The sequence below is a fragment of the Sipha flava genome, unplaced genomic scaffold, assembly GCF_003268045.1.
Source record: "Sipha flava isolate LNK unplaced genomic scaffold, YSA_version1 133_pilon_pilon, whole genome shotgun sequence".
Classification (NCBI taxonomy): domain Eukaryota; kingdom Metazoa; phylum Arthropoda; class Insecta; order Hemiptera; family Aphididae; genus Sipha; species Sipha flava.
The window spans coordinates 143716-215804 of record NW_020271759.1 but is presented as its reverse complement, the minus strand read 5'-3'; the positions used below and the strand labels follow the sequence as shown (position 1 = coordinate 215804).

Below are 72089 nucleotides of genomic sequence, written 5' to 3'. Positions count from 1 at the left end.
ATTTAAACATATATACCGACTATCGTATAAATTGTATAAATAAATATGAATGTACCTGTTGTCTTGAAAAATGTTGTAGATCAGTGTTTAAGAATAAATACAATAGTAATGTATAGAGGGAAAGAAAATCAAAATAACTTTACAAATAAAACAGTTTCATGCTTTTTTTTTCTTTGTAAATAGGAGAGATGGGTTGATAGTGTTTGTAGCTGAGTTACGAAAATCCTTTGGAGATACTTTACTTTTATACCACAGTTTAGATAGTTCGAGAAAAAAAAGTTTTCATAGTCAGCACTTACAAACGAGACGTTTATTTAAGATTATGAAATATATATGTATACGGTATATACCCCATGAAGTAAAAAAAAAAGCGAAAACAAACAAATAAATCGAAAAAATTCGATTTTCTCCCTCCACGCGTTGTATATACGGAATTCGATAACAAACAATCGTAGCAGTACTACGTTTAATAATTAAACTTCGCGTTTGTTCATGCGATAAGAAATACTTGATTCGTTTTCATTTTTATTATTATTATTATTTTTTTTATTCCTCTAAGTGAAAAATGTGTCTCGTATGATACTGGTCATTTATTCAATAGTATAGTTTTCAGTCTGCGCATTTGGATCATTTTACGACTCGTCTAAGGTTAAACATGGTATTTATTGAACGATAGAATATTTCACATAATATTATGACCAATCGTCCGATTAACAGAAATGTGGAACATTATTATTATTATATTTTTTATTTTCTCGCACTCAAAACACACGATCGTTTACGTATTCTAATCTATTTCGTTCGCACATTTCGAGTAGCCCAAGAGATTCACTCGTTATTTTCAAACGTACGGACGTGCGAATTCCAGCGCCGGTAATAATACCTCGCGTACGTGTACTAATAATAAATACGTCGTTCGAAACACGGGAAACAGTAAACCTTGTCGGTTCCCACTTACACGGGTTTTCGTACGATTTGCGCATACGGTACCCTTCGGCTTCGCCGGCAACGGCAGCGGCGGCGGTAAAAAAAATTGTCGATATTTAGCCCACGGTCGACCCCGCAAGTGCCGCGTGCATCGCAAAAACTACCTTCTTTTTAACTTTTGCCCTTTTCGCGGTATGGTTGTGTACAAATGACTGGACTGATTTTGTGTTTAGCGCGCATATGGGTTTATACCGCACGCGTGCTGGAACGCGCGCGGGTAAACAGGAGGAGAACTCTCCCATTAATCAGCTCACTCGAGCACGTTTTATTCATGCCTCTCCCCGCTACTAAATCTCTCGTTTTCCCTCTTTCTTCTCTTTGCACCTCTCGACGAGCCGTCTGTTTTCATTACATTTTTATAATCACATTAAATGTATTCGCGTGTGCATATTGTGTGTGTGTTTGTGTGAGTGTATGAGTGTACATATACTGTATAATTTGCGCATGCATTAACTACGCTATTTAATCCAAATTCAATTCTGCACATTGAAACGAATGTAATACGTCAAAAACACTTGCTGTACATGGTCTCCATCAAATTATATGTGACAATTATTAGATAATGTACACTTCAATAACGGTGTACAATTTTGTGTACACTTTCTTCATTTAATTATCAAAAAAACAATCATTTTCCATACTAATTCATCTTATTTTAATGATTTAGAATGCTTTCACGCAGTTTATTGTTCATGATTTGAATTCTACTAACAAGAAAAAATTGGTATTATTACGATTTCTAAAAACCCTTTCAAAAAATATTGGTTAACTATATTATAAACTTAACTACAAATATCATGTGGAAACCGAAAACCTGCTTAGAAAAAAATAGTTTGAAGTTTCGTCTTGTACAGTTTTCGTCGTATAATAATTATATCATATATTTTTATTTTTTTTATTTTTTTTTTATAAGAACATCATGAAATATAAAAGGATACACAAATACGTAATTAAATACTGTTAATTAAAATAAAAATATGAATATTTATAAATAAATATTAATTAATTTAACTCTCTACCAAATAAATACATTTAATAGATCTTGAGAAATTATGTAATTTTCGACTGATGTAATATATTATTAATAGTAATCATTAATTTTTAGTATACACATCTGTACATGTGCGTAAATTAATAACTGTAATTATCGCTTCAAGCACTAGGCCAGGGGTGCATTATATATGTTTCAATTCTTCCAAAATCTAAAAGATGTAAGTATTTTTCTCGTAAACCACTTTTGAGAGATCCCTGTTATCTAGAGATATATTATAAATGAAAAAAGAAATATTGTTATATGTACAACGTAAAAAAAAATGATTAATGACCATAACAGTATATTATATACCCGGTTAAAAAGACCCAAGGTACGAAACAAATGGACACTGCCAACGTCGCCACTTGGTCGTTGAAAAGTCTATAAATACAACAAAAAAAAATATTAATTTTTTTTTTTTTATAGTTATGCTGTATATTGATCTTTTATTTCATGGCGTGAAATTCCACACGCCGTTCAAGATTAAATAAAAAACAAAATGTTCCACAACGCAGTTACGGCGCAATATATTCGAAAACAATTTTTGAAATATTACGATGAATAATAAATCATTTAGTGTTTTCGATGTAACTAAATGAAATCAATTTGTCCGGTCGTTAAAAAGATTATTCGGTATTCGATTTGCGGAAAAATGACTAAACGCAACACGATATTAGGTAATACTATATTGTTAATTATTAACACATTTAAATGACACATTGTGTAATATTGCGGGTGTTTAATATGGGTAATTTATCCGATCGGTTGTTCTAATCGATAATCAGCGCAATGTTACAGTTTATCATGCGGACTTACTGTTAGATTTTTGGTTAGCATTTAGTCGATGCATCTCGTGTCAACTCGTGTCATTATAATACAATCAACGTCTACCGCTGATATCGCATTTAATCGTAGCCTTGACAGATGAATATTATTATAATACCATATTGCAGACGATTCAAAACCGAAAGATCCGAATACTGTAAATCCTTTTCAAAAACTATAATACACGCACACGTCTTTGTTACAACCTTCTCGCTGGTGAGGTGTGACAGGGTAAATCTCTGAAGAGAGTTGATGTAACAAACTAGGTAATTGGATTTGAAAAAACCGCGTAATACGTGGACTTTTGGAAAACCCTTAAAATCCGGCTTAACAAGGCTAGTCTGACCGTTTCACCCGGACTGGGAGCAGGCATGCAGATTATGGAGGCCGTTTCAAAAATAATGGACCTGCCTGGATTGAGAATAAGCACTTTGGCCAATTTCCAACAATAGATTTGTGTATAACTAAAGTGAGTTTTTCGAAAAAATAGAAAAAGCTACTCGATTGCGTGACGAAGATCTTCGCTAGGGGTACATGTACAGTTGTAAAATGCAATATATTTTCGACGAAGAATATTCTCGTTCATTGATTTGTTCATCAATACGAATACGCAAGGCCGGTAGTACGCGAACAATATTTCTTTGGCGTCAGCTATTGGCAATAGTTTTACGTCCATTTATCACATGGATTTATTTTGTTATATTAGTCGCCCAGTTTATCTTTTCGGATTTAATTGTCTAACAATAAAAAAGAATTGAACACTAATTAAACTATAAATCATAATATGTCTACGTTGTTCATTATCCAATTTATTGTGATTAGCTTTATTGGAATTAATTTTGATTAGATTTATTGTATTTATATTTTTGTTATTATCAATCGTAATTCAAATAGAACACAATAAAAATCAATGCTCATTATTATTACATAAACTCTATTTAAAACAACTTTTATCCTCCATTGGATATCGCTTTAACAGTACCTAAGTTATGGTTTGTTGGTGTGAATATTTATAGGGTAAATTTATCTTAATGTTAACGTTTCAAACCGAGCACTCAATAATCAAATTAAATTTGAATTGTTTACAATTTTATTTATTTTAATTGAAAATACAAAACCATAATATCTTTTTTTAATAAAACTTATTTAAGAGTCTCATAATCACAATGAATTATATTAAATAAATTATTAAATAATAATAATAATAATAATAATAATAATAATATAGGTCACTATAACAATTACATCGTTGATTAACTTTTCAATATTTTATCTTAGCATACTTAAATATATATACATATATACTAATGATTTATTGTTCCACAATACAACAGTGGAAATATTAATTAATTTCACAAATATATCGAATGTTTACATGTTCACAAAATATGTGTTTAAATTCAAAATTTGCAATATTATAGTTAAAACGATTTATCTATTGAAAAACAATTAATTTTCTTATGCTAACAATATTTATGTATTATATATGTATATTTAATATAAATTCCTATTTATTCATTTCGGTACCCTAATATTTACATAAAATCACATGGATAAATATTTAAATCAGTCACATCGATTCTAAAGTTTTTTTTTTTGCTTTTTACTATTATAAAACATACATAAACTAATGCGATACCTTCTATGTCCATATTATGTGACCAAAATATGTAAATTTACATGATGGAGTGAATTGATCCTACGGTTCCTTTTTCTACTGCGTAATAACTTTTATACGCGACATTTTAGATTCGAGTGAAGTGAGGAAAATAGTGATTTTATAATGACGCAATTTTTTTTTATTTGTGTCCCAAACCTAATATATAAAATGCGGTTTACAATTGCAATGTTGTTATCTGACAAATAATTAATTAATGTATCGTACATACTACAAAAATATTGGCAATACTAGAATAAATTGAAAATATAAACATAGAAAAATATAAATAAATCGACCAAATTTATAAACGTACTACACTCTCATAGTTTTAATATAGTAATTATCCCACTGAAAAAAGCTAGAAGATTAAGTTTTTAAATGATATTGCGATAATATAATTATAGTAACAAAACATTTATGAAAATATATAGTTTGAAATATTATATTTTTGAATATACAAAATTAAATGTACAGGATGAGCTTTCCCGTTTTTTTCATTTTCCCGTTGTATAATACGGCGACAAAAGGCAAACCACTGTGAACCATGTAGTGTACTCGAATGCGTTTAATCTTATTAAGTGTATCGTAGAAATAAAATCCCTCCTAAGGGAATAAAATATAATAGTTACATAAAATGGTAACAACAATTGCGCAAAATTTATTTTTTTCCATTAATGCATTGCCATTTATAATAATAATTACACGTGCGATGAAATATGAAAATGATTTTTCGTACGAATAAATAGAAATTTACTTTAATGATTCGATTGTGTGCATTTCATATTATTTGTGTCATGTGAAATTGAGAATTGCGAAAATATGAACGAGTTAAGATTTTTATTTTATATTAAACTTTACTGTATCATATACAGAATCGACCAAGAATAATAATTAAAAAAACGAATTCAACTCCTAGGTTGGGTAAAATACAATAATGGATGAATGGTACTGCAGTAAGTATCTTTTAAATCTGAAAGTAATGTACTATTGCTCTCTAAAAAACGATTCTGAATAAAAGAAGACGGATCGATCAGTTTCTAAGATAGTAAATATAATGGAAGAACCAAATTTCTTAAACTGAACCTTTAACTTTTAATGTATTATCTTTTAAGAAAAAAGACATCTACAAATTTTGGGGCATTTAAAAAATGTTGTCAAGTGCCTACAAATAGAACAAACTGAACAACTAATATCGTTTAATAGAAACATCCAATTTCATAAATTGTTCATTTTATAATGCTTATAAAATATGTTTGCGACTTTTTGGCTAGAAAAAATAATTTGATCATTTGATCAATCTTGAATCTAACTTTTAAGTCTTAAGTAAATAAATTTAAAATTTTAATAATTTTTTACCAAAACAATGTTGTAGATTTTTGTGATTTCTGTAATCTTATCATAATTTTATATTTAAACGTTCAAAAATTTTTTTTTTCTTTATTGATATAATGCTTAATTATTTTTCTTTAATCAGTTATAAATATGTATGAGGAATATTTTATTGAATTTTCAAGATTTTTTATCAATCCAAAATGATTTCATCAACATTTTTGAAAAAAGCTAACAAATAAGAAAATTTTACACTGCACAACAATTTTTTTTGAAAATTAAAATGAAATTAGCATTCATTAATAATGTTAGGTTTCTTCATACATTATTTTTCAAAAACAAATATACATTTCTGGCGAAATTCGATATGCCGTAAATGTTGCTGTATTTTTATAACTTTTCATCAGTTTTTTGCAATTATTAAGAAAATTGTTGGAAAATTCGTAAAATGATTTTTTCCAAGGAACCAAATAAACAATATCTCCTGAAAGAGATCTATTACAATTGTAATGATCGGAACAATCCTTTTGTCAGAAATAGTATACTCAAAAGTAAAGTAAAAAGAAATAACGCATAGCAAAGTTATTTGCGATTATTAGTGGCATGAGTTCGAGTCTCGTCTAAGAATTTAAAATTTTATTACAATTGATTTTTTCTTCGTATTTTTCACAATATTTTTCATTTATTCGGAAAACAACTGAAAAATTCAGAAAAAGACCCTCTGAAAAAACGCCAACTAGAATCCATATTCTATATTTTATTTTTTACTTAATGATGACTTCTATTCGAAATTGTACACACACACATTGGTAAATCATGGTAAAACCAATACACTTCTCGCTTCAGTCGGTCACTCCAAAACGGTGCTGATCGTTGTTCACGTAATCGACTAGCATTTTACCGGATCACTGCGGGCACGTCGGAATCGGCTGACTGAAAAGAGACTGCAGTCGGTCGAAAAAAACAGTGTAATAATATTGTAAAAATCGCACGTCATTATAATATTCTATCGAACTACATCGCTAATGAACACACAAACACTGCACTGCACTACAACTGTGAACGTGTAACGTTACGATATAATTTCAATATTTATAATTTACAATTTGGAAAACCGAACGGTTATTTACAATGCAGACCGATATCGAGTTAGACGATTATAAACGAAACATACAACAACAAACTTGACTTTAAAGCAAAACGCACTGGCCGTGTTTGTAATCGCGTCGCGTGGCCTTCACCGCGGCTCTGAACACCTCTTGAACGCCGTCCCGGGTCTTGGCCGAACACTCGACGAACGCGAAAGCTCCGACCTCGTTGGCGACCGTTTGGCCCTCGTCCGTGCTCAGCATCGGTTCCCGGGGCTTGACGGCGGTACCGGTTTCCGACGGTCGGTTTGACGACGACCACAACGGTGACGTGTGCACCGTACCGGATACGACGCTCGTGATCCTCGACGATCCCGCGTCCCTTCCCGCTTCGCACGTATCCTTCTCGTCGTCGTCGACGTTTATCAAGGGCACGCGTTCGCGCCGACATCTCGTGTCATCGCTTTCGACCGTGACCGTGGTCGTGTCCGTCGTGATCGTGGTCGTCGAACCAACGACGGCTTCCGTCGTCGCGGTCAGATTTCCGCCCGAAAAGTAATCGTCCCGCAGGTCCTTCTTGTTGCCCACCAATATGAGCGGCACATCCGGGCAGAAGTACCGCACCTCCGGCACCCATTTGTCGGTCACGTTGATCAACGATCCCGGCGTATCGATCGAATAGCACACGATCACCACGTCCGAGTTGGGGTACGAGAGCGGCCGCAGCCGGTCGTAGTCGTCTTGGCCGGCCGTGTCCCACAGCGCCAGCTTCACCGTCTTCCCGTCCACTTCGATCACGGTAGAGAAGCTGTCGAACACCGTCGGCACGTATATGTTTGGGTAAACGTCCTCGAAGAACACGTGCAACAGGCACGTTTTACCGCTTGCCCCGTCGCCGACGATCACGATTTTCTTCTCGATCCCCATGATTTCCTACGACAAACATGTTCACACAATAAATCATCGTTGCACTACCCGCGCCAATATCGATTATGCAATGAATTATAATATAATTCATACGAGATATGCAACGTACTCTAACAATACTATAATTTTGGTCGGCACACGCGTGCTAAAGCTTTTAGCCGTTAACTTCATTTTTATTTAAAAGTTATATTAGTAAATATATATTTTAATTCGATGTTAATTTTTTAAGTTTTCTTTATCAAATTACTATGTAATTTGTTTGACTTTTTTTAACTTCAAATACTATTTTATTTTTAATAAAGTTTTAATATTTTTAATTCTTCTACATAGTGACCAAAACTCATTTTCTACTCAGCATGTTATCAAGATTGTTTTATTTAGTGCAAATTCGATACTCGTTTGACATGTGTGTTATTTTTTTTTTAACTAATGCTTTTTCAACGAATCGATCAATTGAAGTAAAAACTTTATTAATCCAACGGTCTGCGGTGCTCAAACGTAAACACTTGAATTCCTTTGAAAAAATAATAGTGGTGATTAGTCAATCCGACTGTCCAACCGATGTGTTAAGAAGTTTTTTACGAGCCATTAATGTGTACAAAAAATACAATAAGTGTTTGTTATTAATCAATTATTATTTAGTGAACATCGATACAAATTCATTAAAAAAACTAACCTTATATATTCCTCGAAATAATATTTATCAGTATTATTAAGACAATGTTTTGTTTGTCCTTCGGTATAGATAACAAACATCCTTTTTTTCGTATATTAAAACGTACGACACGTAACCATCATTTTTTATACAAAACGTGTTGAATGAGTAACATTAATTAGTTATTATTTTAACATTTCTATTTTTAAGTGTAATTTAATTGCTTTTTTTATAGTACACTTTTTTTAAAGGACCGTAGTTCAAACGAACGCCAATGCAGTTTTAATTGTCTTAGTTTTATTTTAACTCTAGCAATGCCAGACTGTTATTTTTGAAACAATTTTCGACATACATTTTTGAACACAATAGAATACTACAATTCGTTAGCGATGATTGTTGTGCACTTATTTCAATACGAGTATAAATTTACAAAGTATTATATTAAAAACGTTTCTGTGACTCCAAAGAAATGGTACATAGTAGTTATTGAATTATACAAAACAAATCTCTTCAAATTTTAATTAAGAGTAAATTATATTGAATTGATGTAATATAAAAGATACACACAGACACATGAACACGAAATTGTTGTTTTAACATTTTAATTATGACAAAATACAAAAAACTTTTAAGTGTATTATAACATACTAGCAGACCCGACAAACGTTGTTTTGTCATATAAATTATTTCTAGAGAATATTTCGCTAGAAAAAAAAATAACCAATTTAGTATAAGTGTGTAAGGATGTGGTATATAAGTGGAAGAGGAGGTAGTGCTATGAACGGTGACGAAATATAAAATTGAAAAAACATCAAACATTTATTTTTTTAATAATTTATAAAAATTGATCCATTAAAATTATATACATCGCTAATTATGACAATATTAGTAAAAAACAATATCAATCCCTTAATACAAAAGGGTGTACAATATTTTTTGTTATCACATCTTTCGCCAACACAAACAAACTGGATGGATTGTGAGCACGCCACGTATAATTGTCCGTGTGAAAAACATGATGTGCTCAAATCTAAGCCACTGACAGACATCGTTTGGCCTTGAGACTTATTTATAGTCATTGCAAATGCCAATCTAATTGGAAATGAAGGCGTTTAAATCGTATTGGCACATCTGTGGGTATAATAGGGATTCGCGGTAATAATATATTTTCACCTCAGAATTTACCAATTAAAATGATGGCTTCGATAAAATTTTTCATTCATTTTTTAATCACTAATCACGTGCCGTTACACAAACGTGGTGAATTCAAATTACGAAGCAAAATAATCGGGGATCCAACCTTCAGTTGTAAATTATGCGATGGCATGCCTGGTAAATCCAATGAGTTTAAGAATTCTGTTGGATAATTTACAGCTTCAGTAGCATCGCAAACTGTATCAATAGATTTGTGTGACACCAAGTCTCCTGGTAACAAATCTTATATTTTGAGATTCAATTCGTTGACGTTTTTTCTGTTAAAATTGCTTTTTCTGCCGGCCACTTATGATTTATGTATTTTCTGTATACATTAAGAAATATCTGGTCAATGAGAGGATTTTTCGAATCAATGATAGTGCAGAAATCGTCGGTAATTGTATGCATGCCGTTTCATCAGTAGTAACTTTCCCATCACCGATATCTAACAATTGTTTTGAGAACCTTCCGCACGCAGATTTTTTTAATTGGATTGCCAGTATCGTAATTACTCACTCTCTATAAAGATAGAGACATACATGTCGATCATAAACTGTTGACAAAGCTCACGATATCGTAGAATAACGTTGTCCTGATTGCATCTAATCATCAACCGATATGCATAATAATCCTTCGAACTAACATTCTTATTTGTTTTGCTACCTGTTGCAGGATCTTGTTGTTTAATATTTATGCAATATCCGTCATTAAATACTAAAAATATAATTATTAGTTTTTAAATAGTTTTTAATAGTTTTTTAATAATATCATTTAATAATTCATTTTCAATTGAGCAGTTATCGACCGGGTCAAAAATTATTAAATTAAACTACGATTTATTAAACAATAGCACTTAGAAGTATAAAAAATAGATAAAAACCTATTCACTGATCTACCAAATGTATATACAAAATTTCATTAAAATCGGTTAAGCCGTTTTAGAAGAGTATGGTAACAAACACTGTGACTCACTTTCCATGTTGATCCATTTTTTTGGTGTTGGCCGGGGGCCCCATTTTAACGATTAATTATGTTATATGGAAAAATGTATAAGCTAAAGCTTGCTGAAGCTTTTTTAATTCGAAAAATCATTCCAGAACTCAAAAAATTAATCATCAAAAAAATTAAGAAAAAATTTAAAAAAAAAGGGTTTTCCAAAACTTTTTTTTCGTAAAAACCTTCTCCTAACAAATATGAACAATTAAAAAAAAAAAAAAAATTGAGCCATATCAGCCCAGCCGTTCTCAATCGATGAATTGTTATACATTTTTGGCTCCATTTTTGTGTATATATATATATATATATATATATATAAGTTTTCGAAATATGAATATTGGTGTTCGCAATTTTGCATCATTGATACGCTACAGATAGTTTTAGATTTCAGATATCAGTTACATAAAATGTTAAAAATAATCAATATATTATATAAATAAATTATGATTAGCACTATAAGCAGCAAGTAGTCTGATTTTAACGCGGTAAATCATTATTGAATATTGAGACCTTGGATATAGTGTGAGAATATTACGCCCAGACATTTATGATGGATACCTTATATCACTCTCGTTTCATATTTTGTACACATCCAAATAATCTTTTTCTCAAGTTTCTAGACATTGAATATAAATATAGTATAATATTTTGTACATTAGAATATTGAAAATATCAACTCGAACGATTTGATATTTTTATATTTACTAAGAGTATTTTTTTTAAATAATTTTTAAATCTCATGATTAATAACAATCATGTATAGCTTAATAAGAATATTATTTAAAAATCAAGTAATTTTATAACTATATTTTATTTATCGGGTAACTTAAACATATATAATATAAACATATGGTACGAAAAAAATAAAATACATTTAATAAATTGTTATAGTTTGTTTGTTTTTTTATGAAATATAAATTTACCAATACAAAAATGTATTTACTTAACATTTTTGTGCAATTATTATTAAATTTAGCGTATAGATCATATTTTATTTATTTTTACGAATATGTATACAACAAAAAAAAAAAAAAAACCAATAAATCATACAATTATTTAAGATGAAATAAATATAAATGTTTTTATTGCCAACTTATAGATTTGTTTTCCAAACAATTAGATTACCATTATATAATCATAGACTATTTTCTGTGTACTTCTATTTCACCTATGATTTAGAATATATCTTATATACGTCACGAGTGCCATACTTATTATTTATTAAAGTTCATTACTTTGGTGTTAGTATGAAACAGAACAAGAACAATAATTTATTATTAAAACATGTATATAAGTATGAAAATTTACTAATCAAAAACGCAAGACAATCGTTGAAAAAAACAAAAATTTCTAAAATAAATTTGTTTTTTATGTTTATTTACGTTAAATGATTTTTTATTTTTGTTATGAATTTTAATAACAACAATTTCAATCTTGTCAAATACACGATGTGATTGATAGGATTGAATGTTTCAAAAATGTACCAATAAAAAAAAATGTATTAAAGAAAAATATTAATATTAACATTAATTTGTTTTCCAACATATGTAAATAAATATATATTCAATTAGAATCGTTAAAGTATATACAATTTCCGAAATAATTAATTGCTTTTAGTTTGATCTTAAGAAATCTAATGTGACTAAATTATTGAGTAGTACATAAATATCAAATATGTCCGATATTATACAAGTGTTATTACTTTTCTTGTTATTTTGTTTTCACTGAAATAATTGGTAATATCAAACCAAAAAAAAAAAAAAAAAATGTACATTAAGTAAATTAATATTAATGCTTCTTTAAAGAGACTCCTTAAAGTAATTAAGCTTGACATCTTCTGACATGGCCACTTGAGTCACACGATAATTTCACGTAAATTAATGTTCGAGTACTATCTACTCGATATCTGTATAAGAACCCTCATTCGGAAAAAAAAACTGAAATATGCAAATAATTATCTTTAAAGAGGCTACTCTACCTTAATACAAAATTATTGTTTAATAAATGTTTAAGTATTCATTCATTGACACGGTCTTTAAACAATATAAATAATTGTTGTTTTATTTAATGTTTAACGGCTTAAAGAACACATAAAAATTAACATTGATGAGCGTATATAACATATTTAATAAACAAACACACCATAAAAGTGAATAGAGTAGTACAGAGTGTATTGCATTCCGGAGCATTCGAGTTGGGTCAAGAGTACTAGGGGCTAATCGCAGGTAGTGTACTAGTTGGGTCCCAAATTTTTATAGGTACTACACTAGATGGGTCCTGAATTATTTTAGGTAAGTACTACAGTGTACTAACATTTTCCTTCCCATTTTAACAGCCTTAGGACTATCTATGATCTATTTAGACCAAAGGTATGGTTAGAAATATCTTTTATAGTTTCTTTTCCATTAAAATATAAATTATTAGAATTGTGTTGGTAAAAATATTAAAATTGTATTAATATCATTGTAAAATATTTTTATTACTTAATAATACTTTGTATTATTATATAAATTATTGAATTTTAAAAGAATATGGTCCTGTGGTCTAAATAGATCATAAACAGTCCTAAGTCTGTTAAAATGGGAAGGAAAATATTACTATAATGTAATACTCACCAGAAAATAATTCAGGACCTAACTAGTGTAGTACCTATGAAAATCCGGGACCCAACTAGTATAGTACCTTAAATAATTTGGGACCCAACTAGTGTAGTACCTAAAATAATTCGGGACCCAACTAATGTAGTAATTTTAAATTCGGGACCCAATACGATTGCAGCCTTACATTCATGTACGTGATTGTAATAATATAAAAACAATGTACGGGAAATCAATATTATAAATTGGTTTTTTTTTGTTTTCAGTAAGATCCAACAATAAATACTTATACCGTACTCTACGTATACAAAGTCATCCGAACAATATTTTGTAAAATCCGTTCACAATGTAAAAAAATCAAATAAGATTCACTACACTGCCATGTTTTATTATCTACAATTTCAATAGGCCAGCCATACAGTATTGCTTGTCTCACGATGTTCTTACAATATATTCCTCTCGAACAAGCCTGAATCCTTTTTTCATATAAATAAACGCTTCCTTTTACTTCGGCTGTACACAATTGGTCCGACGTGAACCGTTCTATTCCAAAACCATCGTTACACAGACTCCTATACAAATACGTTTAAACTTGCACGGCATGCTCTACCTACTTCGTGGTTCGTTTTCTCCTCCGCGTCCATTTTCATCTTATCTAATGGGTTAGCATTGCTTTAAAGTTATACCATTTGTTTTATGTTCAGTATGTTGTATTATTGTCACTAATTATTATTTCATTATTTTTATTAAACGATTTTTTTTTAACGATCGAATAGCAATACCATATTTTATTTCTCTTTTACTAAAGTAATTTATTATTATTTCAATCGATATATATCAACTTATTATTCATACTCATATACATAGACATATGTATATATATATTGTAATAAGCTGTTAAAAATAATAACCGAATTGTTCTGAACTCGACAATACATAACATCATAAACTATTCTAATACCAATATTGTTACTATCGATTATTATGCTACTTAATGTTTAACCATATTATATGTATAAATGGTTTTCCTGTTTAAGAATTTTAAAAAACATTAACAATGAATTTAAACACCTAGTGTCTTTTCTTCGGTTGGCATAAAAATTGTAATAATAAAATATCTTATGTATTTATTGGTAGTTTTACTGCGCAGTAAACAGTCGTACAAAAATCGTTATACTATAAAAAAAAAAAATACTATTTAGAACAATCAGCGTCACAAGTGTGCCGTGGTTTTTATTTACTTTCAATGCAACAAGTTATTCTGTAGCAATAAGTAGCAATAAGTACTCACCCTATATTCGTGTATATTTTTCAATAAAAACCTAGATTCGATGTTAATGATATGTTATGCATAAATATATGTATAAAGAAAAACACAATACTTGTTTGAATTGTCTTTTGCGTATTGGTATAAAATAGTAAAAAGAGAAAAATGCGAAACCGCGAAACCAAAGGAAGCGAAATCAATTAATGGATGATATGACGCTATTAATTGTTTGAGAATTAATGACTCGAAGTCAACAGACAAAATGCTCTGTGCACATCGATTTATTACGTCACTGTTAAAAATATAGAATATTTATTGTTATTGTACGGCAGACAACGAATCTTAAACGTACTCAGCATTCGCGTGTTAAGGAACAAATGGAAAACTCATTGAACATGATTTCGTTGCATAACGGCCAAAATTAATTAAAACAAATTCTACACCTATCAATCTGTTTTTAGAGTTATATTGTGTTATTTGAATGTAGTTTTTTCTACCGATAGTTAAAACTGATACTACTGTTATGTTATTCTTTATTTTTTTGTTATTTACACGAATCGGGTATTGATCATATGGTAGTTTAATGTGTACAACGGTTTGTGATAGTAATAAGAATATGATTATTACGTGTTACATACTTTTCCCAGCACAATAAACTAGGATACTATATATTTATACTATTATTATTTATTATTTATACTATTTATATAACTAGGATTTATTTACGAAAAATTATTTTAAAATCTCATCGACTCAAGCGCAATGACAACAAATAATAATTTAGTAGGTATAGTAGGTTTAACATTGTATTTATAGTGTTCGTAAAGTTTCTTAGAAATATTTAAAAACACACATACGGACAAAAACTATTTACATTTGAATGAAATACGCGAATATCCATGAGAACAGTGCTATAATAAAAAAAACATTATGAAATCATAACGATTCGTTTATTTTTAACATAACTTAAATTATACGAATTTAGTTTGTTGTACATCATAATAATATATAGTATAAGCTGTTATGTTATCATTACTACAATATAATATAATCACTAATATTAAATAAATATTAATAACACTCTCTGTGATTTTTAGTTTCTTCTAACATATACATCAGTACATTAATATGCAAAAAACAAAATAAAAATGAAAAAAAAAAAAAAAAAAAACTTTAACAAATTAACGAAAATCCCAAACATTATTGTTATTCTATTTCATCTATTTATAGATACATCACTGTTATCTATGAAATGTTCGCCTCCTCAAAGAAACATCTTAGCACGGTCAATTTAATTTATTTAAGCTTTATGAAGTTACGTACTTAATTGAGACGATTTTGATAACTACCGCCACTAAATAGCTGTTAAATGTGTTTTCGTGAATGTTTATACTATGATACTGTTACGGGAAAAAGTCGAAATCGAGCAAACTTCAGAAATGCCCGGGCAAAATATCATATTTCGACTTTTGACCGGGCAAACCTAGTTATGACCAACATAATTTGGGCAAAACTGCCAAAACCGTATACTGACTTTTATCGTAAGGGTAAAACCGTAGTCTTAAATACGTTCGCTAATATTAAATATAAATAATTATAAAATAAATATTATTGCACAAATATAATTGAATAAACTTAATTAATACATTTAAATCTCACTTGGGCCAAACTGTAGCGTTTTAAATAACTTCACTAATATTAAATACAAAAAAAAAGTAATAATTATGAAATATTGTTTAGATATAATTCAATACACTTAAATAATAATAAAATATAATGATATTAAGTATTTGTATAAAAATAAACATATAATAATATTAGGTACTCTTATAATGTTAAAATAAATAATTAAAAATAATAATACATTTAAACCCCATTTTGATAAGGTGTATTTTGTGTACCTTTAATATAACGAGTTGAAAAAATATAATAACAGCGATAAATTAACAAGATATGCATGGTCATCTATAACCGTAATAAAATCGTATTTAATATTAGCGAACATATTTAAGACTCTTCGGTTTTACCCTTACGATAAAAGTCAGTATATGGTTTTGGCAGTTTCGCTCAAATGAGGTTGGTCATAACTAGGTTTGCCTAGTCAAAAGTCAAAATATGACATTTTGCTCAAGGATTGTGGGCAGTTCGCGTTTTGCCCGATTTCGGCTTTTGCCCGTAACAATACCACCATGAATTTAATTGGCTATGGATTTCTTCGCGAACTGTCACATCGATAAGCACATTTTGAAAGTATTTCGACACTTAGACCGTTATACATAATATAATATGATATGCTCATATAATTTGAATTCGTAAATTACACGATAGCGACGAAACTGAGGAACTTACCTTGCAACTTGTGAGTGTTCTGTTTGTATTCGGTTAAACACAGCACCAATTCTTCGACAAACACGTTCAGAAACAAAACGAGCTATTTGACGGACGTTTACATACGTAAATTTTGATTTTAAACAGTACCTACACTATAATTTATCACATCGGGTAAAATATATTTTCAATTATTGGTAGAAAAAACAATAGAAAAAAGAATGTTTCACAAAACGCTTAAAATAATGATAACGATGCATGAAAGTAAAATAAAAAAAGAAAACGATCGTCGGAAATATGATTCGTACAAATTTCACCACAGATCGTCATGAGAAAACAGCTGCTGCATTATATTGTAACTCACCGGCCACCGGTGAATCACTATTTCGCACAACATAATATTATTATTTATTGTCTTTGATTTGATTCAATTGACAGTGTAAGAAAATATCACCTCATACTAATAATATAATATTATAAACACACCGCATTTGTACGTAAGGGTGAATTGCGATTGATCAAACGCAGTATAATGTCCATCTTGGCATGTCGTTCTGCAATTTTTTTCACCGCGTATTATATTCGTTTCGTCTCAAGTCGACATCGGCGACGGATAATAATAATAGTGATAAATAAAAAAACTAAAACGGCGACAGCGCTAAAGAATAAAAAAAAATAAAAACTTAAATCATAATATTATAAAACAATAACTACAGTTTCGTTACGATCTCAAATCAAATCAAAAAAATTTATGCGAACTGCTGACGTGATAACAATAAAATGTGCATAGAGAAACTGAAGGTACGCACTCATTGGACGTGCGCGTAGCCGAACACATTTCATCCGACAGTTGTACATATAAGGTGTAGTGTATAGTATTAATCGTCAACCGTTTATTATATATTAACATTTAATTTTAAATTTTATCAAATCGTGTTTCGTTTAAAATACAACTGAATCAGCCGGCTTATCACAGATTCCTGCGTGCATAATAATACTTATGTTAAATACCGGGCATACTTCATTATTTCAACTTGACTTACACGTTTAAGATAATAATAAAACGTTCGCATAATATTAACATACCTAAAACGAATGTATATACTACACACGTATGTGATGTATGTGCACCGTGTTGAAAACTAAAAATCAGTGTTCAAACGAAACAATTTATGCATTAGAATTGGTGAAACGAAACTATAACGCGCAACAATTATATTCATGTTTTGACGATTGTTAAATCATAATAATTTTACAGGTATGAAATTTTATGTATAATATGGTCGATGTAGTATTAAACAAAAACAGTTGAAAACGATTGTAGTTCTAAAAATGTTGGGAATAAAACTGTTAAATAAACTCAATCGGACCGATGGGTAGAAAGGAGTTTCATATAGCAGGTTTGAATCACCAATTCCTGTGGAATTATTATCAAATTCCTCCAAACTGCGTTATTTGCAAAGCCTAGAAAATATATTATAATATAGCAACAGCACGAGATGAATTTGAACGAATTCAACGCTCGGATAAATGGATGCGTATTGGCAATATGACTATATACTTACTCGTTGTGTACGTAAATAAATATATATACACCACTCCGTGTGCCGTACTTTTCGGTGGTTTCACCGTTACGCACAACAACATGGAAGAAAAGGGAAGATTCAATTTACTCGACACGAAAAAAAAAAAAGAAAAATTAACATCCTAAATAAATTATCCTCCAAGTGTAAATATATACCAAACACGAGAAATTTGTTAAGTCAACATCGATAAAAATCTTAAATTTTATAATTAATTAACTTGCAAAAAAATGCAACTCATATAAATACAAAAGTACGGATAAATACATAAAATGTTTAAATATACAATGCTTTTATTCTGTAATCAATGTTAAGAACGGAGACTAAAATATTAATGTCCAATGTATAGTGATGTATTCAAAGAAATTATACATACATTTATTACCTCAACAGCGTATCAATCAATATTTCGTATGATTTTACAACTATGAGTTCATTAAATAATCATATGTACGTGTTCTTTGCAATCGCATTAAATCCGTGTACCATTAGGATTCAAATATTTTTAAAGTTCGAAAATTTATTAGAAAACAATATTAATATTATTCGATTGAAATATCTGTTAATTAAAAATATTGACGATAAAATCATAAAGTATCATAATGATGATCACATAAGAATAAAATACACGTGAAATTATAATATTAGTAAGTTTCATAAGCAATTTCGTAACAATTATATTTTCAGTGATAACATTTCACCAAGGACTTATTAATTTTTAAAAGAAGACCCAATATCCCAATATCATATTAATTGACGCTAAAAATGTGTTTTGACAATACTGATAATATTCGCAATAGCGACACAAGATGGCAATTATTGTTTTGCAACTTAAATAAATTTGTGAGTGACCATCAGGGAAGAATATATTGAAATATACTAGAAACATTTAACATTTGTAAATACAACAAATTATAAATAAGGTTATCTACGCAAGTATATATACAGAGCGTTCTATTAAAATTGCGATACCTTCTTTATTAAAATATATATACTCGTATATATAACTCCGTTTTTTTTTTTAATTTACGTATTATGTATTTATTATATTTTTGTGAGTACACATTTTTCAATAAATTCTTATTTTTTTCTCCGTAGGATTTAAAAATAATAATTTTATAATTTATATTATTTGGCTTAATCATTAATGGAGGAATGGAGGAGTTATCGCGATTGGTGGAACCTCTACCATCGCGAGACACCATGTATGGACATTAATAAAGACAGATTCTTAATGTTCAGACTAATCTTAAGACCAGTAAACCGATTTTAATAAAACATTCATCGTTAGTTTCCACGTGATCCCATGGCTGACATGGGCCATGACAGTTTTCCGATAGACATCGATTTACATATTTTTTATTCAAGATTTTGGTGTCCTTGGGTAATAAATAATAAATAAACAGATAGTATTTATAAAACGTTTAATTGACGTTTTATTATCGTATTTTTACTGTTGTACGAATATTATAATCACGATTCTTCCATTTACTTGTTGAGCACTATGGTTTCTATTATTCAGGTTCTGGTGGTTGCCAAAATGACTTAGTTATGAGAATTAAAATAAGAGTAATCTACAAGAGGTACGTTGTAAAAGCGAGATCTTAGGAAGACTAAAAAGTAGTTTGGAAAAAGAACATCGTTGTTCCTAATAAGTTGAGCGCTGTGTTATGCAGGTGTAATTAAAATAAAATAAGAAAGAAAGCTCTGCTAAAAATTACAATCTACTTATTAAACAGTATAGGTACGTTAATGTAATATTTTTAGATTCTATATTTGTTTGACATTCAACTAATCTCTAAAATAAAAATTTAAAAATACAATTTATTTTTATTTTTATTAAAAAAATATAAATATAGTCTGATTGCATGCAAGATACTGAAAAAAAAAAACTTGTCTATCTTTATAAAGTAGAATTCATCAAAATTTAAAAATCTTCGCAGGACATTTCTGTAAATGTTTCTGAATATTATATTTGTAAGCACACAACATTCTCTCTCACATATAAGTACACACTCTCTCTTACACACACACACACACATCATTTGGATGAATTTTCGAATTGTCGATAATGTTTTGTTAGAATCGATAATGGTGTTTTATAGTGTTATAACGCACGCGTGCATATTGTATATCATTAGCCATAATGTGCATATACGAGTATATGTTGCTTTACGCTTTAAAAGCAAAAAATTCGTATGCAATAATACGTGAGATGCCCTGCAAATAGCTGCAACGGATGTTCGTATACACCATTTTACCAATTTCCGACATGTGTATTCCGATATGTGTGTTATTGTATATGCAAAGTTTTCTATTTATATTGAACAATAAATGGAGTTTCAATAAAGTGAAAAAACACCTATGTTTCTCTTCTTATTTTTTAAACATTGACACATATACTTACAAACGAAATACGTATACACTTCTGTTTTTCAAATATATTTTTAGGGATTATGGAGTAATTTTTTTTTTTTTTTTTTGATAATTTCGACGATTAACTGAAAAGTGGAGGTTTAAAATAATAGGTATAAAATATACTTTGCCAACAATTATTTTTTTAACGGTATTTTTAAACATTGTTGAACTTGTAATCCCGATATTTTAAGAACTAATTTTAAGACAGTAGTGTATATAACTACAAAAAGAAATATGCATAGATATTCAGAGATAAATACTAGCAAATAATACCGGATTTAAGTTTCATGAGATCGGGGTGCAAATACCTATTAATGTGCCTTAAAAATAATTACACATTAGGATTATTGTTCTTAATTGATCTCCAAATAGTTATTGGTGTTTTCATAACGCTTTTATTTAAACCGAGTCATATGCATGATGTCTAAAAGCTATAAATAGTAGATGCAATTTCATATTAAATTCATAATATTTCTCTATCAGATGCTTCAGCGTGAATATATGATCAATTATCGATCATCCCACTAAAAAAGCAACTTTGGTAATCTATTGTAATATCTACTGCATATGGTCATAGACATTTAAGAATATTGTTAGAGAAAATTTTATAAGTTATACATAGCAACGATATCCCTCTATAATTACCACAGTTCATTACATCTTCCTTTTTATAAATCGAACAAATGATTGATGTATTCCAATTCTCTGGCATCCTTTATGTCATCAATATTTCTTTTGTCAAATTACATATCTCTTTTTTTAGGTTATCTCCTCTATATTTTAATAGTTCTGACGCTATTTCATCGTTTCCTGCAGCTTTTATTATTTTTGAGCATTTTTATAGCGATTTCGATTTCCTCTAAATTAGGTTTCCTTAACTTCTGGTTCCACCGATATATATCCGATGCTTATTTGGGTTACATCAATAGTTTTGTTTAGTATGTTTTGGAACACTTACTAAACAAAATTATTGATTTAACCCAAATAAGCATCGGATATATATCGTTGGAATCAGAAGTTAAGGAAACCTAATTTAGAGGAAATGGAAATCGCTGTTTGGAACACTTTTAAATTCCTTTGCTATTTCTGTTTCCTTAGTTATTAGTGTTCCGTTCTTGTATTTCATGATGATCACTTTTGATTTATAGATTCTTGTTAGCTCGTTGGTTTTTCGGAACAAATTTCTTAAATTTATATATTCCTCTTCTATTCTCCTAATTTTTTCTTCTTCCTATATTCTTTTTTCTTTTATGATCGTTATTTTACCTTTCTTTGCTTTTGGGCTAGCTCTTTATTTTTTTCGTTACTATTGTCTTTGAGTATTTCCATTTTCGCTTTATCTCTATTTTCTATTGCCGTTTTATCCTTCTCATTAAACCATGTTGTTACTTTTTTATTTGTTCTGTAACCGATTGATCTCGTTGCTGCAAATTTGATAATTTTTTGGAGGTTCTTCCATGCTTAGTTTGCGGTTTCTCATTTAGTTGTTTTATCATTTCATCCTGATATTTTTTCCGCATTTGTTCTTCTTTACAGCTTTCTAATTTTAGTATTTTTAGAGTCGAAAATTTTGCTGTTCGTTCTCTGATTAGTTTCATCCTTACTATAGCTCTAATTAAGAAGTGATTCGACTATGAATCTACAATTCTACAACCTCTCACGTCCATAATCCAATGTTTTATTTGGTTATCTACTACTTCATGGTCCATCTGATTATGTGTTGTTCTTCCTAAAGACGTTCAAGTCTGTTTATGGATATTTTTAATAGAAAATCATGTTCTACTAATTACCATTTCTTTTGAAATCTTGAGATTTACCAATATTACGCCATCATAGTTTGATTCCTCATGAAGGCTTTCTTTTCCAATCGTTGATCTAAAACATCCCTTCTTTCGACCTTCGCATTGAAGTCTCCCATTATGATTTTTTTGTATTCTTCTAGATTTACTATTATCGTACATCATATCTATGTATATGGCTACAAAAACCTTCTGTAATTCTATTTTTTTTCTCTTTCGTCGGTGCGTAGCGGATTAATGAAAAATACGTTCATCCATTTGCAATATATCTGTAACCAGCATAACCGCTCATGATTCATGTATTGCTATTATATCTATTTTTTCGATAATCGAAATAACCGCGCCTCTCAGCGTCGCGTTTCCGGAGGAATCGGTTGACTAAATGACATCGTAAAAATTATACGCAATGTACGCATGTACGTAGGTAGGCAGAGGAAACACACTAGTCATTGTTTTCATCAGTTCCATTGATCGTTTCGCCATTGAAGACAAACCGTTCTGAACGACCCGAACTGCGGGCAGTAACCGGCGCGAGAGGCAGTAGGGGGTGGGCGAACAAGGCGCCTGGATATTTCTCTCGGGTGCGTCGCCGCCGCCGTCGTCGTCGTCGCCGCCACCGTTGCCGCCACTGTCGCTAAAAACTCGTTCCGTATGAATGGGCATCGGTCCGGGGGAGACGAACACGGTTTTCGGTTTTGTCCTCTTCGCGATAACGTCACGAGACGTCAAATACATAAATACATACACATACATATATATTATTATTAAAGGAACGAACGACCTCAACACGATACACTAGGGCAGTGGTCGTCCTCTACAACCTCGACGACAAATCGCTCTAGAAATCCAAGAGAAACGTACGTGTGCGATAACCGCGGGCGGGGAGGATTTAGGCTGCCGCGGTAACCTCGCGCGCGCAGCTGCCGCGATATCGTATTACGTACGGAGAAGGTAGATTTCGGTAGTAAAATATTTATATTTTTCCGTCCTTCTCGGATACTATTATTATTATTATTGTCGTGCACTATACATATTGTATTGTTTAAGGATATCACGGGGAACAGTGGGTTGGCGGTGGGGGAGGAGGAGGAGAACAGAAAGTCGTGTGCAGGTGTGCGCGTGTGTGTGTGTGTGTGTGTGTGCGTGTGTAGTTTTTAATGTTATCACGGCCGAGGGGTTTAACGACGACGCACAGGCGGCACGGCGGCGTCGGTGGCGGAAGAGGTCGGCCGGCTCGTTGAATCAATACGGCGGCGGCGTGCCCGGCGCGCCGGAGGGTAGTCGCCGCGCGTGTGCCGTGTATTCCGCGGCGGTGCGCGCCGGGCGGCACCCCTGCGGCGGGGCGGGCGTCGTCGTGGTGGCCGTCGTCGCGCGCCGCCACCGCCACCGCCGCCACTGAGCAGCTGCTCGCGGGTAAGCACTGCACGAATGCCCGGAGATCTCCAGGAACGTTCGCACCAGAGACAACGGCACGGCAGCGGACCGCGCGCGTACTCCGCACTCGTTGTTTTCGTCCGTGGTCGTCGTTGTTTCTGTTGATTGCCGCGGTCCACGACACCGGGGTGCGCGATAAGTCCTGTGTTCGTCCGTACGTTTTTATTTATTTATTTTTTTTTCCGCTTACTCCCACACGCGTACGCGCACGCACGCACTCGCAAACTTGCGAACCGGTGTGCGGGTGTCCGTCGGTCTTCCGCCTCGTTCCGGTCACGCGTCGCGATTTCCGGAAAACTTTAAGAACCCTCCACCGCCATCGGAGTTTTTAATTTTTTTAATTTTTTTTTTTTTTTAATTTTTCTCACCCCTCCCCCGCCCCCTCGTTACCGTGCGACACCGTCGGTTTGCGACACGCCTGATCTCGGCGCAGACCCATCGCGCGCTGTTATCGATGGCGCACACGCGTGCAGGCGCACCTCAGCGGTCGCGCTCGTTTGACGGCGACGGCAACCCGTCGCAGCCGCAGCGGCACTAGCGATAGCAGCATCGGCGACAGGGACATCAGCGGCGACGGCGGCGGCAGTGGCGGCGTCGACCCGGCACCGCGGCGACGACGGACCGGTAACAGGAGCAGCGAAAGCGGCCGCCGCCCGACGTGTTGTTGCAGCTGCCGCACGCGCGTACGGCGGGAATACGGCGACCGCCGCGAGGACCACGGACACCGGGGCCGCGGTTACGGCGATGAAGTGCTACTACGACCGTCGAGCCGCCACGCCCGAGCCGCGATGACCGGCCGCGTCGCGCACACAGTCACGGCGGCATGGCTGGCGGCCTGCGTCGCATTTCTGGTGCCCGTCGCACCACCGGGCGTGCACGCTGCGTGAGTATTCCGTCGGCTCTTTGCTCCGTTACTTTACTCAGGGACGTGGGCTCGATCGTAATCCGTGCCCTGGCAACGGGGAAAACCCGTAACGCTCTTCGTGCGCGTCTCCGCGAACGGGTCTTCCCCGTGCACGGGTAGTCGGATTTCGATCCACGTCATCGGCACACGCCATAGATCAGCGGTTCCCAAACTTTCACGACCACGGAACCCTTGAGAAATATTTTTTTGTTTCCTGTAACCCCGACGTCTCTAACTCCAACTTATCACCGATTCTGTAACTATTTGTAATTGCGTTTATTTTTATCGCTGAAAAACCAATAATCCAAAAAATGTTTTGAACATAGTTCATGGCTATTGTTTACTACGATTACTGTTCTCGATATTCAGGTATGTCACGCGGAACCATCAAGATTGTCCCACGGGACCCTTAGGTTCCCCGGAACACACTTTTTGGGAATCGCTGCCATAGATACTTCCGAAGGTTTTAATAACATACGTGTTACTGTTTCGGCCGCACAACGCCGGGAGATTGTTGAACATAATGATAGATATATATACGTTCGTCTCGATCGAAAACCGATCGTTATCTCTTTCCATTTCCTCCTCGATCTGATCCGTATTTTATTCCACCCGAACCAATGCGCGCACGATCATAGATAAGTTAGATCAACGCCTGAACGGTTTCCCCGGCGTTGCACCGTCGAGCGAAATCAACAACTATTTCTTAGGTCTTACGCGCGTACATTGCTTTTGCCGATACACCGAGGCTGTTATTGTTAGTCACTCGCCCGTGTAAACCCACGCCATTATGGTTCACGCGTTCGACATTTTACGAGTTTGTGGATTTTTCCCACACGATCCCGGTTTGAATGATTTTTATAAAAATAAAAACCCCGATTCATACATACGTAGATGCGTAATTTACGTGATTCAGCCCCCGAGGCGCCCATTCAATAGTATGATGTCGGCATGGTCGTTTAGTACGTGACGTAGAACGCGCCGCGTCCGTCGGAATGTTGTGCTGGTACTGTGTGAAGTTTTCGATAGCGAAAAAGGGAGAAAAATAACGGCAAACGGCTTCCGACACACCAAAGGCCCCCGTTCGGGACGGATCGACTGTTGGTCTTATTTTCCATTACGGTGCGCACGCATTAATAATGTAGACCTATTGAATGGCGATGATACGTAATGCCGAGTACTCGAGCGTGCTAAACGTATTAATGACACGCGCACGTGCGCGGAAATAACAAATAAGTGTTATTGTTTTAAAACGTCGTCTTTTTCGGCTTTCAAATTGCATTCATTTCAATCCCGCTCGATTTTACTCCCACGTGATCGCCCTCGTCCGTCCATTTCTGCCGTCGCAATCTCGCGTACCCGGCAAAGGAATTTTTGAATACTTAAAAAGATTTACCTTGTACGTCCATTGTTACGCCGATGTTTACCAGGCGACGCCGTCCTCGTCATCGAGGCACGGTTAAGTTATTGTACATGTATATTATACGCACAATAAGTGTTGCGCGATAGAGTATATTAAAAAGGACTTTTAACGACGAAATTATACAGAACCTCTGATTTTTAGCTCTATAATAACACGTAAACCGTATACATGTAATAATTTATTGCATCGCATAAACGGGTCTTCTTCCGTGTTAACCCGTAGTTTCGTATACATTATAATATACTTTTTTCTACTAAAAAACCTTTTATTTTTTTTTTCTGGCCTCTACATAAAAATAACGTTACGCGCAAAACCATATTCGGAGAGGTTTTCGCGTTCGACCCCGCAGTCAGCGACTGTTATTCACTTTTCGGTAACAATGCACGACGAACACGGTTGTGCGCAAAGTCGAAGGTAATCGTGTACACGTACAGGCGAACACGTACGGCTTATCAACGCGGTTTCGAAAGACAACGTCTAAATTCCCCGTAAAAATAACAACGTGACTAATTACTGGAGGCGTTTCGCTAAAACGAGAATTGCCGTTTCCCCGTTCCCGCAGCCCTTCCGCGACTTCCTCGATTTAACTTTACCCCTCCCGACACCTCGAATGATTCGCTCGTTAACACGCGAAACGCAAATCGTCGTCAATTCTCCGCCGCCGCGCAGTGCCGTATGGAGTTTTCGATACCCTTTAACCATTAGCAGCCCCAAGGCACCACCTAACCATCACGGTCCCCGGTCCGGTGCACAGACACGTTTATTATGATGTTCGACGACTTCCCGCGACATAATATTCCCGTCCCGTCTCCGCGCGCCTGTTACGTTACCGATTCGGTCACCGGACGAATCGAAATACGAGGGCGAAAAAATGTTAAGCACCTGAACCGTAAAACAGTACTTCACGGTCTTGAACGCATTGCTTGCGCACGTTTCGAACGACCGGTATGATAGATATTAAACGACATCGCGGTGTTACCGTGTAACGTGTGACATTGGAAACCCTTGGCAAAACGTTACGTCATCACCACCGGTTGCGGCGGTGGTACGCTGGCGTGAATAAGCACGAGCTCCGAGAGGGTGAGCGGAAAAGAAATGACTACACTACGCGTTGTGTAACAATGTTATTAAAAAAAAAAAAGTAACCACCCTAAAAATAAAACACATTTCGTCTCATTAAACACCCAAGGTCGTTGGTACACTGCGTGTCCTTGGCTTATCCCCATAAACTCAAATTGTCCTTTGCATTCCGATTTATATTATTTTACTTATTTTACGCGAAACGTCTGATCGTATTTTTCACATTCAATTTTTTTAGCTACGACACAGTATACATTTCATTGTTGGAAACCGTTTTTCCACGATCAATATTTTAATTTCACGCTATACGGTTAAAAATATTTAACCAAATCTGCTTGTACTCGAATATGAATATAATGACCCCGAGTGTCATATCTGAAATCTTAACTGTTAAAATTAATTTCGGTAGTAATCACATATAAAGGCGTGTACATCATATGATAAACTAAAATGTATCCGAAATCAGACATAATTATTTACTTTGAATATGTTTAAAATAAAATTGTACTATCACAACAGAATCTTACAACTGAATGTTTGGTTTTTATATACTATCTATTGCGATATTTAGTATAAAATAAAAAATATATAAAAATACAAAAATAAGAAAAAAAATATCTATTGTGATACTTAACATTTACCATGTATTTTATATAATATATTACGATTTATACCAGTGGTTTCCAATTTGTGGTCCGCGAACCCACAGGGGTCCACGTGTTGATTTTAGAGAGTCCGCGATTGTGTAGTACTGTAATTAATATTTTAATTTATTTTAGTAAAATTATTAACTTAGTAGTCGTTTGAAATTCTGAGTAGTTTTGGACTATTGAAACTCGATTATCGCCATCGTAAAATTAATATAAATCGTACATATATGTATCAAAATTGAAAAGTAAGTATTTACAAAAAATAAAGGTCCCCGGAATAATATAGTTATAGCTAAGAGTTCGTGGCTTCATACCAATTGGGAACCACTGTTCTCTACTATTTACAACAACAAAAGAAGTGCAAATAATGTTGACTGTATAATACAGTTGATATAGTATTTGAAAATTCGGAACATTTTGGGTTGGTGGTATACATAAATATATACACACACATACATATATATATATTATATGTATATGGCCAGTAAAATATAAAAATACTATAAAATGCAACGTAAATCTCGTTGTCCTAAGTCCGTCATACGAAATTGGAGATTATCGAAGATTGGTTTCGTAAAAAATTGTATTTTTATTTTTAAACCCCATAGTTATATTGTATCGTATATTGTAGTAATATTGTATAAAATTATATTGTTGGCAGCCCTGAGCCGTATTGAGTTATGAGAAGAAGAGCAAAATAGCCGATTAGAATAAATTATTGAGCTACAAACTAGGATTGTATATCAATCTTGTTTATTTTATTGGTAACAATTTTGCTAAGGGATACATTGTACGACAATTTGCATAATCGCACGTTGTTCAAAAATCGAAATCATACGATACGAAATTAAATCACGTATTTTCTCGAGTATAAATTTTTTTTTCTACCCGAATAGTTTTGTTCACAGTGTAACGCCAACAATATTCTCTAACGTTCAATACTCGAGTAACATTCATGTACTCATAAAATTTACTTGCCACGCGACAATGCGTTCGAATCGAAATATAATTTAATTTTCCATTTCTTTTTCTCGTTGTTTTACCAACGTCACGCGAAAAAAGAATAAAATTAATTTTTTTTTTACCAACAAAGCGTATATGATACCATAACATTTTCAACCTCATGTGTTTACATTTAAGCATCTAAGCCACTTGTATATTTTTATTCAAATATATTAAACAGTTGTGTTCATGACAGGGTTAACGGTATAAGTAGCACGTATTTCTACGGTCTGATAATATTGGGCAATATTTAAAAAGAATTGAATACTTTTTACGTTAACCTTTGAGGATTTTATTCGTCATTGTTCATGAATTATTCGTTAATTTTATTGCATACGTGTAGGTATGTATATAAATAATGTAAGCAATGTGGTTTTTAATGATTGACTTAGTAATAAGTCGCGATTTTATCAGTACCTCCCTCGGTTTGATATAATTCTGGATTCATACTTAATAGCTGACTCGTGCGTTTTAAATTAAGAATGGACTCGCAATAAAAATTATTGTGAGAGGGTTTAAAAATAAACGTGACTATGTTACTACTTTTCAAAATTGGCCATGTCTACAGACACCGATACATACGTATATGAAATGCATGTCCGTGTATGCGAGTGTAGCGTTGACATGCAATATGTATTTTACTGAATATCTCACACTAAATGGTTTATTTTTTCAGTGCCCCTGGCAGCGGTATGTTCGGTGACGTAAATATATCGGCAATACTCGATTCGTTCAGTTCGAGCTATGACAAAAGAGTAAGACCCAACTACGGAGGTGAGTGTAACGTTTCACAAACTATATTCGTATATTCGTTCGTCAAATAACTATAAATAAGAATATTATGTATAGAGTATACAGTTTGCATTGAGTATGTTATAATAATTTATGGTGCAATACCTTATATTGTAGCTTAATGTAACGATTGCAACTACACCACCACCACGTGGTGGTCGACAAACGTCCGAATATCGGGGACGCATACATTATTTTCTATCGGTTCATATCGGTCGCTAGAAAAACTATAATACTCGATCGATAACATCAAACCACCGGTTATAACCATTCCGTTGATCACGAAAACCTTCTTTGCTAGAAATTTATTCGACACAGAACAGTGATAAGGTTATACCAACGGATACGGATGCGTTTACTCGATTCCGAGAAAAGAGCAGAGAACACGAGTATCGTCCCTGAGCACCTATGGCGATCTTACTTTTAACATCAAGAAGAGGATGCCGCAGGGTTCCGATAAACGTCTGCGGTGCCCTTTTAAGACCGGATTGTTGCCAAATTTTAAAGTTCCTATACTAGAAAATTACTATATAGGTATCGCAACCCATTCTCCATGACGACAGCGGACGAGGATGTACCAAAACGAACTATAAATAAACGTTCAACTATCTCAATCAACGATGAAACTTTATCATCAGTTTTATCATTCTTCGTATTTTTGGACAAAACCGTACTCCCCAGGAATTTTTACCACCACTGGAACACCTCGTCGCTCATCCCCCCCCGCCGTGTACGTTTCACTCTCAATTTACAGCTCCCGAAACGTTATATACTTCATCGATCCATCTCGTGCACAGCCTTGCCACGTGGCTCTCTCCCTCGTGACTTCCATTCTGAGGCTAAATGTGTAACAGATCCGTTCTTTCCCTTCCGCTTCGAAATTATAGATCCGCCGGTCCTTGGTCTATCGCAGGCACCTATCTTTCTCATCTACTGCTCATGGTTACACCAAAAACTGGTTCACAAACGAGTTTTCCGCGTTCCTTTCTAGAACATTCTCTGTTTTATAAAATAATAATAATAATAATACAGTTTTCCCCGTCATCATTTCGGGTGATATAATGCAATGTCATCGTCGGCGTATAAACACCGTCGTGAAGAGAACGTGTCAGCAACGGTAGCAGCGGTGGCGGCGGCGGTCGAACTGTGTGCACTGTGTGGGCGTATAAACTCGGTCTCACATCATCTTTGTGCTGCTGAAATCGATTTGACCTGTAGCGCCCGCCGCTACCCCCTTCATCACGGCCGCCACGCCACGCACGCTCATCCACCATCCCCTACACCGCCGCCGCCGCCATCAACGCGCGTATACGATACTTTTGTTTCGAACATTCATCGTTCTCTTCGTTTCGCATTTCTTTAGTTTCACTGACTACCGCGACCGAGAGCTGTTAGTTTTTCATCAAAACATTTAATACGCATTCCGGGTAATTAACTCAAATCTTTACGCGTGTCGTTCGGCAACAACGTCACACATTACTATTATTGCCAGTGGCTAGTGATTTGTATGCAATAAAAAATTGTAAAATATGCAAAAATATGCATCTAAATGTTTAGAAGATAAACACAAAAATATAGTTGTAAAAAAAATATTTATTTATTGAAATACATCAGTGGTTAGCTGTTTGTCTTAATACAATATAACTGAGAAATAAAATAAAATTTACGTTCAACAAGAAAACCAATTTTTATATTTTAATCAGTTGCGCTAGAATTAAGTATTAATATTAAATTATAAATATCAATTACGAAATATACTATAAAACATTCGTTTTTCGCATTCTTATAATCGAAATAAGCAATAATATGCATTTCATCTAAAATATGCAAAAACATGCAAAATAAAAACACTACCATTTATCTCATCGTGAGATGATTCATGGACATTACTGACAAAATCAATAATCATAAATCGCAAAAAAAACATGCTGTTGCATACAAATCCTAGCCTTGATTATTACTATTATTATTGTTGTATACTAAGTCGACGTTTACGTATATTGTACATAATATATTGCGTATTTACGGGAGTGGACTTTTACGTGCATCTCTTTCGAACATATAAGTCTCTCATCACTTGTCCTGAAGCGACCGCGTTGGCGCTCCCGAGCCGTTGTACGTATAATACACATCGTTTTGCGATTCTTACCGTCGAGAGTTCATCAATTTCTAAAATCCCATCGAAGACTCAGGAAAATTGGAAAAAATAACCGACTATCGGTCGGCGGTTATAAGCAATTATCGATACAAAATATCGTCGACAAACGCAAATGTATTCTCTGATTCGCTCTGATCCCATGCATTCGCCGGACACGGTTCCGTGATCATGGTGATCATAATGTACACCATACATACTGAGTATTATATACTTTTCGATTTACACTGTTTGCCAAATTACCAATAACTGCATAATAACGACGATGTGCAATGTGTTAATATATTCGAGTAATACATTTGAAACGTTTATACTCTTCGTTGACGTGAACGGTTCATCGCCAATCAAAAATCGGCCACTGCAAATCGTTTGATTTATTTAAGTCGACTATAATATAAAATCTTTTACATACTTGTAGTTCGATTATAATAGTATTTAATAATTTATTGGATATTTATAAGAATTACGAATTATGTGTTCCAAAAAAAAAAACTAATTATTAAATAACAGTTTTAGAATTCAAGATAGTGCCTAAATATTATTGATAATTTTATTAGATTGCGTTTTTCTTGAAACAATATGGAATAGTTGTTGTCTTTTTACTAAAATCACTATATGCCTGGATTATATTAACGATTTATTACGCTGCAGGAGAGGGCGATTTCGTTTAAAATCGTCCTAGCAAATTTTATTGTTATAGAGTAGGGACATTATATCAGTTTTATCATGTCTATAGTTCGATGAATAAAATAATAACTATATACAACATGTATCAGATGACGTTGTAGCTTTTAGTAAAAAAAAAAAAATTTTATATCACATAACACTTCAAGTGTACGAAATTCTCTGGGTTTTGCGTAAACTTGACGAAAAAAGCATTTAGCATTGTAATTATTTTTCTACTAACTGTTTTCTACTATATTATATACGAACGGACAAAAGTAGAACATTTATATTTTTTTTTAATATAAGTTTTGTCCTTCATTATTTTGTAACTCAATAATTTCAAAAAATAAAAACATCGTCCGCACTTTTTTTTAATCTATCTTATATTTTATGTTTTAAAATACATATATTGACTTATTGAGTTCACAAAAATTAAACACGCAACCTACTTCATATTATTATCTATATTATAAAATGTTCATAATGTATGTGCTGCACGATTATAATAGTTCAATTGATGTAGAGAGATAAAAAGTTCTATATCGATTCATAATAAACGTGTAGTGCTTAACTGGGTATATGATGTATAAATAAAAAGGAAATTAAATAAAAATAAATAAAGTTCATAAATCTGAACAAAACATTTGAGAATAATTAATTTGGACATTACGCGCAAATCGAATTAGATGATGTATAATTGAAAAGACTCTTGACCAACACAATACGTTCACAACTGAATCTTAATATTTTTATATTATCATAAAGGTTAAAATTAATAATTCAAGGCTTCGTAAATCTTTTGAACAATTTCGTCGCTTACAAGTACTTGTATAATTTCAGTTCTTAGATTTATTGAAATTTTTTATTTAACTATCGACCGGAAAATATAAATCGGTGTTCATAATGCATAATATGGATACGACTCCCAATACTACTATTGTATAACGCACTGAGATATAACTTTACACACTCCACAATAATACTATTGTTATCAATACACATCTCTTTAAAAAGTGAATTTCAACATAAAGTATATATCTATATATTTGTTTTAATGTACCGAATTTCAGGTACGCCAATTGATGTCGGTGTCACCATGTACGTGCTGAGCATCAGCTCTTTGTCAGAAGTCAAAATGGTACACACAAAATATTAACACAACGCAAAACAATAATATTTGTTTTTTTTTTACATTTTGAATTTATTTTTATTTATTTTTTTTTTTTTTACCTTTCTGCCTAATTTCATTACACTTATATTACGCGTCATTCTATAGAAAACAGTAGTATCTATAAATTTCTTAAATGAGAGTTGCGTGTTTGGTAATAAAACATAATACAATATTATACATGTATACATATATGTATATTAATATATAGGTATATATGTATACATATTTGTTTATTTGTTTATTGAAAAAAAAAAATCTTTTTTTGCAATGCGAACTTCTTTCCGCTTTGTATTACGTATTCTCCGCTAGAAGCACGCTGTAGAACCGTCGAGCATTTGACCTAGGCATATAAGTAAAACAATCTATCGAAATAATTCTAAATCACATCCATCCGTTATCGATTTCTAGTGAAATCTTTGCGAAACACCGATCGAGACCCGAAACGTTGTGATGAGGAATCCAAACGCTGCAACGACATAATATTGCTTTTTAACACGTTTAGTTTACTCATTATAATATTATTGCTTTGACAAAGTATCATACAATATGGAGTTTGAGCATTTGAATAGATGGTAATTGTTATTACACGGTACACAACCATAGGAAATATATATTTGCAACTTTCGATGATTAATTTTTAACGGATCCCATGTTAATATGTGTATAGTATTAGTGCTTGACATTGCGATTGCCTTGTACGATAAAATACAGATATCACTTGTTTAAAATTCGTAGTTTAACGCAAATCCATTGTAAAAATTCTACACAGCAACGCACGAGAAAAAAATTTGTACGAAGAATAACATTTTTACATTTTAATATTATGATCAATTTATGACGTACGTATATGTCTGATTGTGGATACAAACCTATAAACTCCCTACGGTTTTGGTGAACTCTCGTGTTTCGCATTTATTTTTCAAGTACTTACACTAAATTTTACAACACAGGTACATCTAAAATATACACTTTATCCTACACACTTATCGAAAACAATAATTTGCGTATTTGATTGTTTCAAGCCCCCCTCCCTCCCCCGAGGGGGTAAGATAATAAAGTTTCTCGTATAGTATATTTTATCACGAATAAACATTTAACATGATATAAAAAAAATAATAATAATACTAACTAAATAAATAAAAATGTTACGTATAATGTTATAGAACACGATCGCGTGCAAATAAATTTCCCTGTTTGGTGCGGAATGAGGGGATGGAAAGAATGGATATTTCAAGCGCACGAATAAAAACGCCAAGGTATTTAATTCTGCCCTAACCCTCGCTGTATAGACTACATACCGTGTCTGGCACACACTAAACCTCGACGCGCCCAAAAACATTACAGGTGTCAGGTCAACGACTAAACAAAAAAAAAAATAAAAATAAAAAAATAAACTTTTGCAACAATTGCTCCATTATGTACATGCAATTTGTATGTTTATCGTAAAAGCGATCACAAACTTTGATTTTTTTTTTTTCATTGACTTATCACATTAACGGTTGTAGTGTGTACGTCGGTATACGACGCAATGTAATACAACGTATGACAAAATATCAATTTTCTTCTGTACGGCGTACCATACGCAACTATTTTAAACGTTCTATTCATTGAATGATACTCGAGTTTTTCGTTTAACGTAATTGGAGCAAGGAAATTATTTCTAGAAATTCATAATTCCTATTATTCATCAAATACAAGTTATAACAATTATTATTATAGAGAAAATAATTGACCGGTAATAGGGAAAGGTAAACATAACTTCACAATTATTTCTACATCACGCACCGTTTGTTTAAAACGTAAACTATACACATAATATAAACGTGGCAACAAATGTAAAATGATAATCTAATAATTAATAGCTAATAATATTAATATTGACAAACTTCATACATTTCAGCTAAATATTTGATATAATAACTACAAGCGAAATACATGATTTGATTTAAATATAATTGTTAAGATTAACTTGATAGTTCAGAAATTGATAACATGTAAAGAACCTAATAAAAATAGTTGAAAAAAAAACCAACAAATTGAAAAAAATCCAGAATGAAAAGTGGCGTTAAATAGATCACCCCTGTATAGATACTGACGGTTGACAGGATTGATTTAACAATTTTGAAATATCTACTTTCATTTAACTACGTACAGCAAAATATATTCCCAGATTAGTATAAAACATCTACAATTTAAACAATATACGTACAACGCTTTGTTATATAATTTAGGGTTGTTTAAGCACGTCAGCAGTACTTTTGAATCATTACTGTTATTTTTTTTTTTTATCTTTCACTCGTCCCCTCCGAAATGAAACATACGTATATAACATAAATGTATGTATGCCCATATATTATAATGAAGGCAGTGAAAAAAAAAAAAAAATAACAAAATAAGAGAAACTTGTTATGTGATGCATATATAATCGTAGTTAGCTTTTATATAGTTTAGGTCTGTATATACATAATACATTATAGACTATATATATATATATATATATATATATATTTACGCTGTTATATCTAAATACATAGTGTCATCCGACTAAATCGAACGTTTATATTCATCAGTAGTAAATTTATTTTTTATTTTTATTTTAACATTATGTTTTAATTTTTTTTTTTTACGTATTGTGATCATATAGAGCTATTTGTTCGATTAGATTGTGGTTATAAATTATAATTAAATTATATTATTATACGTCCGTGAAAATATTTAAAAACAAAAAAAAAATTGTGATTGCGGAATGACATTTTAAACGAATAAATAAAAATAAATCATATGAGTCGATTGCGTGCAGATAGTGGGTCTACTGCTGTAGCGTACCCTGCAGGGCTCAATCTTAGAACAAGAATATTCAGAACATGAAACTTTGCTTAACAGACGTTTACATCAGATAACCACGATTACAAAGTGGTGTGCCGAACCAAACAGTGTAACCTATACTCGAAGGCATTAAATTGCACAGGCATTACGTAAGTTTGATATTGAAAATACGATAACAAAATTAAAGCGATTAAAATCTAAATAGTAGGTAATTTTAACGTTTGCTGAATTATAGCAAACGTCTAGATTCTCCACCCACCGCCGACAGTATAATCGCATAAAATAACACTAATGTAATTAGTAAATATATGACCCAAGGGTCTAGTTAGAAAAAACGTTACCTGTCTCAAATTCTATTTTTTTACCAGATAAAATTGATATCGGTAAACTCTGGTGTAATTGTGTTTGTGTGAATACGCGTTATGAACAATTACGTTTTGATGAAACGCGCATATTTTTATACGTATTTAAAATATACGGGTTTTATTTTTATTTACACATTTCTTTACAACATTCGGCGGGTTAGAATTCAACGCGTGTAATAACTAATAACAATAATATATGTGCTCGGATCCTGAGGGAACGCGCGTTTGGTCCTGTGACGTTTCCGCAAGGGACATCGAATAACGACAATAATAATAACCGATATTTTTTCGCCATATTATTCGTTCGACCGTGAACTTTCTCGCTGTTTCTTTCTCTCCGATCGACGGAGTTCACGTATAATATTATAGCCGATAATAACTTGAGGTCAGTTGAATAAACCCCCTGACGCATACTAGTTTATATATATATATGTACACTCACTGCTAATATACTCGCCACCCTTGCGGGATAAACATATACAACAGACCGGCTACAACTGCGGAATAAAGACGCATTTTATATAATATACGATACGATATTTTTCTCTTATATTTTATACATTTTTCCCTGGGACGTTTGTTTTTGCGTGCGCCGTCGAGTGCTTACACGCCAAACCGACCGTTTTCGCGTACACTTCATATTCACTAGGACGAAAAACGGCGCGTATATTATTATATCATTATTATATTGACTAAGTGATTTCGCACGGATCCCTCGCGATTGGCACGTAAAGCACTCCGCTCGTATAGGCGTAATGTTATCGTCGGAGTTCGAGCTGTGTGATCGTGTGATTTTGCGATCGCAAGTCATTTCATCTGTCGAATACGATTTTTTATAGCCCTGTAGATTGATATACAACCGCGCAACGCTATAAGCCATTAAATCGGAACGAAAAACCGCGGTTTGGCGCCTTAAAAAGTAAATTGGGTCACGAAGCGACACGCAACCATCGACGGATTACCTTCACCTCCGTTCCACACGCGTTCGTAATAATTACGTTTTGCAATTAGATCGCGCACGCACCCATTGCGTTGCATTCGATTGCTCGTTAAAACGCGCATTAAATCGAATGTTTCATGACGTAATATAATTGAGTTTTTAACCAAAAGCAGTCTCAACGCTTTCAACTCTTGATGTAAATCGATTTCGAATAATAACCGTGGAATAATCTCCGCGGTCTATACATAATATTATGATTTTTCAAGAACAATATATTTTCATTTACACTGTCGAGAAACTACAAGTTCTAACGCCACTTCGATTGCATTGTACATTTTTAAACTGTTATTCATCGACGCCGTAGTTTAATATAAAAAAAAAAAAAAAGCCTTTTACAACACTTAACAATTGATGACTAAATCAAATTACATAATAATACGAGTTTAGATCAATGACGTTTATATATCATTAGTGTCGGGAGTTCACTAATCGGACTCAATGTGACTTGTTTCGCCTTTGGAATTAAAACGGTTTTAAACCGAATAAGGTATTAAAACGAGACACGCATATTTTAACCGGATACGATAATCGTTTTCCATGTTATGGGCGCGACGTAGGTACGACGTGTGATGCATTATGTTTGTTTATTACAAATACAAGTTCGATCTTAAAAAAAATAATAACAATTCCGTTTTTGTACGAAAAAAATCGATAAAAACGGTGTCCACGGTATGAAAAAAAAAAAAACATGTATCGGGAAAAATCGTCACATTTTCTTCTCTCCTACTTGCCCAGCTCGACATGTATGTACGTACCGCGATCTACACAATACGGTTTACCGTTTCCGACGTTGGCACTTATCGCTGGACGGGCGTCGGTCACGCGCGTCGGCCGCGCGAACGAACCCATTTATTTTTCGTGCGCATTTGGACCGCGAACGCGCGAAACGTCTCGTCACGTAAAACGGCCGTTTATCGTCGCGCGTCCCGACACCGCTAACCCGTCGAGCGCGCCCGCACGGTTTATCATTCATTTCGTACCGTTTTGATTAATAATCACACTTGGCTCGATCGAACCTCGTGTTCCGTGTTCGTTGTCCGTCAGCCTTGCGCGCCCGGTGCCGTCTGTTGCCCACATCGCGTCGGCTGACCGATGCGGCCAGCGCTCCTCGTTGTCCTGGTTATCCTGCGCACACCCGCGGTCCGCTGATCGCGGTGTCCTGAGCACCCGCCGTCCTGGTCATCTCACGTCCGCCCACCTAGACGTCTCTAGTCGCAACGTTGCCGCCGCCCCCGTGCCGTTCCCATTGATCGGTCGTCCTCTCCCTTCTCCGCCCTCCGGACGATACCCCCCCCACCCCTACCGTTAGCCGTCAGCACCGGTTAAGCGGGTCGTCGCCTTAAAGGACCGCAACGTTCGCCCGGATGGAAACGTATAAACATAGATACCTATTTAGATAAATAGAGCGCAGTGCGAATCGTGCACGTAATTTTCATTCAACGTCGCTCGTGAAATAACGTTCAATCGAAATAGGACTTGACGACCGATACGAACCAACGGTATCATAATTTTTACTCGAAAAAACGTGTAACGTTTACCTACACAACCCGTATTAGAACATCTGTTTGCATTTTAAGTTGTACGGAAACAACGGATGAAGATCGTAGATGAACCCGTTTTTTTCTCGTTCCAACGAAAACCGACTTCGTTGGTACCGTGCGGTCATCGTAGCACGACGTGAAATAAATTGCAGCCTACGTAAATTAGCATATCATACGCGGCTAGAAGTTTGCCAGTGCGGGCCATTAAATCCGACTTGTCAGTACATACCATGTAGTTGCAAACGATTTTTACCGTGCACGTAGATATATTCGTACACGTACGTATACGTAGGTGTTCGTAACCGAAAACGTCAGGTTAATTTACATTTCCATGGGAGACTCGGTGTACACTGGTATACACGTACATATATTACGCGTGTACATTGCGTGGTAGGTCAATATACCGTGTACGGTAAGGGTATAGATGTGTACCGTACGTGTACGCGCACTGCAACAACAAACCATAATGGTTTTGCATTATTGAATGTGTATCGTGTTTGGTATTCATGGGGTCCCGCGCGTCAGTGTGTCTAGTGTACCGCCGCTGCCACTATCGCCGGTGTGAACACGCGTGCAAATCCAACATACAAAATGTAAAACCTTACGCTCTTTGAATACGTTATCAAGGGACATTCATAATTTTAATCTAATTCGGGGGTACTAGTGGTGGTGCTGGTGGTGATGGTGGTGGCAACGAGGGTACCGAGGAGGAATGGAACGTATAAAAGAAGCAAATAGTTAGGTCAGTATGATATAGGTATACGTATATGTACATACAGCGAAACCGTTACGATCCCGTTTACTACGCGCTTTCTATGTGGGTTAAGAATTTTCATAAATCTTTAAAAATTGTCCGTATAAACACTTGGACGTTTGAAGTAAACGGTGTAGAAGATATTAATAATATTAATATTTCCCAATCGATGTCGAACTGCAAAATTTTTATGATAATATATATATTAGTATCAATATAATCTATGAAAAGTTGTAACATAAGTTTAAAGTTTAAATTATAAAGTTCTAAATCTCTGAAATTAAACACGAAAATTAATACTTAAATAAAAACAATTATCATGTACACAAATACATAATAAAAAAAATGTATAGTTAAATTTACTATTTCGAATATATTTTTGAAAATAATTCGCGTATACACTTTGAATTTACTTTTTTTATATACGTTTAATATGCGATCTCGGTTTATTGTGCATTTTTCTTTTAGTTCCTGGAAATGCGTTACAATTTGCTTTTATTTGGTTCATATGAGCAAGTATAAAAAAATATACAAATATATGATAAGAAAAAGAAAAAAACATGCAATTTCAGCCTCCACTTCCTTTTTAATCTACCACTGTGTAAGTGTTAATACACTGATTTAATTCCACTACTTCAAGGAATCTTTTTTATGAATTATTAAGCCGAAATCGTTTTTTTTCCTTTTTTCCCCTTGTATCTATTAATACCATATTTAAATTTCTCGAATCTACGTATTTAATACGGTTTGTGGATTATGCTATATTTAAACACTATAAGTATATTAATGCGATCGTAATCAGTTAAAAAGCGAACGCTGCAAGAACGACTTCACGAATAAATTAGGATTTTTAAATCAGTTTTAACGTGGTAGCTTTATGTTAGTCATTCGTCTAAAATTTTTATTTTTTATTTTTTAATCATTCTGATCTTATTGTGTGGAATCAAATGAAACACTGATAGTGCTATTGAAATAGTTTTCAACCACTATGTACTATCGTACTAGGACTCAACACGTATCCATCCCCATCATTCATAATACCTTTATTTTGTCAAAACGTACAGCTAAAAGAACACATTTTAATATCGAGACGACCACCATACCCCTGCACTTTAAACCACACGCATGCAACTCTATTTGTTTGAATCCCATAAATTTCCATAACGACTCTATAATATATTGACCTGTTATAGACCACTATCTATCTCCTTCGAGTCAATAAGAGTTGATATATAGTTGATTTATAGTCTCGTGACTACAACTGAAATCATCACGTTTTGGTTTCCATCATATTATAAACTTATAACACGCGCAATAAAAGTATAACTTCTAAATGTTTTCAAATTGTGTAGCTGAAGTGCAATAAAATAATATGTGACAAATACAATAAACCTGCAACGACCATATTATTAATCAATGTCTTCGTACATGTTTCTTTCGTATACGAACAGCGAGTAGTATTTTGTATTGGTTCAAGGCAAATATAATAATAGTAGGTATATTAGTATAAAAATTGATTGAACTAAATTCCTGATGTTCGGTTACGTTTGAAACTCCAAATATATGTGAACAAATACAAACCACCTTATTGATAATTCTTGAAACTTAAATTCGAAAGGTATGTACCATCAAACCGACACAAAAATGTTTGTAAATTGGTACCACGTTTTCGGATGTATATGTTATATAATTACTCCGTTCCACGAGAAAACATTGAACAACATTCGAATTTTACATCTCTATTGAGTGATTAGGAAGAGTTTAACAGTTGTACTTGCAACAGCGACAATGCCTCTCTTACAACCGCTGGTACTGCTGTACTGAGAGCGATGCGGTAAATGTGAATAATATTATAACATGATGACCCAGGAAACATCATAGAACATAATTTATACGCCACAAACGATTTTTAACCCTGTTCTTTTATTATACTTACTAAATACACACACACACACACACACACACACATACACACACACACACACACACACACACACTATTACAACAGTACTATAAGATTTGTACATCGAAACGAAATGGCTCTTGGAATATAAATACGTGGATGTGTACGTGTATAACGCGATGTGGGAGTACCATCGTGACAGAATTAGAAAAACATGACCTACTTATTATCACATGTGTGCATGTGTATGTATGAATTGAACGTGAAAATACATATGTCACGTGACTATTTACAACCCTCTTCAAAGAAAAATTCTCAATGCACAACTCGTCCTGAATTAATTTTCCGAGCCAACACTCAATCAAATATGTATATTATTTCGATCGCACTGAACCGAATGGACCCTTTCACGTAGTCGCACTATTTTATGTATAGGAATTTTATACATAAAAGTGGCAGTGGTAGGATATTAATAATATTAGCAGTAGTCGTTCATGGACCATTTTCGCATTATCAGGATCGGCAAGAGCTTCTGTGGCCTACGGAATAGAACGATTCCGGTCCGCTTCTTTACTTACGCTCGTTTGGCCGAAATAAAATACTAAATACCACTTCAGTGTAACACCACAGTACGTACATTTGATCATACATTATATACAAAAACTAAAACATTTCACTTGTTTGAAATAGAAAAATTAGTTTGTTTCGATAGCTATAATCTTGCTTTATTTTAAAAAGATAATTTAACATAGCTATGAAAAAAAATGGTTACGTGTTGATCTGGACTGACAGGTCCCTCCCTTAACCCGACGCTTACTCCCAACGCTCAGCGCATTATTAAAATTCCCCGTAGTCATCGGCTCGCATGTACGGGTAGATGATGTGCGCTGATCGTTCGATCGTTGGCCGCGATGACTACGGACGTCAAGGTAATTTTATCTACATAACAACCCTCCGGACTGAACGTGCGGCGTTTATTAAATAACAAAAATTATTACCACGTATACCTTCCTATGAGAATCGATTTAATATATCCAATGGTATCCTGTGTACTGCACAGGTACATATAATATACACATATATTAATACATCATGTATATTTAGATGTTATATACTGCCATTTGCATGTTTCCGTTAATCAAACTGTATATAACATAAATTAACATCATATATTTGCAGTGATGATTGAAAGAACAGTGTCGGCAGCGTGTTTTTAAGTTCGATTTCATTGCGATAACAGCTTTTACCGAATTCGTATACACTACATTTTGAGCTTTATTTTTTATTTATCGAGCACAATACAAAATATACTTTTAATGGGATAGGATTTGTCGTATACCGTTTTCGAATCAAGTGTTTATCGTACATATCACATTGACCACGGTAATGATTGATTTGAGATCTGTCGAATTTTGAATAACTGTTAAATCCGTGCACAATTCACTAAAATAATCGTAACCATGCGTGGTAAATAAATGCATGTAGAAAATATACCCTTTAAATAATAAACAGAATATTATACATCAGTTTAAATCTACATTATGTTAAAAAATTACATTAATAAACCATTTTGTGTAATAGTTTCCAGTTTAAAAATTTATATTTTTATTTTATTTATATTTTGGAATCATAATACAATAGTAGATCTACAGTAGTTAATTTCCTGTTTAAAATGATTACGGTGTGGCTAATAAAACATTGACGAGTTATTTTCTGAGATTCAACGTGCACTTGTGTGTGTATAACGAAGTTCTATTTATAAATGTTTATTGTAATTATAATAACGTTAATAATAGTGATTGGAAAAAAAAAGAAAAAATTACATTTGTGTGTATTGAATTTAGTTTTTGTACAATACAGTAAACCAAACGGAACTAATTAATTATGATATATTTTATGTTTTGTAATAAAAGAATGCTCTATACTAATTATTATCCGTGGGTAACTACTTTAAATTCAACTTTTTCTTTTGTTCGATTCGAACAACTAAAAATGTAAATTCACCGTTATTCACATAATAGAGCAATAGTGCGATACTAAATCATCCATTTATAACAAATGACAATTGCATAATTATTGATTTTATGAAACACACAACTATTAAGATGATATATTGATTCCTCGCGGTTATTTGATTATTGTACGAGTGAACCATATAATAATGACATTTTATATTATCTTTTATAGTGGTATAATATTGGTTTATATATAATAGGTACGCATATATTTATATTTCATATGAATATTTGTATTTATTTTTAATTAAGAAAAATTGTTCATGAGCGTTCCGCAGTATGACGCAGTGTGCTCGATCGAGAGTGTTGTAATCGAATGTTTAAAAATTCTGTTTATCAATAAAAAAACACTTTGAAATACTTACATACGTAATCAGCATTGACGTTTTAACATATCATTGCAGGGCCCCCAGTAGAGGTCGGAGTCACCATGTATGTTCTCAGTATAAGCTCCGTGTCCGAAGTACTAATGGTACAAACACATATATGAACGATAATTATTATTAATTTTAAATATATTTCATTTTGACAATAATATATATATACATATATATTCTATATAATAATACAATGTTTTGAAGAGTGTTTCTACCTTGATGTCTTTTCGTTTTTTTTTTTTTTTTTATTTATTAAGCTATAAATATTATATATATATATATATATATATATATACATATATATATATATAATATTATGTTTTACCGAATTCGTCCATTATTACTGGTACTGATGCTTTTTTGCTTCTTCGTTTGAGAATCTAAATGAATATGATTTATTTTTATTTTTATTGTCTATAATATAACTCTTACATTGATAAAAAAACATATATATTTTAAAAAAAATATATATATAAAAAAAGGACAACCAAACCACAAAAATAATAAACGATGAATTTCGAAAAGGAACTAAATGACGTTCCCTGCATGCAAGTCCGTTGCTTTGCCAACCGGTGTCACTCCCTAACATGACAACAACGTTTTGCATATCATAAACACAAATCTTGCGATACTATCACTAAAATATTATCGTTTTGATATATTTCCTGGCCGTATAACTGTAACGTATTACCTCCCCCTCCCCGGTGGCAAAGGGAGGAAGAGACAAACAATGTCCATGGCCTATTATAACAAATATTCACTCTTTGCACACCACTACTGTTCCGAGGAAGAGTGTCGGCTTTTCGAGTACAAACTTCGTAAATTCATTTATACACGTATATAATATATATATACTGCCAACAACACACATTTACTATTCGACACGCCATTATTAATACAAATACATTTTAAATTTCAAACAAGTAACGCTAGCGCACTACTACGTTATAAAATATTCACGTGACTCTCCGATAGTGCCCCGGATGTGCACGACGAACGAGCGTTGTATACATGGTATACTAGGGATAACTTTAGATTTTTACCTGGGGCAATATTTTTTGATAGACATTTATACTTGCTTAAGCTATTATAAAGTTAGTTAACATAAAAGAAATTCATATGACGTGCATACACAAATGTACATAAACATATTATAAAAATTATACATAATTACATTAGTTAAAGTATTTAACATAATAAATATTAAGATATTTCCGGAAGGGGGGAGGAATTAACCCTATGATTCCTTAAAATCCACCACTGCGGTATACAACCTCCATCTAGTCCTACAATATAACACTTAGTGTACTGTTCCGTTCACCGCGTATAATCCGCGTGTTTCTAAATGAAATCAAAAAAACGCGTCATCCGTCAGTGTTGAACGCGACAACCGCTACATTTTAGAAATATATTACATTCAAATCGTTGACGTGGTTATAGGTATGCGCGAACGGTTTGAAGTATAATACGTACAACTACATGGATAGATATATACAAATATATATATATATATATATATAGGCGTACGTAGAATTCCGAATCAGGTACAGCAGCACTAAGAAACACTTTCAGCAAATTGTTTGCCAATAGATACATTGTATATTTATCAGTACGAAAAAATGTTAAACATATAATCGTATCAAATTGATATTCCATTAATCTTTTAATTGTATCGCGAACACGCAGAAAAATTTAAAAAAAAACTTTACCGTCCGTCAATAAATTTAAAAATGTACATAATACGCCCTTAAAAATATGTGACGTCTCGGAAAGAGCAGGAACAGCCTAGGTTGCATGTGCTGCACCTGTGCGAACGCCTATGTATATTATATATTTATGGTATATATGTACGAACTAACTGCAGTGCACCAAAACTACAATGTTATACTATGCGTTTTTGGACGTGTTTGTGTTAAGGAGTCCCTGGTTGGTCCAGCGTTCGTATGCGTTTTAAGTCGACCCCAACCGTACAATATTATGACGTGTGACCCTGCCTAAATGTTTTGTTTTTGACCAAAGGTGATTCGAAATTCGGAGCTGTACTGTAATAGTATTACATTGACGAGCGGTAAACTTCTCACCGATAAATGATTGAAAACGCGCTCGAATCGGTTCAACCCCGTTCGCAGTAACTTATTGAACTTATGATAATAGCATAATTCGTTGTACAAAGTCCTAGACCGGTGATTGCAAAATTGTTTTGAAACATGTATATCACTTTTCCGTTACTATTGATATAAACGCGAAACGTATTTATTTATTTTATCACATCATTCTTTGAGGTTCTCACAGTTATTCGTGCAATTATCCGTCCGTAACTTATGTGGTCATTGGTTATATACTCGATGACTCGAATCTGAAAGGGACGAGAATTTAAAAAGAATAATCTAAGTCACCTCGATTAATTAACGCTAGAGTATATGGTACGCCTGCAACAGCAAGTAGTCCCAGACTGAGTTATCGCGACTTGACTGTAAATAATGTTTTAATGTTTCGACCGTTTCGTTTTTGTAATTTCTTCCCATATTATCCGCGCAACCGGAGGACTTTGTCGGCATTCTATAGATTTCACAACTATCGAAAGTACACGTCGAATTTCGAATATTCCTTTAAACATAATACATTTGAAATGAACGGAAACTACTCAGCTATACAGCAGGCCGTTTAAAAGAGTGAAATGTGTGCAATATTACTTTGTGAAGTAGTGAAGTAATAATACATATTGTTTTTGGTGTTTCGATGTTGTTTTTTTTTTTTTTTTTGTATATTGATTTGATGTTTACCGCGTCCTCTTGAATCCAACGTACACAATATTAGGTATACTACTGTTATTCAAAGTTCAACCAACGTCCATAAAGATTAATAATTTGAAACAATAAGTTTCGATCCCCTCCCCTCCAATAAATGTATGATTTATGACTCGGATTAATCGCATACTATACTCTATAATATATATATATATATATAATAGATAATTGACGTGTGGATATTGCTGTTCGCGTGTGGCCAAGTGTGGTCCGCAGTCACACCAAAAGCTGCGAAATAAAACCAAAACAAAGTCGGTCGGATGTGTCGGGCGAAGACGTTTTGCATGTTTTGCTCGGCTAGACTTGTGTCCGCTTAAGCGGTGTACAACGTCTATTATTTCACTGTTACTCGCCCGATTTTCTCAACACATAAACACGTAATATACTCGTCAGGAAATTCCGACCATGAGCAAGTGTCTTGTTCATGTTTTCCCAAACCCATAACTGACTAGCCCTGAAACAGATGTACGCTGTGGCCGCGTGTACATTTTAAATAAAGTTTATATGCAATGACCTTTGGTCGTATACGCCGCGATGCTTTAATGGGAACGAACCGAATAACCGCAAAATGTATTGCGAACAAGAGAAAAGGTCAAACCATTTTTATTTCTTCCCCCCCCCCCCCCCCCCGTAAAACCTTCCAAACTTTGCATCGTGTTTTCTTGTTTTTCTCTTTCGCAAAGGTCACAATGGGAATATTAGGAGTTCCAAGTTTGAATTTTATCCACAACATCGTAATAGATTTCAAACATATATTATTCACCTGCTACAGTTAACATTTAGTTAACAATGGATTCGAATAATAAAAATATTACTATAGACAGATATACAATATTCATTCTTCTAATTTCGACGATTGGTTTCTCTATAAATATATATAATATATAAAATAGCTACCGCGTTACGTTTCCATTAAAATAAACCACTTGTAATATATATTTTATAATATACTCAATAATATGTAACTTTCTGTTTCCTGTAAGTACAGTTACTGTTCATAATTCTTAGTGTGTTAACTGGAAATAGCATCGGCAATGACCGGTATTAAAAATCCACTCTAGTTAGAAAGAAAATAATAATATTAATAGTAAAAATAGGTTAGTTTTATTTTCATTTTTTTAATATTACTATTATTACTATTATTATAAAATTATGACCATAACCATTATTTAATCATGAATTATGTATTTATAAACTAGTACAGCATGTGCGATTGTTTATACAATATTTTATTGGTAGTCTTATTAGGAGTAAAAAGTCAAAATTTGACAATGGAAAAGTTTTATTTATTTTTCCGCCTACTTAACACACTTGTGGATTTTTCTATACTTATTCCATTTTCAAATTGAGATAAAATAAATTGAAATAATTACGTCAGCTGCCAGCAATCAGAATAACTCACATAAAAGTGTTTTAAATAATGTCTATGATCACAATCTATTAAAAGACGTGAGACTATCAAATCTTCCAATCCTACAAAATGTTAAATGTATTTCAAAAAACATCTTATTAATTTATTCACAAAACAAACAAAAATAATTAATCGATTTTTATTATAGTAAACACAAATACCACCTACGGAATTAATTAATGAAAGCATTTAAAACACCTGAACTTTGAAAAATAATTCTGGAACTTTAGATACAGCCAAATCACTCACTAAAATAACAATAATTGTAGTCAAGAAACCAATAAAACCATTTAATATAAATATATCTTTATTACATTATTTAATAAGTTTCTTGGCCCTTTAAAGATTAAAAGTCCATTCTAAAACGTGATTAATTAACAAGCTAATTATCTATCAAGTTAAAATTCAACTTCCGCAGTAAAAATTTAACTACAAATTTACACAAAATATGATTAATAAAAGAACTCGTGAAATAAAAAATAAAATAAAATCTATACTATCTCCATGGAAGAATCCCAAATAACAAAATAATGTAATTTTTCTTTGCAAAATAAAAATTCTTTCTTGTCGCTACGCAATTTAACTTTTTCTAATCCTATTAAAAATTAATTGAATTCCGTCGTTTTAAAACCAAAGTAAATTCTAAAATATCCCACTTGGCACCCCTCTTCTTACCACCATGATACTTTAATTCAATTAAATTTCACTCAATATATCAACCAATAATCGGATTACTCGATAACTCCGATGGTGGAGTAATTTACACATCTTAGGACAATTACTTTCAAACTCATACTTAAAAAATAATCATTTAAACGATATATCAATCCGACGTACACTCAATACATAAAATATAACCACACAACTTTTTCCTTAAAACGAGGAGTAAAAATACCTGTTCGGTATCTTATACAATCCGGTCATAATTCTTAAATTTATTGTATACAAATAAAAGATCCCTATTAAATGTCAGTTTATTCCTTCAAGATCTTTAAATTATATATTTTTTGAACTCACTTTTATATCAAGTCTTCAACATATGAAATCAATAAGATAATAAATCAATCTTCCTTCAATTGTTAATTCACCTAAATAACCTAAACAAATGTTTTCATATAAAAATGTTGTCGCTTGATGACTTGTTTTATAAAAAAAGATAACGTTTTGTATACCAGTTAATTATAAAAACTAAAAATGAATATTATTAATACAGTCTTATCTTGACTATTAAATGTTAAAAATTAACACAATTTACCTAAAAAAAATTTGTGATTTTGAAAATAAAATCTTAAACACTTAAAATTTGACCATATTTTGCATTGTATGAATAAAAATAATTTTCAAATAATTATTCAAATTAAAATAAGTTTAATCGAGCACAAATGAAAATATATTTATTTTTAATTTAAAATCCCGATTCATATATTTTATAATCGTTACACATTTTTAAATAAATTTACGAATAAGAATTGTAAAATTAGCGTAAATATGAAATTAGAACAACAAATTCTCCTAGTTACGGAACTAATTTTAAAATTATAAAACGTAGATAATTATAGCTAATAACACCGTTATAATATTCCCTGTCCTATACTTATTAAACATTTTCACACGATTTAATTTACATTGTATGGATGTTCCGTGCTAGCCGACAAATGGTGCGCGGTAAATTAAAATTGCATGTTCAGTGCATGTTAGATAGATTGCACAACACGCAATATTTGAATATCACTGTACTTTGTTGAAAATAAAAAGCTCTTTCCTATACCTACGCTACCCTTAGCGTGCAATTTTAGATTTAGGCTTGCTGCATGTACTCATTTTTATTTATGTTTATAGTACTTTATGAATAATAATAGTCTTTAATAACATTAAAAATTCATATTTTACATGCATATACACATGCACTTCGAGTAAATCAATATTTTCGTTAAAAATTAAAACGTTTTTATTTAAATTTTATTTTTCATTAGACTTTATAGTAGATTATTATCACGATTCGAGGTACGTTGAGTATTTGAAACCATTTGGATATTAAAGTATTATTTTTAAATCTCAATTCGGATTAGTTCAGATTAGTTCAGAAAGCTTAACGATAAAAAAAGAATGTACTATAATCGTGAACATTTCTGAATGGTTTGAAATACTCAAAAATGATTGACAATCGATTACTGCTGTGAACTAATTGCTTGTTCCTCTCGATTGTATTATAGGACTTCACGTTAGATTTCTACTTCAGGCAGTTCTGGACTGATCCCCGGTTGGCGTTCAAGAAGCGACCTGGTGTGGAAACGCTATCTGTCGGATCGGAGTTCATCAAAAACATCTGGGTACCCGACACGTTCTTTGTCAACGAGAAACAATCGTATTTCCACATAGCGACAACCAGCAACGAATTTATAAGGATACACCATTCCGGGAGCATAACGCGGAGTATTCGGTATGATGATAAGTCACAGCAAACGCACATGCGCATACATACATACATGCACACGTATACATATGTTACGGTTATACGGAGAGAATTTTTTATGTGTATATTGTCCGTACAATTTTGGTCCTAACCAATTCTAGCAATTTGAACCACCAATACAAACAAATAAGAACAGTTTTATGTACATTTTTCGAATAAATTTATTATTACTAATAATTGATTAAAATTTTATTAGTAGTAGTTATAACATATTTATTATATTCTGAATATGTTAAAATAATGAAAATTATAAAAAATGTTATCATTTTATGAATATTTTAAACAAAATATAAGTTATTAGTTATAATTGTATTTTAGAATTACAAAATCTGCCTGCTTTTTTTTTGCACTTTCTTAAAACTCGACTGGTTAACCGATAATATAAATTATTATTCAAATATTGTTGATTACTTTTATCAGCATAGCTAATATTTTTATGGTCACAAGGGAAAACAATATTTATAAGAAATTCTAATTCTATTTGTATACTTAAAATACTTCATTCGTACTTAGTTGGCTGTTCAAATTTTCGGTCAATGTACTTATTTGCTGGTATTCCATATCGCCCGTATATATATGTGTGTGTGTGTGTGTGTGTGTGTGTGTATGTGTATAACATAATATGTGTACATAGTATCCGATAAGCGCGAATCGTCAGTATATTGACCGCCCTCACTGCCGTGGTGCTAATAACGTTGTACGAATTTCCGATGTTGTAGCTTGACAATAACTGCGTCGTGCCCCATGAATCTGCAGTACTTCCCGATGGACCGTCAACTATGTCACATCGAAATCGAAAGCTGTAAGTATGCCCATAACGATAACGTTAAAAAATCAATATAATTATACATGTAAAGATGTACAAGAAATTCGACGATAAAACGTTGAAAAATAAAAATAAATCTATGCATATTAGTTTTTTTCTTGTTAATTTCGGTGTCCTTCTGCCGCACGAACAGCACTAAGTCGCGTGCCCGAGGAGAAGGACCAGGCACAATGCACCACCACGGCTATTATATTATAAACGTTTATGTATTATAATGATATATAATATACATATATTCGTATGTATGGCTTAAACCGGCAACAACCTGTGCGAGGAATTCGGATATCGTCGGAATCGTATTGATATTTTCTTCGACGATTGGTACATCTCCTATCCCGAACACGCAGCACCTGCTAAGTATACTTATAAACGTGAAAAATTTGCTACACACACAAAACCGAGAAAATATTATTCTTAAACGACTCACACCACGCACACAGAACCAGGGCCTAAAATTGTGTGTACTATAACACATTTTGAGTAATACAAAATGTTAAACGGACACTAGAAAATTATTTGAAAATCTATAATAAAATCATATTCATCAGAGTCACAAAACAATTACACAAACAAATGCTGTAGATTCGGTTTATAGAAACTGCTGACAAATTTACATAATTTTCTATGATAAGTTTAAACAACTTTGCAAAATGTTCACCTTTAACGTGAAAATACGTACCAGGTCATAAATACAACCGTGTAGTACGAAAAATTGAAAATTTTAGGCCCTGTACTGCTGAATCGACGCTTTCGCATATACGACTTGCAGCGACAAACAAAAATTTCGCGCGTCACGTCCACATTTTCCTTGAGACGACTATTGAGTGACGCGTGATGACAACGATATCCTGTACTGATGATTTTTGTCACGTTTTCACAGTCGGTTACACGATGCGCGATATCCGGTACAAGTGGAAAAGTGGTGTTAAATCGGTCGGGATTAGCAACCAGGTGCAGTTGCCGCACTTCCGCGTTCTCGGGTACAGACAGAAGGCCACCGAAATTAATTTGTCTACAGGTAGATCATTGACTCGACCTAACCATCACACGTATAACATATGATATGATGCGATTTATTGATAAACGTAACACGTAGATCATTAATGGAGAACGTATTGTTTACTCGATATGTAACATTATAGACGCGGGAAAAGTACACAAAAACGATAGCGCGTATAAAATGCAATGGTATAAAAATTATTAAATAGTTCACTCGAGCGCGTGGCCGCGACGTGATGGGTGGGTCTTGTACGTAGGCCCAAAATACCGGCACTAAAACATTAGGGGTGTGTTTGTGATTTCCCCAGTTGGTTATACGATGAGAGACATCCGGTATAAGTGGAATGAGGGACCAAATTCGGTGGGCGTGTCCAACGAAGTGTCCCTGCCTCAGTTTAAAGTGCTGGGACATCGACAGAGAGCTATGGAAATAAGCCTTACAACAGGTAATGTTTTGGATAAAAATTAATTTCGCCGACGCAAGTATAATAACAATATTATATACTCTATAAATTAGATGTACTTTAATTTACATTCGTTATTAACATCTACTATAATTATATATTTAGTAGTGTGTTCTATAATTTCGTTTTAAATTTTTATTTTTATCCTTTCCGTGAGAAAATGCTATTTTATACATTTCAAAACAAATGTTCTTTAAAAAGGCATTGGCGTATAATAACAAAACTTAACAAACGGTTTGAGAGGAAACGTTTCTATCCGTAATTTAGTAGACGCAAAATAATCCAAAAATGAGTAAATCGATGAACAAAAATCAACATATTCTAGATAAGTCAATCGAGCATAAGAACGTAAAATTGCAAGTAAATATTTAAATAAATAATAAGTTCGACTGCTCAAGTTTTAATGATTAATACGAAGAAATTGTTTAACTTAAATCAGTTAAAAATAAAACTGTTATTTTTTAATGAGTATTTGGATTGTATACTTTGAGTAATAACTTCACTTGGTTAAGCATTAGTCATAAAAAAAACAACAAATAGTATACATGCATTTACATATTACTACCACATAATTATATTTTAAAAAATAGCATGCCAATTTATAATTTTAATTTAAAGTTAATTATTTTTCAAATCATATATAAATAGCAGAGTTTATATACTGAAATATTGTTACGAAACTAATCAATAAGTAAATGTTTACCACTTATTATAAAGTTTAAGTAGTAAATTGTTAAATTTCTCAACCAGTCAATTTTTACCGTTTTAAATGCAAGGCCATAGGGTTGACGAATCGTACTCCACACGCATATTTATATTATTTATTGTCCAGGTAATTATTCGAGACTGGCGTGCGAGATCCAATTCGTGAGATCTATGGGTTACTATCTCATCCAAATATACATACCCAGTGGATTGATTGTCATCATATCTTGGGTGAGCTTCTGGTTAAACAGGAACGCCACCCCTGCAAGAGTCGCCTTGGGCGTGACCACTGTGTTGACCATGACTACGCTTATGTCTTCCACCAACGCCGCGTTACCCAAGATATCGTACGTGAAGTCCATTGATGTTTACTTAGGCACGTGTTTCGTCATGGTATTCGCATCGCTTCTGGGTTAGTATTGGTACTATGGTACAGTGGTCACCTGCGTTGGTACAGGCGCGCGTCCAAAGTTGGAACGATAAAATGGATTTAAAGGAGGGCTCAGTCATTCTGTAGACATTTTTCCAGTAAAATGTGTGCACCATCCTCTATTATTTTTGTCCTAACTTGGAACACATGGACATCTACGTTTAATAGTAAACCTTCTGCGTGTATATATTACATCGTTAACGTACTTCAAGTAAATAACAATAAATACTTCAAAACACGTGTGAGGACATAAAAACACAAATTATTCCATAGAAATCATTAAAACACAAAAAAGGTATAATGCACTTTATTGTCAGTCCCAATAACACATTTTTCTAAGACCACGGAGACCTTTACATAAATAAAATAATAGGCGTGTATTGGCGATAGAACTTACAGCAACCGAACTGTAAGAATTAGTACCTAAATTAGCTATTTGTTTGCTAACTCGTCAAATCTGATTATGTTTACCGCTGGGTAATTTTTTCTGCTGTGATGATATGTGATATGATATAATATGTGATAAAATGCTTATCAATAAGATTTAACAGCCACCGAAAAGAGTTTTTAAATGATTGCTTATTTCGAAAACCTAGTTATAGAAAAGTGAATTTAGGTATCAAACAATTTCAGTGAACACGATCGCCATAACAGATAGCTTATTACACAACAGCGATCCGGTTGTCTAAAACTGAAATCACCAAAACACACATATTATTGTCGCAACACATTCGAATCGTTGACTATATCATTTCCAATTTTCTTACTTCCTAGCATTTAATTACACGACTGATCATGTCTTGGATCATTTGCATCATAGACATATTATTAACAAATAAAACATGTTGATTTTACAACTCATCGTGATTACTACTAATAACATTCACATCAAAATTACTTTGGTGTAAAAATTTTTTTTTTACGATTATATTTAAATTATTTAGAATAAGACCGCGGGTGCGCCTCTGTACTGGTAAACGTTGACATATGGTCATGTGGATCACATGGATCGTTTGATCCTTGATCTAAAACATTACATGTGAATGGCGTTTGTGTATACAGAATACGCTACCGTTGGATACATGGCGAAAAGAATACAGATGAGGAAAAATCGTTTCCTGGCCATACAGAAGATAGCCGAACAGAAAAAAGGCGGTCACGACGCACACGGCCACAGCCATTCCCATCATTCCCATCACCACGGTCACAGCTCGATACCGGGCCATGGCACTCTGTCCGGCCACGGCACACTGTCCGGCCACGGCACGCTGTCTGGTCACGGCACGCTGTCCGGCCACGGTATGACCCCACACGGTACATTGTCGGGCCACGGTTATGACGGTCACCGGCATAGTCACGGCGGCAGCCACGGCAACACGTTGTCTGGTTCAATTCTATCCGGAGACATGGACCATGCCCCCAGGCAAACCGTAAGCGTCGTTATTAAAACAACTATTATTTTCGTCTTGGAGGGGAAAAAAGTCACGATTTCTCGTGAAAGGGCTAGGGGTTTGAAAGCTTTCCGGCAAGTTGAATTGATGGTGTGATAAAAAAGGAATTTTAATGACATGCACAATATTGCATTATCATTAAATAAATGTGTACCCGTACCAAATTACACTAAATAACTATGTATGGACATAATCATGTATATATATATATGTAATATTAATACGTAGTTACATAGTAGACCTATATAATGTACACTGGTACAGTGCATATTTATTTAATTGGGCTCAAGAGTGCAATGTAATAAATAAAAGTTTGCAAATTAAAAGACATTACATTTTTGATGATTGTATTCTGTTTGGCCGTAAAGTTTACTACTGAAGAATAATTTTAAAACGCTATAAAAAAAGTAGATTTCCGAAATGAAATAATTTATTGTACGACCTGAAAAATATTTTAAATTTCTAAAAATTAGACTGTCATATTTTTCCGACAGTAATCATAGAATCAGAAATGTTATTATATTAAAAATTGTAAATGTATAGAATTTATGAAATGTTATAAGTGATAAAAGATCAAATTTTTCGCCTTATTTTGGACTAACTATCTTATTTTGTTTCATAAGTTTAGTGAGTACGCAGTACGGAATAAATAAATATAAACATAGGTATAACACATTATGTTTTAAAAAAATACGAAAGAGGTTTCTGCATTATAAGTTCAAGAATACTAGAGATAGGAGTTTTTAAGAAAAAGTTTGAGGAAGCTCAATACTCTGAGAGTATGAAAAGAGGCATTACTGTCTAGGTTCACCGAGCAGGAACTTTGAAGTAAATTCTGGCTGACAGAACGGACGAATCTAGGCTTAGTAAGATAAAAGCTTCAAGTATAACGCTGTAAAAATAAGTGGACGGATATCAGAGAATGATAATATATATTCAAAAAAAAAAAAAAAAAAAAAAAACAATTGCAACAAGGGCACTATAAAGATACTTAATACTTAATTGAAGCCCTGTGAACAATAGGAATCTCAAAAAGTTAAGAGCTTTGTAACAAATTATATATCGCTTCGGAATTCGTATGATATTAAATTGTTCCTACGATATAAGTAATTTTGTAAAATTATATTAACTCTGAATTAAAAAAACACTAGTACGCGTGCGTTAAGGAAGGGAAGTGAAAAAAACCCTCGAAACGGTGTTCAAACCTACTGGCGTGACCAGGATTGGTTTTCGGGGGAGATTTGTGAATTTGGAAAAAATAAACAGGTCTTTGGTAGGGATAAGGAAGTAAGATTAAGTTAGTATTATGAGTAAAATATTTAAATTACAAATTAAACTTCTATGTCATATTGTGACACCATAAAAAAAGTATTATAAAATCGACTATCGAGAAATCGTAGTAGCAAGATTATTGATGTTTTAAAGTTGATCGGAACGTTACAAAACGTCATGTTATTATTTTTATTTATTATATTACTAATAATATTCATATTTCATATCAATAAGCCGTTTCGCGTGTTCAAGATAAACCATTTTTTTTCTACGTAGAATTTGTAAAAATCTCAGAAAATTTTCAGGGAGGGAGGTTACAACCACCAAACCCCATCCCTAGTTGCACCACTGTTCAAACCTCGCCCCACTTCTTGTCAGAAAAATCACACGAACCGGGGGGGGGGGGGGGGGGGGGGGGTGTAACCAAAACGTTCGCACAAAGCTAGTCGCCAGGACCGGCTGCCCACAATGCGGTACAACGCTGGTCCGGCGGCAGGGGTGAAGCGCCCCGCATAAGGTATCTTCGACACGTCCCTGTTCCTCGCGGTGCCCCTTGTAAGTGATTGTCGTTTGTTCCAGGAGGTACGGTTCAAGGCTCACGATCCGAAGAACTATCTGAAGGGCGGCTCGTTGGAGAACACAATCAACGGCCGGGGGGACAACGATGACAACATCACCCCGTTGCCTCCGCAGCACGTCATGCACCCGAGTAAGGACATCAACAAACTGTACGGGATCACGCCCAGCGACATCGACAAGTACTCGAGGATCGTGTTCCCGGTGTGCTTCGTGTGCTTCAACCTCATGTACTGGATCATATACCTGCACATCAGCGACGTGGTGGCTGACGATCTGGTGCTGCTCCAGGCGGACAAATAACGACGGCGGCTCGTCATCGCCCGTGACGGCCAAGATAGCGCGGTGCACGGTGTCCCGATAGCACACGGCGATTGCAGATTGCAACGCAGGGCTCGTCCCGCCGACGTTGTCCGAACACGACTAACATGAAATATAAAATTTTTATCTAGGTTTAGTGAGAGCTCAATGAAGAATACATCCCAAAAGTATATATAATATACGGTATACAATAAACCCATATATACATATAAAATATATGAATGTATATGTGCAGTAGTTGTACGGTTATTATTATTATTATTATTATTATTATTATTATTATTATTATCACGTCGTATTACGTTTTATAGGTCTAGAAAGAATTTTTATATCTGCAGGGTCTTCGCGTAATCTCTTGGCTGGCTAATAGGAACGCGCGAAATCAACCGAACGAAACTAAACGCGATGAAATCGAGTGTGACGGAACAACAAAATAAATTACCGTTTAACAATAAAAAAAAAAAAAATGTGTAACCTCCGCGTTCAATACATTTTATTCATTATTGTATACGTATTATCATATTAGCTGTCTAACACGTGCGCTACGAACTAACGTTGTGTATTCGTACAACAAATACGGATTTATGTTGTGTTTCCAAATATTCGCACCACTTGAGCTACAACAGAACACCAAATTACGGTCATTACTGTATGTAGTGCATAGGTAAAACAATACAATAGTCGCATTCGTTATCGTGTACCACCTGGTATGATTATATTATCGTCTACCGTTCAGTTTCGCGTACGATACCGATCGATTTTCTCCGTGTTCGTTAGTCATCGTCGCAAGTTTCCCGGTTTACTCAAACTAGTCCTTTTCGATTCGACAACCGATCTGCATGTTTTTCACCGCGCAAACAGTTCCACCACCTACCCTACATTTCTATGATCATTTATTATTATTATATTCGATCCGTCGTTTTGGTCGAATTTGATTTAACGTAGTTAACGCGAGCAGAAATTAAATTCATAGTTTGTACATTATGTTCTATGGGTTCGCGAGAAATAGACAATTAAACATATTCCTTGATCGACAAAGTACGTGCGTTATCATCTCAAATCCATATTTACTTATCCCCCCTGCACACAAAATATACATTTGATTTTTATTTGACACAGCTTATAATTATTATACAATTCCTTATTTATATAGATAATATATAAACCTAATGAGATTGCGGTTACTTATTACGATGACGATTATTATTACTCTTATTGATAACTGTAAAAAAAATTTAAAAAAATATAAAGTTAACTAAATTTGTAGCATTTTATACTGAAGCAAAAAATGAATATAAACTTGTAAAAATCTAAGTCTAAAATAATTCCATGTACATATAATAATCTACTACTATATAACTAAGTACTCGAAATAATAATTATTTAGTCTTACGATTCAGAATTGATTTCATCGCCAATGAATAGCTCATTTTATATAATTAATGCATTTTAAATCTAAAGTATAATATGAGTAGTATATTAATTTTACATCAAGATCAAATACTAATTTAAACTATATGAAATATAAAATGCAATTATTATTAAAATTACTACGTTTTTCAATGTATTTTCATTTTTTTCACCAGGAGGAATTCAGTTTTGATTTCTTGAAATTATTTTTATAAACGACAAAACTATGATAATTTTACGCGTGTACAAAAAAATATAAATTATAAAATAATCATACAATTGATTAATACTATTATAAATTAAATAGATATAAATCGGCATATTTTACATAGGTCGAAATATGAATACTTTTTTACAACACTTTTAGTGATACGAACGTGTTGACCAGTCGGTGGTACGGCGAGGCCCTGGTAGTCTTACCCTCGTACAATTATTCTCTCGATACATTATTATGTATTATATTATTAACATTTAATACTTACCCTATTTTGTTATAAAATGCGTCCGTGTTCTTCGGTCGGGGCCATGTACTGAAACCAGTTGATCAGCACAGTTATTCGTCAACTAAAAAATTAAAACAATAATAACTTATTGCAATTATAATTTATTTCAAGGATTTAAAGAATACAACTGTGGCGAGTCTTGAGCAAATTATGACGCTAACTCGTAGGCGAAAACACAAACCGATAGGCCTATACAATTTGATTTATTTAACATACTTTTTAAAAGCACTTTCAAATTGTGATTTGCACATTTTAACGATAATAAAAAATAATAATAAAATATCAAAGCCGCATTAGATGGAATATGCATTTAGTTTAAGGTGCGTTTGTACGTATATTCATTTTAACGTAAATAAAAAATTTGACTTCCTTAGAGTTAACAAAAAATATTTGTAGTTGTTTTAAAATGTACAAAGAACTACTACCATTGAATATTCTAAATCTTGTTAGGTTAAAAAGAATCTATTTGAAGAAGTTGTTGTTATTATTTTAAGTTTTTGTAGTTTATTCATAATTTATTTTTGTTTTATATTGTTTTGTTTGTTTATTTATTTATTATTATTATTATTATAACCTTGTTCACTTGTTTACCACCTGTTTGTATTCGCTGTTAGAACGTATATTTATATATTATTATGTTTACCCTTGTTTTCGTAAAAAGTGTTAAGAAAAAATGAAAACACTTTGGTTTTATTAAGTTTATTAATTATTATTATTATTATTATTATTATTATCTTTGGGTGCTTCCGTTCTTTATGTTAGCATATACATATATTATATAATACAATATAATATGTACATGCATTTACACAAATTTACTAAACACATATACATAAATATAATATATATTTGTGTGATTGTGTGTATATAATATATGTGCATGTATATATTATTGTTTATTATTTACGTGTCGGTAATATTTTAAGTGACATATATATACATATATATATGTATACGTCTAAAGTAACGATAATTATATAATGTATATCTGCAGTGTATGATGAATTATAGTCTACTAAATCTCACTGAGCTCAATAAATAAAGTGAAGCGAACTAAAAACTACCTTTTTTTTTTTTTTTCATTCGTTTTAGAACAGTATTCATCAACTATGTGTATACATCTATATAGTATGTGCACCTTTAGGTGGGATCTCACGACTCGTGTGTTTGACGAATGTCCACAAATACTCGAATAATCGGCAAGTTACACGAATAGCCAAATATATCAATCCCACGGTGCGTTTCGTATTCGTCATATGCTCAAATATTCGTGACAGTCATGCACCTAGGGACTACTTTTGACGAAAACAAAACATTCATGATGAACAATAATTTTGATAACGATAATTTTGCTAAACGTACCTATTGTAATTTTTTATATTTGCAAATTTGGAATATTAGTTTATTCTAGTCCATTTTATTTATTACCCACTCTTTGATGAAATGAATCTAGAACAGAAGAAAATAGTTGTATGCGGATCATTTTTACTTGTGAGTGAAGAATTTAAGAAATTAAAAAGTATAATGGATAATAAAAAAAAACAAATAAATAAATGTAAAACTAGAAGATGGTGGATGATTTCATACAGTAAAATTCGATCGAGGTAAGTGTATTGACCCTATATTTAATGTTGGAGTGTTTCAGTGTCATTAATCTTGCCATTCACACAAAAACTATTATCAAATATCCCACTAAATTATGTTATTTACCTCTCCAAAAATATTTTGAAAATACATTAAAAAATGTTTGAGGTAAGCTTATTACTCAAAATGAATCAATAAAAAATAGTTTCAAAACACAGTTAGGTTAAAATTATACTGTTAATCGTCAGATTGCCTCGTAAAATAAAAAAACGTGTGACATTCAAGTTGAATGTTGAAATGCAAGTAGAATATTATTTATATGACCGTTAACAAATTAGTAGTTATAGTTAATTAATTGACAATATGGCTGATAACTGATAGAGTGATAAAAAAAAACAACCGAATAGCAAATATTCTTCGTGTGGTGGGAATATACCTACGAACATCTATTTTGGTAATTAAATTCTCTTTGACTCGTGTCATTTTTACCGACCATCTACGGGAAGGTGGCGAATAACGAATAACGAATATCCGTACAAGTACTCCATTCCCACCAAGACCGGCGCCGCGAATTGCGAGGCCACGTGCAAAATAGTTGAAATAAAATAATACACAACAATTAATATTTAATATATACTGAATATATATATATATTATATATGTTATCGTAAAAGATGTAAATTAGGTAATAACAAAAATGTTTTTATTTAATTCATTCCAATTTAATTTATTATAATTACTAGTATTTATTTCATCAGAAATATTTTTTCCAACATTAATATAATAATTATTAAATTCATTCAATATATCAGAGTTGTTAGTTAAAGGAATATTCGAAACGTTACTGTTCAGGCAGTTTATTGGAAGTTCTTTTTTCTTAGAACTATATGAGAATTCATTTATTAATTTCCATGTGGTTTTCATATTGTTTTTAGATAAAAGTGTTAGATCACTATAATATAAACAACAAGCTTATTTAATTAATAGGTTCAAAAGATTTCTATAGTTGATATAATATTGTTTAAGTTTTAAATCAAAAGGTGATTTAAGTTTTTTTTTATAAAGTTTTTGTCTATTTTTAATTGTTATAAAAAGACCATTAGTTATCCATATTTTAATTTTATTGGTTTTTTTTTAATTTACTTTTTGAAGTAATAGTAACTTTAGCAGCACTAGTAATTATTTCAGTTATTTCATAGTTAAATTTCTCTACCAATATGTCTACATCATTAGCAATAAGTAAACTCTGTCAATCAAACGAAAAAGCGCATATTTAGTTATTGATGAATGTATCATATTTTGGAAAAAAGCACGTATACCAATAAAAGATCGATCAGATTATATTATTGTAAATATTAAAATATTCGTATGAATTATGATGAAATCTCGAAAAACATAAAGAACGGAAAAGCGAAACATATAAATCTCAGATTAAAGAGTTTGAAAAAAAATTAGAAAACTTATTTGACATAGCACATGCAAATGTATTTGACATAATAAAAATCGAAATTGATAGATTTTTTACGTTCACAAAGAATGCCAGGTCGTCCAGGTTGTTTCCTAGGAGTTGACATGCAACATATGAAAAAAGAAAAAAGACAAATTATTAGAAAAAATAAAGAGGCAACAAAACGACAAAAGTATGAAACTGAACTTTCAAATATTGAGCTAGGTAATTATTACAATTTTAATACTGAAAACATTCAACTACCTATTGTAGCTTTCTATTCATTGATCATATTATACATTATTATATTATAGTTGAAACACCGGCATTCACTAGTTCCGAGGAAGAGGAGGACACAGAATGTAGTATAAATTCAGAATATGAAGAAATTGAAGATATACCCTGTTCATCTGGAGTTCAAAGAGCAAAAAAATCAATCATGACACCAAGGCTTTTCACAGCTTTAGATAAGTGCAAGGTCAGTGATAGAGACGCAGTACATTTATTAACAGCATGTATAGAAAGTCTTTCCTTAATTCCGGCTAATTTTATTATTAATAGAACATCTATTAGAAATAGCCGAGAAAGTATTCGAAAAAAAAATCGCAGAAAAAGTTCGTTCAGATTTTGTTATTGTACATTGGGATACAAAATTACTTCCTGGCTTAACCAATCAAGAAAAAGTTGATCGTCTTCCAGTAATTGTCTCAACGCCAAAAGGAGAACAACTTCTTGACGTTCCAGAAATCCCATCAAAAACAGGAAGTGACATATCATCAGCCGTATATGATAGTTTAGAAAAATGGTCTTTGCTTGATAAGGTACAATGTTTTGTATTTGATACTACTGCATCAAATATCGGCAGGCTAAATGGGGCGTCTACACTTTTGGAGCAGAAATTGAACAGAGACATTATTTATTTTGCTAGTAGACATCATGCTTCGGAGTTGATTATCCAGGCTGTATTTAACGAGACGAAATTATACGTATCGTCTGGACCAATTATACCTATTTTTAAACGCTTTAAAAATTCATGGAAAGAAATTGATAAAACAAAATTATTAGTTTGGAATACACACGAAAGTTTTGAAAAAATAATTTTCCCAATTCGTCAAGAAATTGTTTCATTTTGTTTAAAAAAAATTACTGAAGACCATCCTAGAGACGATTACAAAGAATTAATTGAACTAGTCATTATTATACTTGAAGAAACTCCACCTTGTGGTATGAAAATTCGTCAACCAGGCGCATATCATCAGGCAAGGTGGATGCCAAAATGTATTTACTGTCTGAAAATATTTTTACTACGAACAGAATACTATAATAATAGTAGGTTATTCTGTGTTGAGGATAGGTTTGCTAACATTTTTAAGATTTACAAGGCCTGTATGGGAATTGTGCCATCTGATTTTTTTCTAATTTAATATCTTCACGTTGGTCACAGTGACTGCACTTCAGAATGCTTACAGTGTGATAATAATTGTAGTGAAGATAACCGTGATAACTGCGGCAGCAGCAAATCTAAAAGAAAAGATAAACGTTAATCCTGCATTCTTTAGTTTTGGACACCATAGTAGTTCAAAATTAATTTAATAATTGTTATTGCGTTTGTTGAAAATTTTTAATTTTAATTTAATTTTTTTAATTTTTAGAATCTTTAGTTTAATTTTCAAATAGTAGTAAAAACCGATAAACAAAAAATGAGTTTTACTGTATTAAAATGTTATTGCAACGTCTTTCGGTCATTGTCTCGATCTAATTACCATAGTGCTATAAGCTTGAAGCACTTACATCCAAAAAGTTCGCTGAAAATAACTACACCCACGCCTCAACAGGTACCTGTGGAATACGAATTACCTTAAGTGTTGTTTGTTCGCAATGACTGTTTTCTGTATTAATTTTATTTTATTAGATAGCTGTTGACAAAAACAATTTTTCGGGCTACATACCAATTGAAGAGCTAGAAATCACATATAGCACTTCTAGCGGACCAGGTGGTCAACACGTCAATAAAGTTCAGACCAAAGTAGATTTAAGATTTAAGGTGGAGTCTGCCAAGTGGCTCAACGACGAAGTTAGACAGAAGCTAATAGATAATGTGAGTTTACATAAAAATGTTTTACATACGAGTAGTTGTACCTTTATCATTTCTTCGACTAATTGTTATTATTGCTTATAGAACAGAAATAAACTGACTAAAGATGGATATTTAGTGATTCGGTCAGAAAAGACTAGAACACAACAACTTAATCTTGCTGACGCTATGGAGCGTTTACGTTCTCTTATTTGGAAAGCTGCTGAACCAGAACCCAAACCATCTGAAGAAACTATTGAAAAGATCAGACGCAGGTAAGATCAATGAAATCAAATTGTTTTCCATTTTAATAATGTATTAATAGTTTATAATTTTGTTTTAAATTATAGAGTCGAAAAAGCAAATCGCATGCGATTAATAGAGAAGAAAATGAAATCCATAACCAAGAGTAATCGCCAAGCACCAACTGTATAATGATTTTTACTTGTATCTTTTATAAAAATATAAATTTGTTAGATTGATTTCATAATTGTTCAGTTTTTAAACATTTTATTTGATGAATATAAAATGTTAATTGTAGTTGCCATTTATTGTCTTTACAGGTCTCTTCTTTGCTCCGATTTTTAAACAAATAATTTTTTATGACATTGTATGTACCACAACAATGATTATCAATTGTACTTTCTAAGTTTAATTAACTATATTTATTGAAATGTTATTGAAGTGAAATATTTGATTTGGAACTTTGTGACATTAATTTATTTTATTTAGCTTATGTTGTAGCCAACATCTTGCTATAACATCTAACTCAATTTTACAATTATATATTAAACTTTTTTAAATAATGTTACTTTCTGTTAATAAATTTGTTCTGATAGAAAAATGTTTGAATTAATATTTCAATTTCACTAGGTATAACTAATTTATCTTTATTAGCAATAACTCAAGTAACTTGATTGTCGTATTACACTTGATACTACCATTGTATTACAGTACAATCACAATATAAATCATTATCTTAATTATTTTGAACAGAATTCAGTCTTGAATATATAAAAACCTATTTTGTGATTCTTTAGTTTGCAACGGTTCTTAACACTAAATAAGATTATAGTTCTTTCTCTACCACAGTTAAAAATAACTTACATTGATACTAAGGATAACCACCAAACAGTGACGTAGCCAGGATTTTTAAATGGAAGGGGCTAATCACTTTTTTGGATAAGTATGGTAAGAGAGCATATAAGAATTCACCCTTAACCCCCCCCCCCACCATCTACCACCAAGTTTTTAAATGTAATTCAATCATTTTAGTATAGTTTTAAAAGTATTTATTAATATATAATTTATAATAATAATAATAATTTTGGTTTCAGTGTTCAGTCACTTGTTCCGCTCTGACAGCTGCATCCTCTTAAGCGAATTTCTGGCAAATTCAGTTATTATTTCACTTTCATCGAATTGCTCTTTTTTATTTATATTAGCTATAGCTAACCCATTCAGTCTGTTTTCCGACATGGTGCTTTTTAAATAATTTTTTAAGCGATTAGGTACAGAAAACGTTTTTTCCAGAGTGGAAGAGGTAACTGGTAACATGGCGAATAATTGTAAAAGTATTTTAATGTTAGGTTGAAGATTGGTGCAATGAGAGAGTGAATCAACAGCAAAATTGGGTTTTGCAATAGTATTTTGACTCCATTGTTGCCTCTATATGAACAGCTCAGCTCTGATTGTAGATGAGGTATCATCATGGAGATCTTGGGCATATATTTTAACAGCTATAATAATATTTTCATCGTCATTCATATTTAAATTGGCCGGAATAAGTCCTTCAAGTGGTATAACATCAATAAGCCTTTTATTAAAACGAGCATCCATTGATTCTATTAAATAGTCAAAAAAAGGAACAAAAGTAGAACATTTAAAATATATTTCTGGATTTTCAGAAATAAAGTTTTCTCTTTGAGTTTGCCTTTTATATACTCGTGACATTTTTATTTCAATATTAACACTTTTTCCCATGCTGACAACGTCATTAAATATTTGATAGTGATTCGCCACAACCTTGCATGATAACCATCAAAAAGATAGTGATAATCAAGGTAAAAACTAGAAGTAATAGTAATCTGTAATATCTACGCCAAAGACAAACATCTGTTATTCATTAATCGTCAAAATTTGGTTAATACCAAAGGTTTAAAATACTTAAATAAAAATAGTAGTATACTAGTTTAGTACATAAATACACTATACATATAAACACGGCCCATGGGGGGCTACAGCCCCCTTAGCCCCGCCCTTGGCTACGTCACAGCCACCATGTAACTGTAACCAATGCTCAAATGATCAGAATATTCAAACAATAGTTATATTAGACTTAATTTGTTTCTTATGTTTAGAGATACTCATTCATGTAAATGCAATAAATATTAAGGATACTTACGATTAGAAAGGAATTATTTAAATAAAATACATATAATTATTGTTTGGCTTCAGTCAACAAATATATTTTTATATTCATTTCAGCTAATGCTAAAAATAATTACATATTACAGAATAAATTATTGTATTGGCTAAAATACGCCACTGTTGATTTAACATTATATCGTGTAACCGTTAGCAATTTTTAAACTATAAGTAAACAATTTTCAAACTAAAAAAAAAAAAAAAATAAGAGGATGTTATTGGTTGGAAACCTCATTTTCTAACAAAAATAAAAGTAAATACACAAAATTTAATTGAATACTAACTCAGTCTCATCAAAATTTTTTTTTATTTATCGAACCTCAGGGCTCCATCGCTTAATAAACAACATTCATACTAAAAAAAATGTTTTTACTCTTACACAATTGAGGATGTCCATTTGTGCAAAAGAAACTTTAACACAAATACTTGTTATGCAACTATTTCGCTAAGATAATAATAACATGATAAGAATAAATAAAAAACATATGTACAATGAAGGTATGTATAATATATATTCTAGAATCGATCACTTGAAAGTGAGTAGCAAGATAGAATATTATGTAAAAAAAAAAACTTTAAAAACGAAATACTTTGGTCTGAAACTAACTTAAAGCAAAAAAAGGAAAATTGTTTATAACTAAACAATATTTATCCGGCTCTCTTTGTTGATAAATATCATGTCTAAAAATAGAATTGATCGAAAAATAGTTTTTTGATCTATAGAGAAAAAACCGGATAAACAAAAAAAAAAAAAAAAAAAATTTGGTAAAAGAATAATAGGTAAAAGGTAAAATCTTAATAATTACCATAACACTAATAATAATAGTTAAAACTTATTTAAAAAAAAAATTTAATAATTAATATTAAATAAATATATACCGATAATGTATAGATTGAGATGAAAATAGACTCTATTTACTTTATATTGATCAAATTAAAAATGAAATGATTTTAGCTATTTGATTATAGGTAATTGTAAATGCAATGACATACAATATTTAATGAAAATGTTGTGCGATTTTATGAATAACATATAATATTTTTCAATTTTAGTTATTATTATTTTTGGAGACCTTAATTTTACAAAAAAAAAAAAAAAAAAGAATAATGAAATGAAAATTATATTAAGGACCGAGGACGTTAGGTCTCATGGAATGATATTTCGGACTAAAGGCAGAAGGAAAAAAAACACTTCATATATATATATATATATATAGCCTAAAAGCGTAAGACATAAATCCTAGTGTAAAGACAACATCAATTGATTTAATCAATACGATACAGTAGTGTCAAAAGGACTTATTTAAATAAAAATAAAACGATATATATAATTAAATTATATAGCACCTTTAAGCATCTAAAATACGCTACTTGCGTATTATAGGTATGAGCATAGTACGACTAATTAACGGTATACATAACATTTCAGAGAATATCATTTATGTAAAAAAAAAATAAACGAAATACTTGAATAATTATTGAGGTGAAAAACAAATATAGGTTAGACATTTTAAAAATAGTTGAATATTTGTTAAATAATGAATCTTGAGAATTCAAATAATAATACATTAATATTCTGAAATTTTGAATATTCTTTGAGAGAATATTTTGTAGAACAAAAAAAAAAAAAAAAAACCAAGGAAAATGTTTGAATTTAGTCAAATAAATTTGATTAATTCTGGTTTTCTAGTGTTAAAAATAAAATTATTCACTAACATTGCACCATGGTACATTTAAGTCGAACTCATAATAAATACTATTATTTTAAAGTAACCCTCCTTTACGAGCAAAAAACATGGAACTGATGAGTGTTCCTCGCGATGGCTGAGGATCATTCGTAGAAGGACCTACTGTACCTAAGTCCATACGAAGTCTAGGACCTCCACTATCATTGCCACTATCCAATTGTTTTAATCGTCGTTGCAATGCACCATGTTCAGGTTTAGGAGGTACACAAGCTCCTATATCGAATACAGGACGATCAGGCTCTGGTGGAACAGTTGGCACATAATGTTTCATAGTCTCTACGAGTCGTATACCAGCCAATGTCTAAAAAACAAAAAAAAACATCAAAAGGATTTATGATTTATTTATTTATGAGAATTATAAATCATCCTCTTTACCTTTTTGTCTGGTCTGACAAGTGATTTTGATTTACGAGACTTGTGTTCAGTAGCTCTTTCTGTACCTGTTAAAGTCTTTCTCAACAATTTGGCACCACTGTGCATTAAATATCCTAAAAAAGAATTTCAGAATTCAAATATGATATTTAAAAATATTTAAATTGGTGCTTACCAGGTAATCCAAATGGATGTGAATAAGGAGAATCCGATGGTGAAGGTGAACGAGAACGATCAGGAGAACCACTAGGCGATCCATATGGACTATTACAAGGTGTAGCTGTTGTAGAAAACATTGGAGTTGCTAAGGCTGATGGTGTAATTGCTCTTATGCCCCTTTCATTCAACATGGCAGCTAATCCACAACTGGAGGAAAATGTTGTAGTTGAATTTCTCCTAGACAACATAGGTGTTGTTTCTCTGGTAGGCAATCGACTGTTGACACGGCTATTGACTGCGGTTGACATGGTGCTACCATTAACACTGGAGTCATAAAAAAATTTAAATATTACTAATTATTTGCAATAATAATAGCGTAAATGTTATAAATTACCTATTTGTTATATTAGTACCATCATCTGGATGCATAACCGTAGAATTAGTTATAGTAGTGATGTGAGTTGACATTTGAAACATTTTTCCAGGATGTGATCTAGGTTCGTCTTCTTCAATTTCATCTAGTCTAAATGTTTGAGGAAGACCTGCTATGGGAGCAGTAGAATCACTTTTCTTAATTACACCTTGAGGTTGTTCTTCTAATATAGAGCTGAGGGATGGCACAGATTGTGCATTCCACTGTTGTAGCGTAAATGAACCTTGCATGGGCTTAACCAACTATTTATCCAATACGATTAAAATAAGAAATTATGCAATCAAAAAATGAGTGATGTATAAATATTAAATAAATTTAAAATTACTTGTAGTTTATTTGGTGTTTTCCAAGTAGATAAACTTATGCTACCAGTAGACATAATTGAATCAGGAGTTCTTATATCAGCTGAGTCATAAGGATCAGCAAACATGAAACCAGATCCTAACGCCGCACGTCGAGCTTTAATCGATGCAGGGGTTAGACGTTTCAAGGCATTAGCCAAATCTTCTGATCCAGGGGCACCAGGTATACCTGGTTGTTCACTATTACCATAAAATTTAAAATAGATTAAAAATAAAACAAAAGTTTTATAACAAACAAATTTTTAATTTACATTATAAATGAATCTGTATCTGAGAAATCCTCACAATCACTTTGGGTGAGAGATTCCTCAGTAAGATCATTATAAGCTGTTAGTCTGGATAAATTTCTGGTGCTTGATTCCAAACCAGAAGTCAATTTCATCATTCCAATAGATTTTTTATAACTACTTGCACCAGACCTAAATATAGAGATAAAATTAAAATAATTGATATAAGTCTGTAAAATTTTTTAATGCTTACATTCTTCCTGTACATATTCCTGAATCCAGACTAAGTTCAGAAAATAATGAACTTTCCAATGAACTATGCCCATGACTATGCATCCCATTTGAATTTAAGTATGGGGGAAGAGATGTAAACAGAGGACCAGCTCTAGCCAGGGGTATATGTTTATCCCTATACCCTTTGAGTTCAGTCTGGCATTCATGGAGCATTGTAAGAGCTTCTTCATACTGCTTTTTTATTTCTACTATTTCAGATGCTAACTCATTTTGTGTATCCCTTGCCAACATCAACATTGCCATAAGTTCTTCATTTTCATCAGTTTTCTAAAAATAAATAACAATTTAATACAATGAAACAAAAAGCAAAAATATGATTACATACAATTTTTAATGATGCCTCAATACTGCTCAATTTTGAACGTAAGAACTCGCAGTTGTTGTGTAATGTCACATTTTCTTCTCTATGTTTATCTGCCTGTTCCATGATGACAGATAAGTCAGATCTTGTGACACTGAGTTGAGAAGCAAAATCAGACATCAATTGTGCTTCTTTAGCTTCTACCTCGTCGGTTTGCATTGCAAGTCGGTTGGCCTCACCACGTAAACTGCGGTTCTCATCTTCAAGGT

General features: G+C 32.7%; 4 protein-coding genes across 15 annotated transcripts in view; 2 read left to right on the top strand and 2 right to left on the bottom strand.

Moving 5' to 3' along the window:
* Positions 1-6093: 6093 nt before the first annotated feature.
* LOC112679281 (transforming protein RhoA-like) lies at positions 6094-17567 on the bottom strand. 2 transcript variants are annotated; one of them, XM_025549023.1, is made up of 2 exons: positions 17373-17567; positions 6094-7855 (listed from the first exon to the last, which is right to left on the bottom strand). In XM_025549023.1, the coding sequence occupies exons 1-2, from the start codon at positions 17424-17426 to the stop codon at positions 7025-7027; spliced, it is 885 nt and encodes a 294-aa protein (XP_025404808.1). In that variant the 5' UTR covers positions 17427-17567; the 3' UTR covers positions 6094-7024. The 2 variants fall into 2 exon arrangements, with proteins under 2 accessions (XP_025404808.1, XP_025404809.1); XM_025549024.1 differs by lacking the exon at positions 17373-17567 and adding an exon at positions 16908-17335.
* Positions 17568-24083: 6516 nt separating this feature from the next.
* On the top strand, positions 24084-59896 carry LOC112679266 (gamma-aminobutyric acid receptor subunit beta-like). Of its 4 annotated transcripts, none has more exons than XM_025549005.1 (9): positions 24084-25003; positions 29856-29953; positions 44772-44839; positions 51176-51402; positions 52155-52237; positions 53569-53706; positions 54557-54841; positions 55922-56289; positions 58162-59896. In XM_025549005.1, the coding sequence occupies exons 1-9, from the start codon at positions 24909-24911 to the stop codon at positions 58459-58461; spliced, it is 1662 nt and encodes a 553-aa protein (XP_025404790.1). In that variant the 5' UTR covers positions 24084-24908; the 3' UTR covers positions 58462-59896. The 4 variants fall into 4 exon arrangements, with proteins under 4 accessions (XP_025404790.1, XP_025404792.1, XP_025404791.1 ...); XM_025549007.1 differs by having other exon boundaries at positions 24085-25003; positions 58165-59895; XM_025549006.1 differs by lacking the exon at positions 44772-44839 and adding an exon at positions 33863-33930 and having other exon boundaries at positions 24085-25003; positions 58165-59894.
* A 5180-nt stretch (positions 59897-65076) lies between these two features.
* Positions 65077-65987, top strand: LOC112679264 (peptidyl-tRNA hydrolase ICT1, mitochondrial). The gene is made up of 4 exons (XM_025549001.1): positions 65077-65258; positions 65336-65521; positions 65603-65772; positions 65848-65987. Exons 1-4 carry the CDS (start codon positions 65124-65126, stop codon positions 65930-65932), a joined length of 576 nt encoding a protein of 191 aa, XP_025404786.1. The 5' UTR covers positions 65077-65123; the 3' UTR covers positions 65933-65987.
* Positions 65988-69564: 3577 nt separating this feature from the next.
* Positions 69565-72089, bottom strand: part of LOC112679258 (trafficking kinesin-binding protein milt) — a 23492-nt gene continuing 20967 nt past the window's right edge. For all 8 annotated transcript variants that reach the window (XM_025548997.1, XM_025548990.1, XM_025548992.1 and 5 more), the window contains 8 exons: positions 71845-72089; positions 71479-71786; positions 71250-71417; positions 70962-71178; positions 70598-70878; positions 70220-70527; positions 70048-70160; positions 69565-69973 (listed from right to left, as the gene is read on the bottom strand). The exon at positions 71845-72089 is cut by the window's right edge and continues 69 nt beyond it. In XM_025548997.1, the coding sequence (XP_025404782.1) occupies positions 69689-69973; positions 70048-70160; positions 70220-70527; positions 70598-70878; positions 70962-71178; positions 71250-71417; positions 71479-71786; positions 71845-72089 (1925 nt within the window). In that variant the 3' untranslated portion in view covers positions 69565-69688. The remainder of the gene's footprint in view (positions 69974-70047; positions 70161-70219; positions 70528-70597; positions 70879-70961; positions 71179-71249; positions 71418-71478; positions 71787-71844) is intronic.

What these genes read in the sequence shown, in the direction of transcription:
- LOC112679281 (XM_025549023.1), bottom strand. Translation starts at nt 17,426, where the DNA reads ATGGACATTATACTGCGTTTGATCAATCGCAATTCACCCTTACGTACA. An exon ending in CACCCTTACGTACAAATGCG is followed by an intron (nt 7,856 to 17,372) that starts GTGTGTTTATAA and finishes TGTTTGTCGTAG; the next exon opens with GAAATCATGGGGATCGAGAA.
- LOC112679266 (XM_025549005.1), top strand. Translation starts at nt 24,909, where the DNA reads ATGACCGGCCGCGTCGCGCACACAGTCACGGCGGCATGGCTGGCGGCC. An exon ending in AGTAAGACCCAACTACGGAG is followed by an intron (nt 29,954 to 44,771) that starts GTGAGTGTAACG and finishes ATATCATTGCAG; the next exon opens with GGCCCCCAGTAGAGGTCGGA. An exon ending in ACCATGCCCCCAGGCAAACC is followed by an intron (nt 56,290 to 58,161) that starts GTAAGCGTCGTT and finishes CGTTTGTTCCAG; the next exon opens with GAGGTACGGTTCAAGGCTCA.
- LOC112679264 (XM_025549001.1), top strand. Translation starts at nt 65,124, where the DNA reads ATGAGTTTTACTGTATTAAAATGTTATTGCAACGTCTTTCGGTCATTG. An exon ending in CTACACCCACGCCTCAACAG is followed by an intron (nt 65,259 to 65,335) that starts GTACCTGTGGAA and finishes TTATTTTATTAG; the next exon opens with ATAGCTGTTGACAAAAACAA. An exon ending in ATTGAAAAGATCAGACGCAG is followed by an intron (nt 65,773 to 65,847) that starts GTAAGATCAATG and finishes TTTAAATTATAG; the next exon opens with AGTCGAAAAAGCAAATCGCA.